Here is a 72,049-nt window from a genome sequence, read left to right as displayed (position 1 = left end):
ACTCTTTAAAGCCTTTAACCCTGCAAAAGCGAATTGGGTTAATTTAGGTGATACCACTGAGCCTAACGTACGATGTCAATAAACCGCTCTAGTTATGTCTGACCTAACAAGCCAAAACAACTCACTCACATTTGATTAACATGGCACAGCAATGGTGAGAGAGATTTGGAGGGACAAAAGAACAAAACAGTAAAGCACACGTACTATGCCCTGGCTTCCTTCTATGTTGTTTTCCATTGATGGCGTCACCAGACACGCAGCAGTGTGGGCGCAGAGGCCACACATTGGCAGCGGGGGGGCAGACAACAATTTTTTGCCAATGGGAAGGGAGCCAAATGCCGACTGTTAGCAGGTTGGCTTGTGCTTGAAAAACCTGCATAAATCCGCTAATTTCAGTGGGAAAGAGGCTATAGTGATCCTCTTTAAGCCTCACAACAAATAAAACAGGGAAGGGCAGACAGTGTAGGTAAACAAATATTATCATTCTCCCTTCTTAATAAAAAAAAGAAAAGCTTCACAGGTCTTTCCTTGAGTATCATCTCTTACTGCCCCAGCCAGTACCCATATAAACTGTCCCACAGCATTAATGCTACGTTTTAATTTTCTTAATGAACATAAGTCCCATTTTATTTTTAATGGGGGGCTACACAAGTCCTTTACTGTTCTGGTTTGAGAAGCAGACTCGTGAATTGGGGCTTTGCTTTGTAGCTGTGCCGTTTTTGTTTTATTTTTAGAACTCTTTGTAATCTTACCCGATCAAATGTGGGACAAGGAAATCTGCACATATCAGGACATGTTTACTCTGTGCAGCCGGAGCCTCTCTATACGGGGTCAGTGGGACATAAAATTGGATGGGAGATTAAAAAGTTGGACGCAATTGCTGAGAAATGGGCTTTAGGCTACATTCCCAATGCAGGTCCTGATGCTCAATTCTAATATTTTTCAGAAATTGGAACACCCCGCTGGATCAATCTATGGTACCAGCATGCTTCAAGTCTGCCACCATTATTCCAGTCCCAAAGAAGCCTCAGGTCACCTCACTCAATAATTACCGGCCTGTCGCTCTTACTACCATCATGACGAAGTGCCTCCAAAGGCAGGTTAAAGAACACATCATCTCCAGTCTGCCTCCAACATTCCACCCGTTACAGTTTGCCTCCAGACGGAACCGCTCCGCTGAGGACGCCATCTCTGCTGCTCTCCACCTGAGCCTGGCACACCTGGAGGACATCACAGACACCATCACCTGGTCACAAGGGCACAGAAGCCCATATACTTCTTGCGAAGGATGAGGAGAGGCCACCTGCCCCCACCCATCCTCACCACCTTCTACAGAAGCCCCATAGAGAGCGTTCTGAGCAGCTGTCTCACTGTGTGGTGTGGAGGCTGCAGCGCCTCAGACTGGAAGAAGGTGAGAACAGCAGAGAGGATCATGGGGGCTCCTCTTCCCTCCATTAAAGACATTTCATCCCAGTCTTTCTGCGTGTCCTGAGCCCGTGACATCATCACTGACCCCTCACCCCCCCACCATGGACTGTTCTCCCTGCTGCCCTCTGGGAAGAGGCTTCACAGAATTCAATGCAGGACCAGCAGGTTCTGTAAGAGTTTCTTCCCCACTGACATTAGGCTGCTGAATGTTTTGTAGAATGGGTTATTGTATTGTATTTTATCATTATATTATTATATTTAATCATATTTTATTATATATATATATATATATATATATATATATATATATATATATATATATATATATATATATATATATATATATATATATATATATATATATATAATTTTTTTTTTTTTTTTCAAGGCTGCACTTTTAAAAAGAAGAAATTGTCCAGTGAGCTGTTTCCAAATGAAATCTGTTGAAAGTCTTTATTTATCATATTTCTTTGAATTCGTCATATTATCACTCTCAAGACTTTACTTATGAGCAAAAAAAAAAAAAAAAAACTTATCAAGTAGCTCACTCTGGGCTCACTCATTCACTTTGAGCGGGTTACAGGAGTATCTGGTGTTGTTAGTGAAGTCATGATATCAACTATAATTCCATTGAATTGCTGACTGGAATTGTTTATTGATGGCTGTGATGACCCGGCGTTATCTCCTGCACAATCTAAATATAGCAATAACATTTGGTAGACCTATTGTAACCACCTAGATTTAAAAGAATCTCTCAATATTGTAAAAATATTCTTATGAGAAGGTTTTTACCTGACCTGTTGATGTACATTGTAATAAATATACTGACAGTACTTTTTGTTATTTACACAGTGGGTTGAATAGAAGTCTATTCAACCCACTGTGTAAATAACAAAAAGTACTGTCAGTATATTTATTACAATGTACATCAACAGGTCAGGTAAAAACCTTCTCATAAGAACATTTATGCGTTTATGCTTTTAAAATATGGGGCTCATTCATGAGCATTAACTTTAGTATCAGAGCAATCGGAAATGTTTTATCACATGCTATAAAAATAAATAAATAAATGAGTGAAATCAAGAAATTTCTCTAATCTCTGTGATTAGAGAAACTTCCTGAGTGGGGGTTTGTGCAGTACAAGGTAAATAGTATAAAAATGTCTCCATCTGGTGGTCTGAAGCTCATCAGTATCACTGCATTGTGGAAACTCTTCTTTGCCTACACAACTGCCAGCCATTATATCAGAAACTATTAATGAACAAGATTTATGCAGATGTAAGTACATTTCTTTTTATGATTTTCTAGTTTAATTCTATAATGTTTAATTCTATAATGTTTAATTCTATAATGTTTAATTCATTTCCCCGTGCATAAAAAATGCTTTTCAAATAGTTCAGAAATGACCACAAAGTCACTAAGTGTGTTACAAACTGACCTGTGTCTTGATCTGACTGCAGATGTCTATATAATATTAAGATTGTTTTATTTGCTACCTAAACAGTTCTGGGCCTCTGAAGTTCTGAACTGACTGCTTCTGTCCACCAGATCCAACTCATTCCCTCCTTTGAGCTTTTAACATCAGTATATGTTATGTTGACCCATTTTTCTAAAAAAACAACAAAAACAATTATTTTCTAAAGAAAAGCTATTCTGCCTATGAACTCAATGCCTAGTTAAGGGTCAGCATTGAGAAAATCAACAGTGAACAACGATCTGTTCTATATACTTTATAATTTGCCCTCGTGGAAAAGAAGGAGCCAAAGGTAAACCTTGAAGTCTTATGCCAGTCCATAGAGGAACCAAAGAGAGCAGTAATTTTAACTTACAGGTCTAAAACTCCAGTCCCCTAAGCCTTGTCCAGCATATTTTAGGTGAATTTCTGCTTGAACATGCCTGTGTCAAAAAACAGATGATTGCGAATGATCTGTTTTTCATTAGTAATGATCCACTGCTACCCACTGCTCAATGGCGCAGTGAGTACTGCTGCCTTGCAGCAAGAAGGTTCTGGGTTTGACTCCTGGTCCAGGGTCTTTCTGCATGAAGTTTGCATGTTCTCCCTGTGCATGTGTGGGTTTTTCCAGGTACTCCGGCTTCCTCCCACAGTCCAAAAGCACGACTGTTACATTATTGATATATATATATTAGATTAGCTTAGATTCAACTTTATTGTCATTACACAGGTAAAGGTACAAGGCAGTTTGCAGTTTAGGTCTAACCAGAAGTGCAATAGCAGCAAATCCAGGATAATAATGGTTCCACTGAATAAGTATAGAGATGAATACCATTATAAACAGAAGCTTACTAATAGATGCATATAATATGTAGATAACTAGTGTTATGAACAAAATTTACAGCTGGACATGTACCGAATATAATATACAGGTCGATATTACTATAAAAAGGGTTTTTAAAGTTATGTACAAGAGTATATATACAGATGGATTTACTATAAAATGAATAAATAAAGTTTGGACAGAAGCTATCTAAATTAAAGTGCAGTGGGAGGTAATTGCGTATTATACTTAAAGTACCTTATTGCAAATGTAGATGTAAACAATTGGTACTGCGAATAAACAGTCGGCAGTGCAAATATAAACAGTCGGCAGTGCAAATATAAACAGTCGGCAGTGCAAATATAAACAGTCGGCAGTGCAAATATAAACAGTCAGCAGTGCAGATCAATATTCAGTCAAGGTGAGTAGTGCAAGATGCATGTAAACAGTTGTTATAATAGTAACAGTCAGGAGAGCAGGTGAACTTTACAGCATTGTAAAAAACAGAATAGCAAAATGGTGGTAGGTGTGAGGAAGGAGAGTAGAGTCCATCAGTGAGGGTTAGGGTTCAGTAAAGAGATTGCTCTGGGGAAAAAGCTGTTCTTTAGTCTGCTGGTTCTGGTCCGGAGGCACCGGAAATGCCTGCTGGAGGGTAGGAGAGAAAACAGTGTGTGGGCTGGGTGGGATGAGTCCTTCAGAATGCTGCGGGCTCGATGTAAGCAGCGTTTCTCCTGGATGTGCTCAATGGTGGGTAGTGCAGTTCCAGTGATGCGCTGGGCAGCTTTCACCACCTGCTGCAGTGCCTTGCGCTCTGCAACAGAACAGCTTCCGTACCGCACTGTTACACAGTTGGTCAGGATGCTTTCTATTGCACAGCGATAGAGGTTCACCAGGATAGTGAGGGGAGCTGATTCTTCCTCAGTGTCCTCAGGAAGAAGAGGCGCTGTGAGCCTTCTTGACCAGGCAGGAGGTTTTGGTTGACCAGGACATGTCCGCTGAGATGTGGGTCCCCAGAAACTTGAAACTGGAGACACGTTCAGCAGATGGCCGCTCACACTGAGCCTGGTTCTGCTGGATGTTTCTTCTTGTTAAAAGGGAGTTTTTCCTCTCCACTGTCGCTACAAGCATGCTTAGTGTGAGGGATTGCATTCGAGTCAATGAGTCGATGCAATCAACTGGTTTTCCTTAGATAGAAAACTTTGAATCAATTTGACTGTATGATCTGGTTGAACTGTAAAGTGCCTTGAGATGACATGTGTTGTGAATTGGCGCTATATAAATAACTGAATTGAATTAAATAAAGTTCCCAAAGCTATAGTTATCACTGGAGGGGATTTCTTGATGGGGACCGTGATAAATGGCCTCCTAGCAAACCTAATGTCTCCATTCAACTGTCAAATCTTTTATGGAAAAATTTAACTTGATTGATATTTGGTAAGCTATTCATCGTCATGACATTTTATTCATTTGGAATAATATATTTTTAACTAGGCTGTCTAGGATAAATTTCTGGCTAGTATCAAACAAAGTAATTAGGAGGATGTAACTGTTGATATACTTCCTACTACTCTTACTGACATTAAAAGCCAACGTTTTGCTGACCATCATACTGGAAAATGAACAGTTCCCCAACAACATATAAAAGCAGCAAACTTTTATATGTTATAAGTAAAGCAAACACAATAATCTTTAAATTTTTATGGAGGAATAAAACACATTACATAAAAAATCTGTTGGTGAAAGAATATCATAAAGGGGATATTAAAGCTCCAGCTATTGAATCAATGGTTGGCACCTTCAGAATCACTGGATCAAATCTTATATGCTGCACCCGAATTCTATGTGGTATCACATTCCAAGGTCATTGTTTGATAAATTAGGAGGTTTAGACTTTATTCTAAAATGTGACTTTGAGATAAACATGATTCCAATCAAGCTGTCCAACTTCTACAAGCAGATTTTGCAGTATTGGAAAATGATTTTCACCCACAGCTATTCTCCCCATAGCTTAACTATATGGAACAAATAGAGTAATAACAATTAATCGCAAATCTATCTTCAAAAGGGAGTGGTTTAACAAAGACATTATTTATGTTACTGATTTATTGGATGATAACAGCGATACTATAAATTATTCAGATTAAAAATATATATATAATGTTAATTGTTCTATAAGAGAATATAACAAACTGTGTAAATCATTTCCACTGCTTTTAATTCAATTAATAAAAAACTCTAGGTTAAATAATTATTACCCACCAATATTGCCCAGTTTGTTGATTTCACAATGCAATTTGCTTGATGAAAAATGCAATAATAAATTCATTAACAGTTTTTTGAAAGCCAGAAAATTTCTTGACTATGATAGATTTACTTGGAAGAGCGATATGTTAATTCAGATACAGTCCATAAGGCATTCTCAGAATTTGTTAAATGGCCTATTCTACCTAAAGTTAAAGAGACACATTTTAAAGTTATAAATAAAATATATCTTGTGGCAGAATTTTTTAGAAAAAGATTTGGTTTTGAGGTGGATCAATGTTCCTTTTGTAATAATAATAGTGAAACCGTTGAACATGTTTTACCTCTGTCCTAATACACATAGCTTCTGTAAAGAGTTGAAAGATTGGATTTCTTTATAAATTAATTATGTCCCCCCTTTTGCACTAAATGATGTCATTTTTTATATGGACCATCTTCCCCAGACTGTTTCTGATACTATTAATGTCCTGCTGCTGTTGGGTAAATATCACATCCACTGTGCTAAATGGAGAAATTCTAAACCTTCCTTTCACTGGTTTATTAATGACTTTAAAACCTATTTTTCTTCTCTTAAAAAGATAAAAAAATGACAAACATGCCAAAAAATTGAGACTTGATTCCTCCAAACATCTGCTATTCTAAGTGCATTCACCTTTTTGTTTTTACTATTTCTATGGCCTTGTCTATGTTTGATTTAAATGTTTGCTATGATAAATCCTCTGTTAGTTGTCTTACTTTTTTTTTGTTTTTCTTTTATTGTAATTGATCTTTATCTGTTCATGTACACCTTTGCTGTCCTCTCTGAGAGTATTTTTTCATGTAAATGTTTGTTGACTTAATAAAAAAATAAATAAAAAATAAAATGCCCGATTTGAATGACGTGACCGATGCATCCTTGGATATCCCAGGATTCATTGCGAGACCAAGCAAGCTGGCTGCTCTGTGATCAGAGGAAAGGTTACTTGGCGCCGAACAGTGGTGAAAATTGGAAGTGCAGTTTAATATAATACAAGTCTGTGAATAGTTCTATCTGAAATTAAACAAATAGTTGTTTTAATGGTTATTGAGGCAGATATGTGGCAGTAATGTTTGGTTTATCTAAAAGTTTCTGTTACTGTGTAAATGAGTTTGGCTGTAATTTAAGGACAGATTCTAATATATCTGCAGAGTGGGGACTATAAATCTGATAGGAGTTTAATTTTTTTTTATTGCTGTTTTGCACAATATGCTTAACTAAGACATTTTTTGTTGAATCTTAGAGATTTTGCAGATATATTCTTTTAATTTACAGCAGTAGAAAGATTATTGAAAATGGTCACACAAATGAGGACCTTAGAAAATATATAAGAATAACATAATAGGGAAGAGTTAAAATAAAAACAATAAAACACTGTAAAGCGTTTTAACAATATTAAACTGTGCACCTGGAGAATAAATAACCAATATCCAGCTATGGACATTTTTACAGTAATGGATATTTGAAACTAGCAGCAACATCAGAGATGTGCAAAATGACATTGTCTTTTATTTATTTATGCTTTATTCCACTCTGGATTCTCATGAGTGTAGTCTTTGTTCACTTTACAATAAAAAAATAAACAGTTTTGAAAACTTCGGTATTGATTCATTTCCTGCTTTGTGTATCAACTATCTCGGTTGCTAAGCAACAGAGCCGACCTGGTCGAATTCACAGCCTAAACTCTTCCGGTCTCCTTATTTTCATGGACTTCGAAGGATCCAGTCTAGGTAGACCGCGTCCTTGTAGGACACGTCCTAGGTTTTCGAACAGACCCTAGGTAGACCCCGTCCATGGCAGCCCATGAATTCCAACAGAGCCACAGGCTGGTGTTACGGCGAAGTAGTGCCGGGGGAAACACGTGAATTCAATGGACTTTGGAACTGATGAGACATACCTAATGGGGTTCTTTTACTTTCTAATTGTCCTTTCTGTAAATATGAACGCAACCTGGGTCGGTTTCTCCAGGTTGTTCAGGTTTATAAATAAACCTTTTTTTTTTTCTTTTTTTTTTAAAACGTAGTTTATCTCCTGGTTCGGGAATGGTGTCCTGAAAAAGCCAAACCTAGCTTCCAGCTACTGCCACCAGCTAATCGATCACACTGGAAAACCAGGGATAAAGCTGAAGTTAACCTAGTAATCTGCTTCGTGTAACAGGCCTCTAATGCTGCGCCTTTAAAATGAGTACTCTGTTGACATTGCAACACCAGGGTGGGGCTCCAGCTGCATAAAAGTCTTAGAGCTTCCTGCTCCCCGCAGAACAGCGCAACATCACACGGAACCGTCACGCACGATGTCAGCCGCGCAGTGGAAGCAGAAGTGTGAGGCTGAGTGGGGTCTACGGGGAGCTCCGATGCCCGACGATGTGGACTGGAAGTCCGTGTATGAAGCCAAACCACTGGGACGGAACCTGCTGAAGAACCCGTCTCCTCTCGGTACCATATCACTGTTACACTCATGTGTCTGAACTGTCACCTTTCAGATGAATCAGATGCATTAAGTAGATCATCTGATCATCCTGCTGGAAGGGATTGGTCAGTAACGTCCTAGTTTCAGAAACAACTTATCTAACTTTTTTTTTTACCTGATTGTTTTCTTGTGATCGCAGATACGAAAAGAATTATCAGCAAATAAAAGGGGGAAAAAAATCAACAATCTATTCTATAAGCCATAGCAAGAGGATTTGTCTGTAGTTTCCTCATACTGAGACTTAATCCATAAGTTAGCAGTGACAGATATTTTATATATATTCTATAAAATAAAACATTATTTAAAGCTTGGTGGTAAATCTGTCAAATACTAATTTCTGGAATCCTGTCTTACTAGTTCCTCATTAGTGAAATGGCCTGTGGCTTCTAACATGTTTTAAAATACTCCAAATGGGACTATAGATGATATGAATGTTGGTCACTGTTTATGTGGAAACTTAAAACTTTACATATTTTAAAGCTGACTGTGTCTTAAAACCAGCCTTGGATGGGCATGACCCAGGGATGGACTTAGGAAATTTGGGGCCCAAGGCAAAGACAGGTAGGGGGCCCTCTGAACTGAGAAGACAACTCATAAGAATAGACCCATTCCACAGATGCAGAAGTGTTAATAGAATAGACATCCATTATTTGTTCTAGATTTTGTCCCTTTTCTTCATGTTCTCCTCTCTATGTTTTGTACTCAGCTGACTTTTCATGCTGTCTCTAAAGGAATGAAAGCTTTTTTCCAAGCACTAAGCTCACTTAGCTGATTGCTCCTTCCTGTGTTTCCAAAAAGGCCAAAGTAAATAACCCAGTCCTTCTTTTCACTGTAGACAAGCCATGATCTGCTTATCTGTTCTCCATTTTTCATTTGGATGAAATAATAGCTGCATGAATCATGACAGCAGACAAGATAGAGGAGAGCAGGAGGCGGGGTTACCAATCTACTTGCTCTGGAGAGCAGAGTTTTAAATAAAAGTGCTAGAGGGTCTGAAAAGTCGCTAAAAGTAGCAACATAAGCAGTAAGTTAGCAGCAACGCTCTTTGCATCGTTTGTTTTCAAATGGTTTGCTGCTGTCTATTTGAACCTTTCTGAACATGTGCAGCAAATGAGCTGATTCAATGTTGGACACCGAAGGTGTGGTGGTGGTGGGGGGGGGGGGGGGGGGGGGTTACTGAGACACACTTAATATTATAAACCTTCTGATGGCATTTTAAGCGAAAGGATTTTTAACAAAAACATAATCAATATGCACAAATAAAGGAACAATTGTATTTACCAAACATGTAAGCAAAGTTCTATTGGGCTCCCAGCAACTTGGAGCCATAAGCAACTGCCTAGCATTGCCTAATGGTAAATCCCTCCCTGAAATGACTAATACCTAAACTTGTCTAAACCAAGTAACCCTGCTTAACAAAGGCCGGATTGTTCTTGTTGTGATGTTTGCACTGCAGTTCCAGAGCTCATCATAGTGGATTTTCCCTAAATCTTTGGACAGGGTTTAGTAAGGACAGCCCTCCACCTGAACCTGAACTGCCAGATGTGCCCCCAAGTGGCCCTCCACGCTTTCAGCCTGATGGTGAGAAACAGAGCTAATCATAATCTTTTTGGAAGAAATATAATCAAAATAAAGTTTTGTGAACTCTGAATATTATCTTATACCTGAGGTGACTTTGCTGGCTGGACCACGAGCACAGAGGTCCTGCCATATGACACCAGTGGCATCCCAGAGGGAGCAGTGGTCTGTGGGTTGCCAAGGCATAGGTGGGTTAATTGTACTAAAGTACCATTAAAACCAAGAAGTACATTTAGTTCAAGCTTTTACAGCAGGGTTTAATTGTGTTCTTTTTTTTTCCCTTGTCTTCAGCTGGTTCACTTTGGAGCAGCTGGTGGACCTTAAGGCAGAGGGACTGTGGGATGAGCTGTTGGATACCTTTCTGCCTGAAATAGTTATTCAGGATTGGTACGTCACTGAGCACTCTCCTCCATCCCCATGCCATGAGAGCAATTCTAAGACTTTTGAATTTGATGCTGCCTAGATAAAAAAAAAAAAAAAACATTCTCAATGACCCTGAATGGCAGACATGATTGGATGCAGTGAGACAGGCTCATTAATATGTGGTGAAAACAAGCCATTTAGAATGTAGTATGTTTTTTTTGCAAGGTGCAGTTGTGATTGATTATTTCTGGGATGTTACCACATCATACTGTCTCAACTTTTCTCTGCTTAGAAACAGCTTCCCCTTTTTACACATTAGTAGCATATGTGAGCTGGTCTCCAACTAAGCCATGATCCATGTTTTTTTTATATATATATTTAAAGGTATAGAGGAAGATTTTCCTGAATTTTTGAAAAGAACTTCCCTCTCCTTTAAAAAAAAAATGCAGATTGAGAGCGAAATGTAGTAAGGAATATAAGGAACAATCAGATCTCTGATATAAGATGGAATTTGGCCATTTAAGGCTTTATATGTGAGAAGGAGGATTTTAAATTATATTCTTGATTTTTAACAGGAAGCCAATGAAGAGAAAAGGATAGGAGAGATATGATCTCTCTTTTTCATCAGAACTCTGGCTGCAGCATTTTGGAACAGTTGCATACTTTTCACTACAGTTTGTGGACTTCCTGATAGTAAAGAATTACAATAGTCTGGCACGTACAATAGTCCGTTGTGTCCTTACCAACACAACGCACGTAAAATACGCGCGTCTTGCGGTACTATTATGACGCACGTAAAAGACAGCGCTTGTTAGTAAAAGACGGCGAAAAAAGCGGCGAAATATCGGGAAACGATTTAGCGGGTTACTTTCAATCTTAACGTGATAATTCAATGCGAATAGTGGCCTTCTTGGCTTGCCATACTTAAACGCTCCAGACGCGCTGCTTCAGCTGCTCAGATGCGCTGCGCCTGCAGCAAAAAAAAGCTCTGCGGGACCTTTTGCTGCACCTTGACGCGTGTCAACCATTGACTTTGCATGGAAACTCACTGCTCCTGCTGCGCCTCCTGCGTCCAGTGTGAAATCAGCATTAGGCTCTGAAACAGACCAATTTTTCAGATATTTGAAGAAGCATTTTCAATTTAACTGATACAAAGCAATAGTGAGAGCACTCTTTTCTAGGGCTGTTTGATATGGATGGAAAATGTATCACAAGCCTTTCATATCATTCAGTATCAGTAATGATTGGTTCGTTGTTTGTTTTACCAGGTTGAGGATCAGGTTAAAAATTCTTGATGTCACCTTTCACCTTTTAAAACAAGTCAGCCGGTGTTGATCAACGTGGTCATAAGAAATAGAGAGGCTAAATCCTGCATCCCACAGAATGCTTTTTGGTTCTAGTTAAGATTTTAGTTAAATCAAAGCAAATTTTATCAGACTTATTTTCTCTTGCTTTGATCTGGTCTGGATCATGATGTATATACATATTGTGTTATTGTGTATCTGCTAACAGTAAAACAGTCTCCACATATATATATATATATATATATATATTTAGGAATAATTATAAATGAAAATAATTATATTATCAGTGACATTAATCATCTAACAAACATGCATTTTTGGAGCTACTGAGATGTGTTATTTTAACAGGTATGAGGAAAGTCAGCTGCATGAGTTCATCTACCAGCTGCATGTAAAGCTGCTGGCTGCAGACAAAATAACAGTGATTTCAGAGCACACAGCTGCGCCCACAGAGGACCTCAGTGTTTACTCCCACAACTGGAAGGAGGTTGGTTTTTTGGGTCCCTTGTAATTGACCTGCTGTTGTCTGCATTTCTAACTGCCTCTGTCTGTTTCCGCCTGCAGGTGTCCCATGTGTTCTCTAGCTATGGTCCTGGTGTGAGATACGTCCACTTCCAGCACAAACTGAAGAACAGCTTCCTTAACGATTTCTTCCCCACACTCTTCACTGGTAGCTCTGTGATTGTAAAACCAGTCAAAAGCAGTTCATAGGGTTACCGCAGGTAACCCCACGTGTCTGATCAACCAAGTCACAGGAAGTTACAAAGGCTTTCAAAAGAATAGAATAAATGTTGGCCTGTGTTAATCAGTACTCTCGTGACTCTTTTCCTTTGAATATATATATTTTTTTTCTTTTTGGAAATCCATCATTATTGTTTAGTCATAAACTTTTCTTGTTGAGAAGTTTCAAGCACAATTCCAAAACCATCATCTTGGTCATGCTGGACACATTAACATGAGAAGTGTGCTGGGTGGACACACTAATTCCTATCTAAACACATTCACACTACACCTGTACTTTACTGAAGTCTAAAAACCGAAAAAAAAAAAATAATTTACTAAACTACACAGTGTTAAAAATTACGGGATGTGTTTCAGACTTGATTCTGTTTCATTTAATTATTTAGATAATTCTCACAAATGTAATTTAAAGGAAAAGTCCAGTCAGCAAGGAATAACCAATAGATCATTTTCTATACCTAAAACTAATACATTGCAGTGATCTAATGGGTTTAGTGATAATCAGTAAAAAAATAAAAACAAATAATTTTTGTGGTGATCAGCAGTGACGTCACGGTGCGGTAAGCCTAGCGCCATTCTCCCCGCTTTACAAGCAAAATCAATGGGAACTACTAGACACATCTGCAATCAACAACAATTATTGAAGATTTCCAGAGGACTTCACCATTGAAATTCACCAGAGCTATAGTGAAACTGACAATGCCCACGTGCATGGCAGCTGGATGCTGGAATACATCGGGTAAAAGTGAGAAAAAGAGTTATTTCTGATTCCTGATCCTCCACGGACGGGTTGGTCGTTGGATTGCCAACTTGAAGAGGGAAGATTAGCCATCGAACTTCTGGCCAGAGAAAAAAGACGTAATATGTAGCCAATATTGAAACATAGGGTGTTGTGACAAACACCAGACACGGCACTGGGAATTGATCAACAGCCTATCCCGCACCGTGAGATCAAAAACTGGTAGGTGGCAGTAGTGTTCTTTGACAAACATGGATGCCTCCAGTAAAGCACATTCAGATGAGATTGCTCTTAATTAAAAACACTTTATTGAACAGTATGTAATAATTTCATATTTACAGTAATTTCAGAAGTTGAATTCTGAATATGACCCGACATTTCTTTTAAAGGACTTATATCTTGTAAAATAAAACTCTCAGAGTTGTTAACTATGTTCTAATGCTATTTCTTTATCAAAATCAAGACCAGATTGGTGTTTGGCTTGATTCATTCATCTCTGAGGCTTGTACCTCAAAGCGAGCTCAACCCACCTGGGATCACCCCAAGCCTATCCAGTTTAACCAATCCACTTACAACAATAGCAATCAGGATCCCTCCAAACACCAGACGTCATTTAAACGTCAGTTTTCAGGCTAAATGTTGTCGGTCCGTCATAGTCTTGATATAGTCCAGAAATAGTTGTTGAAAATTGGGCCGTGTTTGGTTGGTCAATTTATTTGGCTTATTTTGTCCCACTTTAGTCCAATAATAGTAATCTGAACGTGATCTGAAAATTGTAGCTTTTCACCTTTCACTTTTCAACCAAATGTAGATGTCGTTTGGACATAAATTTCATGTTTTCACTGATCAGCGGTACCACCAAGCTGGTTATCACATTGCTATCTCAAGCTTGAACTGATCATGACTCTGTAAATGTCCACATCTAAAGGGGTGGTTTCCAGATAAAAGATCTATCATGAGCTTAGAAGGGAGAGCGCCGTCATTCTCCAGTGAGGATCAAAAACTCGTCTTAGAGAAATACAAAGAGTAAAAATCTCACTGAAAAGTCAAAGTGGTGGAATTAAAAAGACATCATATCATGGCAAAGGATTGTTGACTGTGCAAGTTACACATCAGTGTCATTTAACACAGCCTTCATTCCGATCCCTGCACTGCATATTAATGCTGTCTAATCACTCAGATGTAACCCATCAGGAGTGAAGAGGAGCAGCTGAAAATAAAATACAAAAACATAATTCCATCTGGTTAGTTGGACTTTTTAACTCAATATGTGTGCAAGAACAAAGCAGGAAGCTGATGCCACAGTTGCATCATATTCGTAAAAGAAGAGGTTCGTCTGAGTGAAACCTGAAGTTATCTCACTAAGCCGGTAATCTTGCTTCGTGGTACAGACCGCTGCTCTCCGAGGAGCAGCCTCTTCCTAAACTGTGAAAATTAGCAGCTGGAGAATATTTATGTAAGGAGCAGCTACCTTAACTGTGCCACGCCGGTGTTCTGTCAGACAATAATAATACATTTATATAATAGCGCCTTTCTTGACACTCAAGGTCACTTTACAGAGAATAAAAATACAAATACAGAAACATGAAAACAGTTATGGGGAGGGAAAATAGCAGTGTATTCACGAATAAGTGAGCTGGATAATGAGCACATCCCTTATTTTTTGTACAAAAAATAAACTTTAAACTACCTTAATGGGCTTGTATCCCTTTAGTCATGTAAACAAAAACAATTTACTTACTTACTTTTTCGTGTTTTTTTTTAAGCGTATGGCGATCTGACATTAATTGTTCTTTTTGTACATGACTAAAGGGATACACGCCCGTCGAGGTAATTCTATGTTTCATACAAAACTCACGTACTGTGTATTGACTTTGGGTATGCTGACAGAACCGCGGCACAAATTAAAAAAATCACCCACTTTCTCTGATCAGGGAGGGGTGATGTGAGGCAGAGCACGATTCATGCACAGGGAAGTGGATGCCAAAACTGTTCTAAAGTAAAACCGTGTTGTGATTTTATGTTCTGTTCTATTCCCAGCCAGCTGAGATTTATTGCCTTCCCCAGTAGGGATGGTAAAATATCTTATTTAATCAGATATTATTTCGGCTGTTATATATCGTATGTTAGAACAATAAATGAAAGTGTGATTCGAGCACTAATCATGGTCAAACAGTTAATTCTGCACATACATGGAATAAATTCACCACAACTTCTGTTCAAAAGATAAGAGTTTATAAAAAATAAAGCTCCAAGTCAAACATATTTCAATTTAACACTCTTAACTAAAACTAGTGAAAATCAACTAAACTAAACTACTATGTACAAAGAGTTAGGGGAACATGATTTAAAACCATATTACAGTTTAAGATGGATTTTGTGTTTGAAACCAAAGTTTATCTGGAAGAATTTGGGATATGGTCAAATTAGCTTTTCATTAATTTAAAGAAATTGGAATATTTTCAGACCGATTCACAATGCAAATCAATCAGGTGAATAAAACATTACTTGGCTAAATAATGTTTTATTAAATGATTTGCTTAATCAATAACCAATAACCTCAAATGATTCTTTACCGTCTTTGAAATAGCTAGCAGCGAATAGACTATAGGATTTCACTGAATGACTCTTGGTCATACTCGGTAATGGAAATGTAATGCGCATATGAGGAACACATGAACAGTAATGTTATATCGGTGTTTAAACCCTTAGTGAAATAAAGCTTGTCCAAGCTTTAAAAACAGCTCACAACATGTAAATATGGAGGAAATGATGTAACAAAGGATGAAATAATGAATGCTCTAAAGAGTTTTCTAGGTATCTTTAAAGAATGTCATTTTAATTTATGTCTGGTCAGATCATGTCTTCGGCCAGAATTAAAAATGATTATAAGGCCATCTTAAAAAAACTAATCAGAAACATGATAGTTTTACCATCCGAAATGTTTAAGTAGCACTGAAAAAGTAGATCATCTTGATTCAATTCAGGCTTTATTGGGAGGATGGTTAACCTAAACAATAATCTTTAATATCTCTTAGACAAAAGTAGCAAACATGATCTTTATTTTTTAGTCAATTTTTACAAATTATAATTTTTACTGCACAAACTTGCACTAACCAAGCACTAGCTATTTAGTGTAGTTGCTGAGGTTTTTTCACATGGGTGGGGTGTCAGCTTCATGCAACTAAAGTTGTCAGGGCTCAGAACTGATAACCCAGAATTTGAAGTAAACAGATCAGTGTGATTAACAGAAACGTTTATTTGACGTATGTCAGATCCACAACTCAGGAACAAAGGCGTCAAAGGCCAGAATATCCGTAGAGGGAAGACTCAGGTTAGTGACCAAGGGTGTATGTTACATATCCTAGTAAACCTGTTGCACCTTTAAATCTGCAGCTTTCCCTATTTCTTTGTGCTCTTTACTAATATAATGATGCCAGAAACAAAATTTCCAGATATGTGGAAGTTATGCAGTCTGATTCTGTCTGTACAATAAGAAAACGTGTTAATTTTGAGCTATAACTGTGAGTCATGGTACGCTGAGAAGCAGAGCTTTTATTGTAAAGAACACAACATTTAAACTATGTTTTCTCAAGCATCTTGTATTATAATACTAACTTCAATAAACTTATAATCTGTTGCTGTTTTTAGCTGAAACAGCTCCGTATGTCTCCATATTTTTCGGTGGCATCTCTTCAATTTTTTAACCAGCCCATCTCCTTTCTTTTACTTAAACATATTGAAGTAGTTGTCGGTTAATAATCACTGAGTGCTGCTGTGTCTCTACTCCAATCACCTAACTACTTTGTATGTCAGTGAAATGCAAAGGCAAATCAGATGTCTCAAAGCGACAGATCTGATGATGTTACACCGAAAGGCGGGACATGGGAGCAACGCGAAAGAGGGAAAAAAAACACTGACTGGAAACGCTATTAACACAGATAGCTGCACCCAACCTCTGTTGCCTTTGGCTAAAGTAAATGAGTGGAAAGTGCAAATTATTGGTGGGACATATCCCCACCAGGCCAAAGTTGGTGGGGACATGTCCACACCAGTCCTTCAGAAAGTCACGACTGTGTTAGTGACCAAGAAACTCGGACAGAGTGTGAGTCACTAACCTGGTTTTAGAGCTTAGTCTGTGCCCAGACACAACAGTGCGTTTTGAACGCTGTCCAGAGAGTTCCAGATGCCGGGGCCTGAAGACTGCTCAGTTGGCTGATGAGCAGACCCAAACAGACGAAGGAAGGCAGGAGTATCCAGAACAGGAAGCCCAACCCGGTGTCGAAGACGGGGCCGCTGGAAGTCATTTTGAAGAGGTGGTACTGCGAAAATATTTTTTGGTTTTCTTTTGGACAACAGAGCTATGAGTCTATAGGCCTATTTAAAATAAAATAAATAAAAATGAATAGATTGAGACTCACTACTTTATTGTCATATACACCTCAGTGCACACAACCAGGTTCTTTAATACACAGACATCATCAGTTATCACTTGAATATATGCGCTATTAATCAAACTACGCAATAACACTATAACAATGCAAATTTGGTCAGCTGGCAAGAACTTGAGTCACTTTGTTTGTCACATGTGACTCTATTAGCTCCAAACTCCTTTTACGCAAACCACAAGGAAATACTTGTATTATACAGTTTAAACATTATAAAGTAATGTTAGAAATTGGAGACTGATACACAGCAGACTGCAAGGAACAAAGCTTCCTTTTAATTTAAGCACTTGCATGTGGAGAGCATCACAGTTACACAAAATCGCTCAGTGAGCTCTGACTTGGGTGGCTCATTCCCCCTCTACATATAGATCACTTCTGCGCGTAAAAGAGGTTACAAAACAGAAAAAGAAACTCTTTTGCACAACACAATGGTTTCCACAGAACTGACCTCTTGAGGTATTTCATAGTAACTGTTTTACTACTAATTGCTCTTGCCTGCTACTGTTTAAACAGCACCTATTTCAAACTGACTGTTCCCAGCTTCTGCACAGATGTTTATCCTGTTAAGAAACTCTGCTAAGGATGATCATCTTACACCCTTGTGACCTTCAAAGAATATACTTAGAAAGATATAACTTGAACACACAATTTTAAATTCACAACATTAAACAATTCTACACATCCATTACACAAAGAACACAGAATCAAAATAGATCAAAATAACACTCTAAAATACTATGGTTATGTTAAACTACACAAATACATATGAAAGTGCTCTTCAGGACCATGCTCTTACTGTGAGCTACAGGTAGGGTGCCCTGGTCACACGCTAGCTTGGGTGCTGATGCTGGGCCTGTGGGTGCAACTGCCATCAGAGGCTGGCAGACAGTCTCCTCGCTCCAGCATTGTTGTTGTTGCAGTACTGGTGTTTTTCTTCACTGGTGTTGGTTTTCCACAAAAATCGGTAATGTGTTCTGTAGTATATAAATATCTGGCAAGTCAGCCAGATATTTATATACTACAGTTCCTGTGCCATATTCCCTCCTGGTTTCTGGCATTAGACTATGTAAATTTAGAGATTTAAAAATAACATTTAAATGCAACATAAGGCAATCAAAGTCAATGTTATAACACAGCCTTACTTTTGCTTATTTCTTATCCGATATTTTAACTTATCTGAAATAATCAAAAAACACACAATAGTTTATAAGTCTTCGAAGTTGAGTAAAAGAAACCCCCAAAAATTACAGTTCAGATGTTCTCAAAATTAAAATAGCTTCTACTCAGTAATAAAGTTTCAGTTTCAATTGTCCAACATTAACTACAATATTTGGGCCCACACTCCCTAACTCAGACCTAAACCAGCAAATAATTCAAAATGAAAGGCCTTCCCTGTTGCAGGCCTGATATGTTGAATAGTTGAAATTTGGTACCTCACTCTGCCTTTACGAAACAAAAATATGTTGCAATATACTGCTAAATATTATGCAATACATGAGCAAATATAAGGGAATATACACTGCTCATAAAATTAAAGGGACAGTTTGTAATCAGAGTATACTGAATCAGAGTATATTGAACTTCTGGGATATTGATTTGGTTAGGTAAGTAGCAGAGGGGGTTGTTAATCAGTTTCAGCTGCTTTGGTGTTAATTAAATTAACAACAGGTGAACTAATGGGGCAACAAGGAGACCACCATCAAAACAGGAATAGTTTTACAGGTGAAGGCCACTGACATTTTTTCCCTTCTTCATCTTTTCTGACTCTTTTTCACCAGTTTTGCATTTGGCTAGGGTCACAATCACTACTGTTAGCATGAGGCGCTACCTGGACCCTACAGAGGTTGCACAGGCAGTCCAACTCCTCCAGGATGGCACATCAATACGTGTTATTGCCAGAAGGTTTGCTGTGTCTCCCAGCACAATCTCAAGAGTATGGAGGAGATTCCAGGAAACAGGCAGTTACTCCAGGAGAGCTGGACAGGGCCGTAGAAGGTCTACAACCCATCAGCGGGACCGGTATCTGATCCTTTGTGCAAGGAGGAGCAGGAGGAGCACTGCCAGAGCCCTACAGAATGACCTCCAGCAGGCCACTGGTGTGAATGTGTCTGACCAAACAATCAGAAACAGACTTCCTAAGGGTGGCCTAAGGGCCCGACGTCCTCTAGCGGGCCCTGTGCTCACTGCCCGGCACCGTGGAGCTCGATTGGCATTTGCCACACAACACTGGAATTGGCAAGTCCGTCACTGGTACCCTGTGCTTTTCAAAGATGAGAGCAGGTTTAGGGATGGGGATCGAAACCCGGTTCTATCAAGGACCCGGTTCCACTTTTTTCAAAACCCGAAAATCAATAGCGTTTGGGCTTATCGATACCACTATCGCGTCTGGTCGTTTTTTTTTTTTTTTTTCTCCCGGAGGTCCTGTAACATAATTGTGTGTCCCTCGAGTCGCATCACAGCATTTAAATCTAATCAATCCAGTCACTGCAGCATGTCCACCAATGTTTTGGAATGAAATTGTAAGCAAACAGATATTAAAAGTAAAACAAGTGAAGTCTGGCAGTTAACTTTGCTCGCGACTCAAGGATGGCTGAACGGACGAAAAGGTCTAAAGTTTGGCTTCATTTTACCAAGCTCAAAGATAAAGAAGAAGCAAAATGAAACTTATATTGCAAAATCATCTCTTGTAAAGGGGGGAACACAACCTCAATGGCCAAGCACATATGTATTGTGCATCAAATAAAGGCCAAATGCAGTACCTTCGACTGTCTCCGAGTTGAAAAGACTCCTCCTCCTGCTGCTGCTGCCGCTGCACCACAGTCAGGCCCGTCTTCAACATCCACTCAGAGTACCACTGGTAAGCACACACAGACTTTGTAGCTTGTCCGGTCATTTAAAAATAGTAATTGTGAAATTCGTGTTGTAATCGGCAGCATACAAGCTAGTTAGCTTGAAAAGTAAATAAAGTTTCAGACGTGCTGCGTGATGATGTGTTCAGATTGGCTCAGTAAAACGGCAATTAGGTTATCATGATGCGTTCAAGTGTAACCTAAAGAAAAGGGAAATTGAGTTTTTGGTGAGAAAGATGAGTAATACAGTTGTATATTGCTCGAATTATTTTAGAATATATAACTAAACTACTGATGCCAACATTTATCAAAAATGATATTTAATTTAAAATACAATTATTTATTTGCTAAATATTTTCCTAATCACTAAAAACATGATGAAAAGTGACAGTAGACAATACATTAACCAACAAATGTGAAAATATATTCTAGTTAGTTTTATGTCATTTCGAAGTGGCCTATTACATTAGCCATGTTTATTGAAGGCTAGAAAAGTTTTTGTTTTGCTCACTTGTTAAGCAATAAAAGCAATACCAGTTCTGTTAAAAACATATTGTCGCATCGTCTTTCCACCAAATAACAGAAAAGTATCGATAGTGGTATCGATAAAGACTTGGATCGATAAGGAGTATCGATAAAGGTATCGATATCAATAAATATTAACGATCCCCATCCCTAAGCAGGTTCACCCTGAGCACATGTGACAGACGTAAAAGGGTCTGGAGAAGCCGTGGAGAACGTCATGCAGCCTGTAACATTGTTCAGCATGACCGGTTTGGTGGTGGGTCAGTGATTGTCTGGGGAGGCATATCCATGGAGGGACGCACAGACCTATACAGGCTAAACAACGGCACCCTGACTGCCATTAGGTGTCGGGATGAAATCCTTGCACCCATAAACACTAGTGGAAAGCTCTCACATAAACTAGTGAAAACATTTACCTCTTATATAACCTACTGAAAACCTCACACAAACACTAGTAAAAAGCTCTCACATAAACTAGTGAAAACATTTACCTCTTATATAACCTACTCAAAAGCTCTCATACAAAGTAGTGAGAACTGTTCATATAAACTGGTGAAAAGCTTTACCGTTCATATACACTACTAGAAAGCTTTCCCACACTACTAAAAAGCTTTTATATACACTACTAGAAAGCTTTCATACACTAGAAAGCTTTCCCACACTACTAGAAAGCTTTCATATACACTACTAGAAAGCGTTCATATACACTACTAAAAAGCTTTCATATACACTACTAAAAAGCTTTCATATACACTACTAGAAAGCTTTCATATACACTACTAAAAAGCTTTCATATACACTACTAAAAAGCTTTCATATACACTACTAGAAAGCTTTCATATACACTACTAAAAAGCTTTCATATACACTACTAAAAAGCTTTCATATACACTACTAAAAAGCTTTCATATACACTACTAGAAAGCTTTCATACACACTACTAGAAAGCTTTCCCACACTACTAGAACGCTTTCATATACACTACTAGAAAGCTTTCATAAACACTACTAGAAAGCTTTAATATACACTACTAGAAAACTTTCAAATACAGATCGATGGTTCAATTTCGAGTTTTGGCAGAGGCCTGGAATGTTGTTTATTTTGTGGCTTAATACTTGATTGTTCCAAATGGATTTAAGTATCACATAGGCTTTGCTGCACCTCAAATGGTAAAAACAGGCCTTGATCACAGTAGGACAATTGAGCACAGAGGTCAAGGTTGCAGTTACACTGCAGTAACCTAAACTTTGCACTTTATTTTACAAATTCAGCATTGTCCCTGACCCAATAATATGCCAGACTATATGCCTCATTCTGACAGCACCAGTGTTTAATATGAAACAGTCCACTTTTGGATGATAATGATTAAGCCCTGCAGTGATAGCTCCACTCTGAAATTGTCACTATTTAATTTCATATCAGACTTCATCAAAACAAGGAAAGGAACCCGGTCTTTGTCATTACCTAGGTTATTCAAATACAATGAAGGGTTCTGCACAATGTATAGGTTACGAGAAATCCGATATAAACTGGTACATCATATTGATGTGACGAATCCGGTGGCAGACTTTAAGATCAGAGCACAAGTACTGTAATAGCTCAGTTGGGTGAGTGTCAGACTGAAGATCTGATGGTCCGTGGTTTGGCATGGGGTTTTGGCAGAGGCCTATCGTGTATGTGGCCAAGCACTTTCTATTTCAAAGGGGACTACGTATCTCAAGGGCTTTGCTGCACCTCAAATGGTAAAAACAGAGCTTTTAACACACAAGGACAGTTGAGCACAAAGGTCAAGGTTTTCATTTACCCTGCAGTCAACTCAAATTTGCACTATATTTTACAAATACAGCTATGTCTTTGATCTATTAATATATCATTCCAACATTTGGGACAGCATCAGACTGAAGATGTGAAGGTCCCTGGTTCAATCTTGAGTTTTGGCAGAGGCCTGAAATGTTGTGTAGAATGTGGCTTAATACTTGATTATTCCAAATGGATTTAAGTATCTCATAGGCTTTGCTGCACCTCAAATGGTAAAAACAGGCCTTCATCACAGTAGGACAGTTGAGCATAAAGGTGAGACCCCTTGAAAGTCTGTACTCAACTCTGACCAAACCTCTCTTTTCTGCTGCTTTTATTATTGGACTTCAAAGGAATTACAGGACTGGTCAAACATTACCAGGAGGGGTCTGATGATATCTGGAGGGTTTAGAAGTTATCAGTCACCTACGGCTGCATAGCTGAATAATACCAGGCCCTGAGAGAAATATTTGCTCTCCTCATTTAGAACATTGGCCAAATGCATGTAACTTGAAATAAAATGATAAGATATAATTTTTTCTAACAACATCCACTGAGGACCAGGGATTACGAAGAAGGGAGATGTAGGTTGGTGGCTTGAAGGAGTTGAAATAATGAAATGCACCAACAAAACCACTAACCTTATCAGAGTCCTCCCTTCAGCAGGGTTCAGCAGCTTGAACAGAGCAGACTGCTCCTGTAAACAGTTGTTGGGTGTCCAACAGCTTGGAGCAAAGTCAGGATCTAGGTCCTGGAAGCCAAACTCAGGCTTAATCATTCGGGGGCTTGGCAGGAGGCAGAAGTCAAGGGGCAGAAACACAGTCGTTGTCCAGAAGCCAGAGAAATCCAATGAAGGCTAGGCAGGAGGGAAAATCCGTGAAGTGAAGACGTGGTTAAGAGCTTGGTCAGGTAAGATGAAGTGCTGGATACTGCTTGCTTGTTGGCTTACAATTATCTGGACCTGTCTGCCTGCCACAGGCTGACTTATAACTGCTAAAACACAGCTGAGAGACATGCTGCTGATTGCACCACAGAGCAGCAGGCAGCAGCTGGAGTTGGTTGCTCACAGGGAGGGCACAACAGGCAGACAGGCCAGAATCATAACATTATAATTGCAAGTTTTAGTTAATTCTTATCCTCTCCCCATTGAGAGTAATTAAAGTTCTTTAATTTCTAAGAATAACCAGCTTGGCTCTGATTCCCCCACTTAAAATTTCCTTGTCAGACTCTGTAGCTTTGAATGTTAGAGTATGAAAAAACTAAATTCCCATGTGGACCCTTGCATGTCCTATATGTCTTTAACCGTGGGCGTGTGTGCATGAAGCTATGTGTGTGGATCTATATGTGGGAAACTGGTCAGGAGCCATCCTGTGACTAGTGTTGGAAGATAAAGTGTGTCTTGGAGCAGTGATCCTCTCTAACATGCAAAACAGTTCAATGTCAGGACAAGTCCATCAGGTTACCCTCTGTTACAATGGCAGCTTTGAACCATAAGAATCTTGGGGCTCAGGTGTCCTCAAACCCCCTGAAGGATAAGTCTTTACCTGTGTCAACAGTAGTATCACATAGGGGCAGAAGAAAACAGAGCATCAAAGAAGGCGTTCCTCCCTTCAAGAGGAACACCTTATGTCTTATATAAATGTTCATCTGCTCAGAGCACAGGATTATGCTCTTATTTGTTTCTGTGTTCCCAAAACTCTGCAGTTCACAGTTCCTGAAAATGCTGAATACGACCCCATCTACTCTATACAAAGTGTCCAGCTATAGTCCATTGAAAATATTCTCCATAAAAAAGTGCTCTGATGTAGAATAAGAGAAGAAAAACAAAACAGAAAAAAACAAAAGCTTTTCAAAACATCCCCAGAACCAGTCAATAGTTTGTTGTCATACCTGGACCCCTGACCAGATCCAAAAATGTACAGGAATCATAATATACTCCCATATGTGTTATATTTAATAAACAATGGTATTAAGTGTGCAGTTCCATCTAATTTATTGATTGCAGCTGCAGGTGAAGTAAATTCTGGTGTTCTCATTGCTTGGTGCATAAAATGTATAGTTACCCATCCCCATCCTTATCATTAACTCATTAAGTCTTCATCAATATTGCTTATATTGAAACATGTCTGTTGGGATCCGGAGGCTTGCCCACCAGAGGGTGCCAAGGATCCCTTCCTGGGGATTTGTTTTTCTGTTGGTTTCTGGGTTCTGTCTGCCTTTCTCCTCTAGAGGGCGTTCTGGGTCTCCTGAAGCTGGAATTGACTTCACCAGCTGTTCCTCATCTGCTCATCAGGAGACCAGCATATAAGCAGCGGCAGGACTACACTCCAGTGCCAGAGTGTTAAGCCAGTTGGTTAGCAAAGCCTGAGCCAACCAGTCTAATTCTCTAACTCCCCTGAAACCAGAACCTGAACCTAATCAGTTTTTGTCTTCTCTGCTTCTTAGGAAGAGACCTGACTAAACCCTGGAACTCTGAAGAGTTTCTCTGCTGAAATCTGCCTGCCAGCTCTCAGGAGCTCATCTGAAGGATCTAACTGTCTGAACCTGCCTGCCTGCTCTCAAGAAGAGGATCGGAAGAAACTCTGGACCTGAACACTGACACTGCATGAAAAGTGGGATTTTCGTCAATATGCGGCACTGTAGATTGTCGTGGAACTTCAGGTTAGCGGCAGTTTACGACAATTTGCAGGCTTCGCCGAAAACTCCCGTAAATTGTCAGAAATTGACGTGGACTCTCTTAGGCAGTGTTCCCCCCATGCCTCCCCCCCATGGAATTCTAGGAGAGGCTTTAACATGTAAATGAACATGCTGTGAGCTATACAAATGCAAACCAGGGTTGCAGGGGGGGTTTTACCCCAAGTGACATCTTTCTGAGGAAGAAATTCTCTGATACAAAGAGATCAGGCTTAGTATAGCCTCTTACATTTTAGCTTGAATTGATTTATTTAATTAAAGTATAGAGACCAAAACAGACCTTTAGCTGACAGAGCAATACATTTAGAGCAGTAATTATAAAAAAAAAAATTGAATTTAAGATAAAAAATAAAATGTTGTCTGTCAATATGCTCAATTCACAATTACTTAAGTGGAAAAGTTTCAAGAAATGAGTCTGAGATGATTCACTTTATAACATGGCGCATTATCCTGTTGGAAGTAGCCATGAGAAGATTGGTACACTGTGGTCATAAGGTCCGGCCAGGTCAAGATCCGCAATTGCAATCGCACCAAACAGGAAAAAGAACATCAACAAATTCCGGTTCGTCAAATTAAAATATAGCAGCAACAGATCGGTGACTAGAAATTATAGCACAATTCTTATATATATATATAAAAAAAAAAAAAACTAACACCGTTTATTTAAATGATTGGATCCAAACTATTGGTTATTCACCAACGAGGAAGCAGATTTCTCATCTCCATCAAAATATTTATTTTATACCGAGGGACTTAAACTTTAATCAAATCCATTCAAAAGAAACTTCTTATTACAGGAATGAAAAGAGATGCTGAGTTTGGAAGTAGTGAACAAGTTCATTAAAAAAAAAGCAGTTTTGAATTATCCTTATCCCCGTTACAAAAATCTACAAAAATATATATATATATTTGGGCAGAAACTGAACATATGCTGGATGATGGTGGGATTTTTTTAATATGTCATATTAAATTAAGCGCTCACAGGGTTCATACAGGAATGAGTGACTCTAATTTAATGCTATTTTAATGCTATTTGAAATGATTTTAATGCCATCATCAAGAACCATGTACACAAGTTATTAGTGTACATGAAATATGAAGGAGCTGTAAGCACAGTTCCATGACTCCTGTATGTATGTAAACACACACACATACACACACACATATATACGTATATATATATCCTCTAGCTTTTTCTCCGCCTGCAGCGATATAATATATCTGACGAAATTGTTTTTATAAGCATTTCTTATTAAAGAATTATAAATACTTCGATAAACATATTTAAATAATTTTAGTGCCAATTAAGGCCTTGATAAAAAAAAAAAAAAAATGATTTTTTTAATTATTTTTATTGATCCGCGGACACCCTGGTTCATCTCGCGCATGCTCCCTACGATCTCCAAGAAACTCAGAGCGGAGCTCTGCAGCCACAGTGGAGGATGGATGCTTTGCTTTGTGCAGCGGTCTGGAGCTTCTGGATTTCGGGGTAAAACTCCTCTTGGACGCGATGGCGACTCTGCATCGAACAAGACGAACTCAAAGAAGAGATGCTAGCGGTAAATATATGTTCGATTACTGCCTGCTAAGCTAAAAGCGGCCTAGCCTGAGCTACGGCTAATAGCGGCTAATAGTAGCCTTGCAAGAACAAGCTTTATTAAAGTGTATTTTTTGTGATTCACAGGAAGCAGTACGCCGTCTTCACAACTCGGAGACTAATTGCAGGCGCTATGAACCGGAGCAAGGGTAAGATTTAAAGAATATGCTTTCATTCTGCGGTAAAAGGCAATGGATACGGATAGATACCGATCATAGCTCTACATTTTGTTTTCACAGACCTCCCATCTCGGCAAGTCCAGATTTGCACGATGTTGATAAAGACGACATTGTGTGTAAGTGACTTGTTTTAATGTTTTCTCCTTCTGATTTTTTATTTATACCACTCTCATTTAATTGTTTTCCAGCTGCCTGTAAGACGTATTTTCAGACGGTACGCAGGAGCTTCAGATATACGCTGCCAGCCACACGCTGCGTGCGGAGGCTATCTGCTCGGAGTCGGGCCAGAAGAAAGAGGGTAAAACTTTATTTGGTGACTATTTTTCAGGTGCATTGATAGAAGTGTTGTGTCCATACGCAGTGCGCTGATTCATTGTTTTTTTTTTCAGCTGCTGAAAGCGAGGCAGAGTGTGCTAGCAGATGAGGAAGTGGAACTCTGGAAGTCCGCCTTCCTCGGCGGTGTCTCTGGATGGATTGTACGGTCGCCGCCATTTCGTAGGCCGGATCTCACTGAACTCTGTGTTAAGCTGCAGTCCCGGTTAGAAGCGATGCCGAAGTACAGGGCCAAGCACAGTAGGCGTCTGCACATCGGACCTGCCTCGGAGGGAATGCTGCCAGTTACCTCCAACCCCGAGGAAGCAAACGGACCGTTCACGGAGTTTTAATTTTTAGAAACGCATGTGTTTGGATACGCGTTGTATATAGTTGTGTGTGTTTTAATAAAGCTCTTTCTTTGCATAAACAGCTTCCCGGCAAATCTTCATTTCCTGTATAAATTCATTCATGTCCTTGATGGTAGCATAATAATTGTGTAGTAGTGTAGGATAACATAAATACACACCATATGAATGAATAAATATATGAATGAATAAATATATATATATATATATGAATAAATATATATATGTAAATTTATATGTAAATATATATATATGCCAACCAATCACAAGCGACTTTACTTGTTTAAAAAGAAGTGGTTCCGTCCAATACTCAGTAAGAAAATTAAAGCCTGGCGTGGCCACGTGTGGTTTTGCTGCCAATCACGAGCGATTTCATTTGTTTGAGAATAGTGGTTTCAGCCAATACTGAGTAGGTTATTCAAGCCAGACTTGGCCAGCCACGCGGGTTTGCTGTATTCATATGCAAATTAGGGCCATTAGTACAGCTGATCGCTCTCCACATACGTCATGGTACGTTTTCGACAATTTGTGGAACGACAAACGCGGACAAGCACGGGTTGCAAATTGTCGGAAACTGACGAAAATCAGGCAGATCTGCGGGAGTTTACGGGGGTTTACGGGGACGAAAATCTCACTTTTCATGCAGTGTGATAAGTCTGTAGTCGAGCCCTGCCGTTGTTTAGCCCTCTGCCAACTACTAGCCTCTGGACCCTCGTGGTTCCCTCCCTCTGCTGCAAGCCTGAATCATGACACAGGTACAGACCTGCTCAATTCCTCTGACAAGATCAACCGCATCCTGGCTAACCAAACTGTCCCTCTCCACAGAGAACCCTGTGTGACCAGTCCCGGATCTGTTTCCCAGCATCTGTACATTAACATTGTCTTTGTTTTAATAAACAGTCAAACTTTTCATCTGACTCCGTATGTGTTCTGCATATGGGTTAGGAACCTAATCCCATCATGACAGAACACTCTGGCCAACAAACTAACCCAGCTGTCCAACTCAGGAGGATGATCGAAGAACAAGGAGCTCAAAACCAAGGCCACGACTCCATCCTCCGTGAGTTCAACACACACTCAGAACGAACTAATCAAACTCTACAGAAATTAGCTGGCAATCTCAGAGATGCTACTCCCAGATCGGAGCCAACTCAACTTCCGGTTCCGGAGCCAGACCCGCCTCAAAGGTCAGAAACTGTTCCGTCATTTCCTGAATTCCGTCCCTCACTTCCTGAAAGGTTTTCTGGCACATCTAGTAAGTGTAACAGATTTTGGTTTCAATGTCAATTGTTTTTTGAACTCTCTCCATCCAGTTTTTCTGATGAGGAAAAAATAGCTTTTATTTTTTTCATGATTAACCGGAGAGGCCCTGGAATGGGCAAAAACCAGTTATCCCTCTGAATCCAGTCTGTCTTGTACATTTGAACATTTTTAAAAGAATTCTCTCACGCCTTCACAGATAAATCTACAAAGTCTCGAGGTCTGTTTGACATGAAACAAGGGGATAAAACTGTAACTGATTTCTCAAACGACTTCCGGGTCAAAGCCGATGCTTCCGGATGGAATGAATTCATGCTTAAAGAAGTTTACTTGAACTCCTTAAATAAAGAGATTAAAGACGAACTGGCCAAATTCGATGAACCTGCAACCCTGGATGAGCTCATGTTTGTCTATCCATCAGGATTTTAGACTTCGAGCCAGAACCAGATCTAAAGTTAAGAGCCATGTTTTTTCTGTACCTGCCCCAGTAACGAAGAGTGCTTCTGTTCTACCTGTGTCACCTGAAACCGACTCCAGACCTAGGAGTTGTAACCAGCCTGCTTCTGTTCCTGCTTCTTTGACTGATGGCGTCTCTCCCTCCACAGCATCCTCTGAAAACAAATCTATGCAGCCCGGTCACATCAGACTCACATCCGAGAAGAGTAAAAAGAGAGTTGGGGGAAACCTTGGTTTTTACTCTGGAAGATCCGTTAATCCAGTTTCAGCCAGCCCAGCCAAGACAAAAAACGTTCTGCTTCCTGCTCAGACCTCCACCTCCCACCTGCACCAGGTCAGTCTTTCCCATCACATCCATGATCATCATTTAGCACCATCCGTCAGAAAGCTTAAAATAGGACCACAGTCAAAACCCCAAACAGTAAGAGCTCCACATATCCAAGAGTTAGACTTCTGGAACTTTTTCTATGGGGATAGAGAGCATCTCTTCCCCTTCATGCCACCTCATTCATCTCCCTACCAACCAGTTAGTTTAGCGCCTGAACCCACTAGCACACCGGTTACCCTTTTGCCTGAATCAGTCAGCGAACCAATTAGCCCTGCTCCCAAGACCCCCCGGCGTAAGAGACGGTGTCGCCGTCAACCAGCTCTGAACCGTCTAGAGACCCCTGAACCAGCTCTGAGCCGTCTAGAGACCCCTGAGCCAGTTCTGAGCCGTCTAAAGACCCCTGATCCAGCCCTGAGCCATCTTAAATCAGTCCGGAGCCGTCTAGAGACCCCTGAGTCAGCTCTGTGCCGTCTAGAGACCCCTGAGTTAGCTCTGTGCCGTCTAGAGACCCCTGAGATAGCTCTGTGCCGTCCAGAGACCCTGAGCCTGCTTTGTGCCATCCAGAGACCCCTGAGTATCTATTTAAAGAGGCTTCAGAACTTGGAAATACGCCTCTAAGAGCCCCTCAGCGGGCGCTTCAACCCGTCTCAGGGGCTGAACCTGTGCCGCCATGGGCGGGCTCCTCTGTTCCTGAATCGGAGCCGCAATCGGCGGGCTCCTCTGTTCCTGACCCGGAGCCGCAATCGGCGGGCTCCTCTGTTCCTGACCCGGAGCCGCAATCGGCGGGCTCCTCGGTTCCTGATTTGGAGCCACAGTCAGTGGTCTCTGTTCCTGATCCGGAGCCGGGGTTGGCGGTCTCCTCTGTTCCTGTTCCTGAACCGCAGTCGGCGGTTACCTCTGAGACTGTACCCGAGCCTCAGTCAGCAGTCTTCTCAGAGTCTGTTCCTGGACCGCAGTCGGCGGTTACCTCTGAGACTGACCCGGAGCCGCAGTCGGCGGCCTCATCTGTTCCTGTTCCTGAACCGCAGTCGGCGGTTACCTCTGAGACTGTTCCTGAGCCACAGTCGGCGGTCACCTTTGGGCCTGAGCCGCAGTCGGCGGCCACCACAGAGCCTGTTCCGGAGCCTGTTCCGGGGGATTTGTTTTTCTATTGGTTTCTGGGTTCTGTCTGCCTTTCTCCTCCAGAGGGCGTTCTGGGTCTCCTGAAGCTGGAATTGACTTCACCAGCTGTTCCTCATCTGCTCATCAGGAGACCAGCATATAAGCAGCGGCAGGACTACACTCCAGCGCCAGAGTGTTAAGCCCATCGGCGTCGCCAGACCCCATTTACTGGGGCACGTGCCCCAGTATAAATGAGCTGTGCCCCAGTATAAATCTCATGAATATTTGCAACAGTTATACATTTTTTTAATGCATCAATTTAGATAATCGGAGGAGACGTATATTTCTACTCAAATGCGCAGCAAGTGTGTTGTTAACTCCAAATTGAGGATGTAATAGCGCCCCCACGTCAGCGCATGTCACTGCATGAACTGCAGGTAAATTAACACGCTGCTCTCAACTGAGTTGGATGGGACACTGTGCGGCCGCGACGCACTTTTAGTTCTGGTAACGTTTCTTACCTGTCAATTTTATTATTTCCCCAGTGAAACCACATGATTTATAGGCTACTAGCTGAAAATTACTGCATTGGTTTGTAGATGGATAATAGGAAATTCCTCACACGAAGCAGAGACAAGGAAGCAGTAAAACAAGATGAGAGAGAGGGAGGTAAGGTCACGTGATGAATTAGAATGAATTTAAGCTAACCAGTTACATTAGGGACGTTATAAGCAATATGATAGATATTTACATAATTATAAATTATAAAGTTTTTTAATGTTTGCTGTAGAGAATGAGAATGAAGGTGCTGGAGTAGGAAAGGGAGGAGGAGGCGAGACTGAAAGGCAAGAGACAGGAGAGAGACAGGAGAGACAGGACCATGAAGGTGATGAGGGAGCAACAACCAGCTTCCACAAACAAGAAGGGGACATTAGTGACTTAGGGGGAAAGCATGATGGTCCTAGACAAGTGAAGTTGTCCCCCTATCCCCAGGACAAATGTGGAGTAAAAAAAACTTTAATTTAATTCAAAATGGTTTGAAAGCTTTTTATGGTTGAAAAAGAAAGCCTTGTCATCAAGGATATGCAGTGTGTTTTCAACTTGCTTGATAACATCATATTCCCCACACTAACGCAGGTCATCCAGATCTCCCTCACCATCCCAGTCTACAGCTGGAGTTGTGAAAGGTCATTCAGTGTGTTGAGAAGGCTCCACACTTGGCTGAGGTGCACAATGGGACAAGACAGGCTCCATCATCCTGCTATTTTATCAGTTGAAAAGGAAGAACTTTCTAAGCTGAGTCACAGTCTAGTGATTGACCGCTTTGCAAAAAGGAAAAATAGGAGGTACGCTTTAATGCTCAAAAAAATAAAAGGAAAACTTAGTTCAGGATGAGTTAAACTTTCCCCTGAACTAAAACTCTGTAACCTAGGAATTAATGATTACTTCAGAATGTGTATAAGGAAACTTTTTATTTTTAAAGTTGGTAATGTCTTATTTTTTATAGCTGCAATGTTGAAAATGTTCAACATTGCAGCTATAACATTGTTTTAACAAAGAGTATATTTGTTAAAACAAATATACTCTTACACTCATTAATATCTCAACTGGTAATTTTGGTAGGAATTTATCAGGGTGGGGCAGTGTGCTTGTCTGTATTTGCTTTACTGGGGCCAGTGCCCCAGTAAAGCTTTGTTCCTAGCAACGCCCCTGGTTAAGCCAGTTATGGTTAGCAAAGCCTGAGTCAACCAGTCTAATTCTCTGACTCCCCTGAAACCAGAACCTGAACCTAATCAGTTTTTGTCTTCTCTGCTTCTTAGGAAGAGACCTGACTGAACCCTGAACTCCTGTTCATGCATATCTATCAAAATTAAGTACTGTTTCCTGTCGAGGTCTGTGCACCAAAGAAAAAGTAATTGTATCAATAAATTTCTCCTAATTGTCTTTCCTCTTTGTGTGAGTTTTTCAGATTGAAATGTAGTGGTTGAATTGCCGGGTCTTTAGCATCACAGGTTATGGCACATAATAATAAAGACAAACTGGCACTGTTTTTGTCATTGTGGTCGTTTAGTATGTCCCGATAGTAAGACCCAGCAATTCAACCTGTTTCCCACCGGCCCGTTACAATGTCATGGAATGCAGTTGTGCACAGCGCGCCCTACCGATCAAGATGGGTAGCCCGGTAAGCAAGGACTTGAGGAAGAGCGGATGCTGACGTCACTCTGCTTTTTCTTTTTCGAGTTATGGACAGTACTTTAATGGCAGACCACGAAAACGAAAAAGCAATGTCCACTGTGTTTTCTCTTTGATTATGGCATAAAATGTGCAGTCGTAAAGAAGAAAATACCGATGCAAATAGGATAATTGATTACTAATTTCATTTATGAGAGAAATAATGCAGCCACTGTTGGGATCCTGGGGCTTGCCCACCAGAGGGCGCCGAGGATCCCTTCCTAGGGGTTTGAGAGTTTTTTTAACAAAAAAAAACAAAAAGAGCTTTTTGTTTTTTTTTGTTAAAAAAAACTCTCAAACCCCTAGGAAGGGATCCTCGGCGCCCTCTGGTGGGCAAGCCTCAGGATCCCAACAGCCACATCCTTAAAATGAAAAAGCATTTGTGGAAATGCTTTTTCGCTTTCAAATTTTACATTTCAAATTGAATTGCTGTATGTATTTGCTGTGGTACGTTTTGAAAAATAAATCTCAAATGTCTTTTTCATTTTTATTAAGTAAAAGGATGAGCAGTCTTGAAGAAGAAAATTTTAATTAGGATGATTGATTACTAATTTTATTTATGAGTCAAGTGATGCAGCCACATTCTTAAAATTAAAAAGCATTTCTGGAAATGGTCAAGATTTGCTTCCATAGGAAGAGCATTGGTGCAGCAGTCTTAAGAGATTATGATGTTTTTGTTGAATAAAACTCTCTAAGGGCTATGATGGATTTACTTACAGAGTTTACGTTTTATTCACACAACAATCTTGGGATGATACATTCCTAAGGTTTTATTTTTTTCTGGAATAGTGTAACCGCTCTTTAATTCTATTACAACATGTATTTTATTTTTCTTAAATTGATAAAAATGCATTATTTTTCAGCTTTCTTCCTATTGTGTAGCCGATTTTAGGATGGGAATGTGCAAAAATATAAAATTCTAAATCATTTTTTTTTTCTTTTCTTATAAACAAGATCATCACGTCATCATAATTATAGTGCAATTTACTTTTCAAAACACACCCACCAAAATAGTACAGATAAGCTTTTAAGTTTTTCGATGTGTACCACCTTTATAACAAATGTTTTAATTTTATGAATTTATAACAAACACCATATATTCTATAGTTGAACTTCTAGTAGTATTTGAAATTCCATTAACAAGAAAGTTTTCTAAATTCTATGACATTTTAAAACATTAGGTAACTGGCTAGTAATGAGTTACTTTCTATGAGCGGTAATTGAGTTACTAACTGAATTATTTTATTTAGAGAAGTAACTTTAACTAGTTATGATATATTTTAGTAATGTTCCCAGAACTGGCAAGCACGAATAACAATAAAATTCAGAATTGGCTGTCTACATTAACACTTGCTTGAATGAAATCCATGAATGCATGAGATACCATGGAAAGATAATGCAAAGGCAATCTGGAATAAACAAATATTGAGTTATTGTATATAAATTTTCATGAGACTAAAATACTATGACCTAACTAGTGGAAGTCTTAAATATTCTTTCTAAGATCTGCTCTTAATCTGAACATTATAAAAGACACGAGAATACAATATGATGCTAAACCTTAAACTTTATTTTAATATAAAAACCAAATCACACACCAAGAACCTGTTGGAGACTTAAAAACAGAGCCTGTCAATAACTCAATTGTTGCATATGAGATCACGAAGTAAAAAAGTGGTCACTTATAAAATACTTAAACTTGACTTCAAATTAAAGCAAAGAATACATGACGTTATTTCCAATAACAATGCATTATATTCCACAGTTGAAGCATGATGTATTTATAAGGATCAAGATTTTAAAAGCAAAACACAACCACCAATTTACACAATAATTAAAGGTAGTTCTTTCAGTATACTAAAAATTTGCTTGGTGATCTCTTATCTCATTATGAATTTTTTATGCCACTGTCAGGTCTAAGCACCTAAAACATCATACATACATACAGGGAAAGAAAGAAGGCACAGAGACAATTAATTTAGTTACTCGCAAGGAGAGTAGGAAGAGACTGCAGAGTTTACAATCTCCACCCCACTCTGCAGTCTTCAGCTTTCTCCTCGTCATTTATTGAAGAAAAGGGGATGTCCCTAATTACACCAGCTGAGGTTTAACTAAGGGAAAGGGAAACAAAATTATCTTACTTTAAACCTCAGCACATATGTTAAAACAAAGCATGTGGTTGTTTTACAATTGAGTTGTTCCAAGAACACATGTTTAGAGGAAACATGTAATAGAGGCTGTTCAGGTCTCTTTTACAACCCAGCATGTGATAGAGGATGTTCAGGCCTCTTTCACAACCCGTCTGGAACAATCTTAAGCAAGAGTTAATAAAAGATGAATTACACATTATACATCATAATAGTTCATTAGAACACAACCCAAGAAACACAAACGGAGTATAAATAAAATATTTCTAACAGCCACGGTTTCAGTTTTGGATATAAATAATTACCTTTGCATTTCAACAAAAAAAAAAAAGAAGAAAAAACTGGCCTGTCATAAATGATAACTTAGAATACACACACACACACACACACACACACACACAAACACTTTAAATAGACATATTTCCATTTCTCTTTGGGCACACTTGCTTTCGACATGCGCAACAATGGCAGCAACAGCGACAGCAGTAATGTTGAATCATACCAAGGAATCTGCCTGAATTATCTGGAATTGCTTGATTTTCTCTATCATTTGCTTGAGAGTAAGCTTGTACTCCATGCACATCTCCTTGAATGACTTCCTTGTGAGGAGTTTGATCATCTTTGCCGTGTGAGACAAGATCCATATTTACTTTAAATTGAAGTCCTTCAATATGACTCTGCATTGGTGGCTTCATTTGTTGAGGCTCTAAATATTCCTTAGAGGTCATGGAGGTTTTGCTCTCCCAGTGACTCTGAGTTACAGGTTCTGTACCCATTTCTGGTGATAAATTGTCTATGAGTGTTTTTGCTTTTACAGATATATTTCTTTTATAAAATGTAACCCTGTCTTTTAACCTTTTATCAAGGTTATGTCTAATATTCAGAATCCTGTGTTTCATCAGATTAATCTCCTTATGTTCCATTCTGGTGTTATTCCAAACATCTTGCAGTGAGCTGCCTTTCTCAAAATTTCTAATTTCTTCTGTCTTCGTTGCAAAATCATCTCCTATGGTTTTTGAGAAAGGCAATGAGCTGCCTTTCTCAAAATTTGTAATTTCTTCTGTCTGTGTTGCAAAATCAACTCCTATCTCCAGACTCTGTCTGTCCTCATCTAATTCTGCCTTCATTTTAATTACATCCTTTTTATCCAAGTCAACCATTTGCTTCCACTGTTGCTCCATCATTTCTCTTTGATTACCCATAGAGGAAATGAAGGATGTCAGATTAATCTTTTCCTTTTCCAATATTTCTTTATAATGCAATATTTTTGTCATCTGTTCACCAACAGTTGATAGTTTTTTCTCCAGTGACAAACCCAGCAGCTGTGCATCTTCATGACCCTTTTGTAATTTTCCCATTCTAACTTTGGTGTACTCACACACTTTTTCTTTAACTTCTTGACACATTTGTCTAAAGTTTGCTGTTGACTTCATTTCAATCAGAGGTTGATCTTGTCTCATTTTGAACTCTCTCAACTCTCTTTCAAAGCAATCCTGTTCAGTTGACAGTGTTGCTCTGTCTTTCTCAATGTCTTTCTTGATGGAAATCATGATTTCTTTGTCAGTCTGGATATTGCTAAGGGAAGCTTGAACCTTTTCTTTCATCTCGTTAGCAGTTTTCATCAAATTCTTCAGCTCTTCTGTTTTTTTCTTTAACATCTCTTTGATTAGCTCTAGATTTTGTGCTTGAGTGTACATTTCTTGGCCCTTGCCATGTTGTTGTTGTACCCGTAAAGCCAAGGCATTCATGAGATCCTTCAGTTTATTTCCTTGAGTTTTGAGGCGAAAGTTAAGATCTTTAATTTTGGATTTTTCTCTGTTATTTGCATCAAAGAGATTGTTGGTTTCTTCTATCTTCCTTTGTAATTCCACCATTTTGCTTTCCATGTTTTGTCTTTGCTCTTTAATATGTTGTTTATCTTGTTCTAATGCTTCAGTTTCTTTATGCAGGTCGTACCTTATTAACTCCAGGTCCAGTTTATCTTTGACTATCTTTTCTTTCTCTATGTCCAGATCCTGTTTTTGCTTTTCCAGCATTGTTTCAAGATTAATTACTGTCTGTTTTTGTGATTTAATCCTTTGATTCCATTGTTTTTCCATTTCTCCTCTTTGCTTTACTGTATCATAAAATACAGTTTTTAGATTGTCCCTTTCTCTTTTAACCATCTCTTTATAAGCAGCTACATGTTCCTTCTGTTCATTAAGGCCAACAAGCTTTAGTCCCAAATCAATATAGAGTTTTTCCACACCTTTAGTGCTTTGCTGTAGCTGTTTTTCTTGCTGTTTTAGGGCAGTGATGTTGATCATATCTTGAAGTTTTATATATTGTCTTTGGACTGAAACAGACACATTTTTCAGTTTGATTTTCTCTTTGTTGATCTCGGCCAAACAGCTGTTAGCGTCCTCTTCCTTTTGGGCTAGTTCAGTCTTTGTCATGTTTATCCTCTTCCTTTCTTCTTCCAAATTATTATTCTGTATTTGTAACATTTTCTGTTGTTTCTCTATGTCAGACATCATCAGTTCTAAGCTAGCTTTATCTTGGTCTATTTGGTCAGTTACTCTTTCCAGACTCTGTCTGTCCTCATCTAAGTCTGCCTTCATTTTCTTTAGATCCTTTTTATCCAAGGCAACCATTTGCTTCCACTGTTGTTCCATAATTTCTCTTTGATTACCCATAGAGGAAATGAAGGATGTCAGATTGATCTTTTCCTTTTCCAATATTTCTTTATAATGCAATATTTTTGTCATCTGTTCACCAACAGTTGATAGTTTTTTCTCCAGTGACAAACCCAGCAGCTGTGCATCTTCATGACCCTTTTGTAATTTTCCCATTCTAACTTTGGTGTACTCACACACTTTTTCTTTAACTTCTTGACACATTTGTCTAAAGTTTGCTGTTGACTTCATTTCAATCAGAGGTTGATCTTGTCTCATTTTGAACTCTCTCAACTCTCTTTCAAAGCAATCCTGTTCAGTTGACAGTGTTGCTCTGTCTTTCTCAATGTCTTTCTTGATGGAAATCATGATTTCTTTGTCAGTCTGGATATTGCTAAGGGAAGCTTGAACCTTTTCTTTCATCTCGTTAGCAGTTTTCATCAAATTCTTCAGCTCTTCTGTTTTTTTCTTTAACATCTCTTTGATTAGCTCTAGATTTTGTGCTTGAGTGTACATTTCTTGGCCCTTGCCTTGTTGTTGTTGTACCCGTAAAGCCAAGGCATTCATGAGATCCTTCAGTTTATTTCCTTGAGTTTTGAGGCGAAAGTTAAGATCTTTAATTTTGGATTTTTCTCTGTTATTTGCATCAAAGAGATTGTTGGTTTCTTCTATCTTCCTTTGTAATTCCACCATTTTGCTTTCCATGTTTTGTCTTTGCTCTTTAATATGTTGTTTATCTTGTTCTAATGCTTCAGTTTCTTTATGCAGGTCGTACCTTATTAACTCCAGGTCCAGTTTATCTTTGACTATCTTTTCTTTCTCTATGTCCAGATCCTGTTTTTGCTTTTCCAGCATTGTTTCAAGATTAATTACTGTCTGTTTTTGTGATTTAATCCTTTGATTCCATTGTTTTTCCATTTCTCCTCTTTTCTTTACTGTATCATAAAATACAGTTTTTAGATTGTCCCTTTCTCTTTTAAGCATCTCTTTATAAGCAGCTACATGTTCCTTCTGTTCATTAAGGCCAACAAACTTTAGTCCCAAATCAATATAGAGTTTTTCCACACCTTTAGTGCTTTGCTGTAGCTGTTTTTCTTGCTGTTTTAGGGCAGTGATGTTGATCATATCTTGAAGTTTTATATATTGTCTTTGGACTGAAACAGACACATTTTTCAGTTTGATTTTCTCTTTGTTGATCTCGGCCAAACAGCTGTTAGCATCCTCTTCCTTTTGGGCTAGTTCAGTCTTTGTCATGTTTATCCTCTTCCTTTCTTCTTCCAAATTATTATTCTGTATTTGTAACATTTTCTGTTGTTTCTCTATGTCAGACATCATCAGTTCTAAGCTAGCTTTATCTTGGTCTATTTGGTCAGTTACTCTTTCCAGACTCTGTCTGTCCTCATCTAAGTCTGCCTTCATTTTCTTTAGATCCTTTTTATCCAAGGCAACCATTTGCTTCCACTGTTGTTCCATAATTTCTCTTTGATTACCCATAGAGGAAATGAAGGATGTCAGATTGATCTTTTCCTTTTCCAATATTTCTTTATAATGCAATATTTTTGTCATCTGTTCACCAACAGTTGATAGTTTTTTCTCCAGTGACAAACCCAGCAGCTGTGCATCTTCATGACCCTTTTGTAATTTTCCCATTCTAACTTTGGTGTACTCACACACTTTTTCTTTAACTTCTTGACACATTTGTCTAAAGTTTGCTGTTGACTTCATTTCAATCAGAGGTTGATCTTGTCTCATTTTGAACTCTCTCAACTCTCTTTCAAAGCAATCCTGTTCAGTTGACAGTGTTGCTCTGTCTTTCTCAATGTCTTTCTTGATGGAAATCATGATTTCTTTGTCAGTCTGGATATTGCTAAGGGAAGCTTGAACCTTTTCTTTCATCTCGTTAGCAGTTTTCATCAAATTCTTCAGCTCTTCTGTTTTTTTCTTTAACATCTCTTTGATTAGCTCTAGATTTTGTGCTTGAGTGTACATTTCTTGGCCCTTGCCTTGTTGTTGTTGTACCCGTAAAGCCAAGGCATTCATGAGATCCTTCAGTTTATTTCCTTGAGTTTTGAGGCGAAAGTTAAGATCTTTAATTTTGGATTTTTCTCTGTTATTTGCATCAAAGAGATTGTTGGTTTCTTCTATCTTCCTTTGTAATTCCACCATTTTGCTTTCCATGTTTTGTCTTTGCTCTTTAATATGTTGTTTATCTTGTTCTAATGCTTCAGTTTCTTTATGCAGGTCGTACCTTATTAACTCCAGGTCCAGTTTATCTTTGACTATCTTTTCTTTCTCTATGTCCAGATCCTGTTTTTGCTTTTCCAGCATTGTTTCAAGATTAATTACTGTCTGTTTTTCAGATTTAATCCTTTGATTCCATTGCTTTTCCATTTCTCCTCTTTGCTTTACTGTATCATAAAAGACAGTTTTTAGATTGTCCCTTTCTCTTTTAACCATCTCTTTATAAGCAGCTACATGTTCCTTCTGTTCATTAAGGCCAACAAGCTTTAGTCCCAAATCAATATAGAGTTTTTCCACACCTTTAGTGCTTTGCTGTAGCTGTTTTTCTTGCTGTTTTAGGGCAGTGATGTTGATCATATCTTGAAGTTTTATATATTGTCTTTGGACTGAAACAGACACATTTTTCAGTTTGATTTTCTCTTTGTTGATCTCGGCCAAACAGCTGTTAGCGTCCTCTTCCTTTTGGGCTAGTTCAGTCTTTGTCATGTTTATCCTCTTCCTTTCTTCTTCCAAATTATTATTCTGTATTTGTAACATTTTCTGTTGTTTCTCTATGTCAGACATCATCAATTCTAAGCTAGCTTTATCTTGGTCTATTTGGTCAGTTACTCTTTCCAGACTCTGTCTGTCCTCATCTAAGTCTGCCTTCATTTTCTTTAGATCCTTTTTATCCAAGTCAACCATTTGCTTCCACTGTTGTTCCATCATTTCTCTTTGATTACCCATAGAGGAAATGAAGGATGTCAGATTGATCTTTTCCTTTTCCAATATTTCTTTATAATGCAATATTTTTGTCATCTGTTCACCAACAGTTGATAGTTTTTTCTCCAGTGACAAACCCAGCAGCTGTGCATCTTCATGACCCTTTTGTAATTTTCCCATTCTAACTTTGGTGTACTCACACACTTTTTCTTTAACTTCTTGACACATTTGTCTAAAGTTTGCTGTTGACTTCATTTCAATCAGAGGTTGATCTTGTCCTGATTTTAACTCTCTCAACTCTCTTTCAAAGCAATCCTGTTCAGTTGACAGTGTTGCTCTGTCTTTCTCAATGTCTTTCTTGATGGAAATCATGATTTCTTTGTCAGTCTGGATATTGCTAAGGGAAGCTTGAACCTTTTCTTTCATCTCGTTAGCAGTTTTCATCAAATTCTTCAGCTCTTCTGTTTTTTTCTTTAACATCTCTTTGATTAGCTCTAGATTTTGTGCTTGAGTGTACATTTCTTGGCCCTTGCCTTGTTGTTGTTGTACCCGTAAAGCCAAGGCATTCATGAGATCCTTCAGTTTATTTCCTTGAGTTTTGAGGCGAAAGTTAAGATCTTTAATTTTGGATTTTTCTCTGTTATTTGCATCAAAGAGATTGTTGGTTTCTTCTATCTTCCTTTGTAATTCCACCATTTTGCTTTCCATGTTTTGTCTTTGCTCTTTAATATGTTGTTTATCTTGTTCTAATGCTTCAGTTTCTTTATGCAGGTCGTACCTTATTAACTCCAGGTCCAGTTTATCTTTGACTATCTTTTCTTTCTCTATGTCCAGATCAGAACCAATGGTGAGGTCTGTAGTACTCCTCTTCTCATGGACCAGCTCCTCTTTAGGTTGTTTGCATTTCAATCGCAAAATCTCCAGTGCATCTTTCTCTCTTCTTATGTTTTCCAATTTTTGATCCATTACCCTTCTTCTCCTGTGCACCTCTCTTTTGAATGATTTATTTGCTTCTCTTATTTCATTTATAATTATTTTATTCTTTTCTTCTTTTCTTACAATTTGTTTTAAAATATCCCTATTTTCTTTTCTTTTACTTTCCAGCTCTGAATTTAGCACTTCCATTTCTCGTATGTCTGCCATGGCCAAATGGCCACCATTCCTACCTTGTTTGTAATGTTTATTTGTCTCACTCAAAATAAATCTCTTATCTTCAGTTTTCATTTGTGACTGTTTTTCATTCTGTCCCTCAGCTTCAGCCTCATGTTTCAATGTCTCAGTTACTATTCTTAATGTCTCCTGTTTCAGCTCACTTGAATCTAGATTTTGTTCCTCTCTTTCATAGCTTCCATAACCAGGCCTATTTATTGTGAGTTTGATTTTTTCTCTCAATTTTTCTTGATGTGGTATGAAGGTCTTATGGAATGTTTCCTCCGCAAATGTCGCCTTTTTGCTTTTTAAGGGTTTGTCTCTTTCTAAACTTTCCCTTTTGTCAGATTCCCCTTTGCTTATATTTTCTCTTTTAAATGAAGAATCTGTTTCCTTTCCATGTCCAAGTTTAATCTTTAAATGTTCAGTCTCAGCCTTATACTTAGAGATCAAAATGTTGATTTTTTCGAATTGGTGTTTTGTAGCTTCAATTTTTTTCTCCTGGTCTTTGAGTACTCCCACGTTTACGTAAGCCTCCTCCATATAAGATTTTATTGCTTTGCTCTTCTCCCTTGCCTTACCAGCTATTTCTCTGATATTATTTTGGCATTTTTGCATAATTTCCAGCTGTTGGTGAGTCCCTTCAGATTTTCTCTGGATTTGTAGTTTTAGAATTTCTAATTCATCTCTCTCTCTTAAGACTCTCTCTAGCCTATAATCCAGTTGTCTTCTCCTTTTTATCATTGTAATTTTGGGAATGCTTATATCTTCATTCAGGTTCATTTTGTTCTGCTTCAGTTCAGGCTTAACTAAAATTAAAAGCTTCTGAAATAGTTTGATGTCTTGCAGTAGCCCTTTGATTCCACTTTCAGTTTTTAGGAGATCTTCAGTCGTTTGAAATTCTTCATGCTTCTCACAAAATTCTGGTTTTATCATTTTAATAATTGCTTGTGTTTTATAAATCTCTTGCTGGAGCATTTCTTTATCAGTATCTTGAATATAATTTCCCTCACTACATACGTTTCTCTCCCCAGTAAATGGCTGGGCCTCTTTTTTTAGGTCTTGCATCATAAAATCTATCCTCTTCGTCTGAGTTTTTTGTTCAATGTTAGCAGTTTTTGCCCGATAGTCCATGCCAGACTGAATAAGTTTACTCATGAACACATCGGTCCCCTCCCCCAAATAACCCCTTTGTTGTATTTCTTTAGTTCTTCTGTCTTTGACTATATTTGGATTAAGTGGTTTCTGATACTGTTTTTCATCTACTTGTGTGAGGATACTTTTCATCTCTTCACTCATATCCTGAACTTTTTTAATATCTGATTTTAGTTGCACCTTTAAACATTCTTCCTGCTCTTTTAATTTGTCTATCTGTTTTTCCATCACATGTGTTTCTTTCGTAAATAATTCTGTCTGATCAACATGAATTGACATTTTGCCATCGGTCGCTGTCTCTTTTGCTTTGCCAGTCAGAATTTCTGTTCTTACTTCTTCCCAAGTGTCTCCATGTTTTTCCTTCTGAAGTTCTAAAGCAATTGAAGGCAGCGTCAATGTCCATGTGTTGATCCGGTCCTTTAGGTGAGCCAGCCTGGCCTGAACAGAAAAAAAACATAACTTTGTAAACATGTCATGGTATAAAAAGAAGAAGTTAAAGAGGAGCCCATATTCTTATCTTCAGGTAACACAGAGTACATGTCAGATTAAATGACATTACTTATACTTCAGCGATAGTATCTAGGTATTACTTTATTGTATGTATGTCTCGTACCATGTGCGTTGGTTGTACTGTTCTTTTTACATCTCTTTGCAGGTGAGGAAGCAGACTGAAAATATTTTATCATTATCTCCTTTTTATCTCTTTCTTTCATATTTTCTCCTTTTTTCCCAGTTTTTCCTTTCTTGTTCTACTTACATTGCAGTGTATAATCTGTAAAACTCCCTGCATAATTATAATAAAGCAATTTATATGCATAAAACAAGCAGAACACCATGACGATAGCTGTACTGCTTCTCTTGTGAAAGTACAATCTGTTGCGCTCTTTTTGACACCAAGAAAATTATTCTTATTGCCACATTGCCAGACACTTAAAAAAAAGCAACAAAAAAAAGAGGAGCTGTCAGAATTCAGACAACAGATCAACCAACAATTAGCTTCTAAGGCATTAACTCTCCAAGAACACAGCAATAAACTCGAGGAGGCGAAGAAACGTATTGATGAGCTGGAAAGGTGGTCGGCAGCAGCTAATGAAGTACTCCAAGACACACTACAAGAGCAAAAAGCGTTGCTCGAAAAAGTTAACGATTTGGAATCAAGGTGGAGGCGAAACAATCTCAGAATATACGGGGTATGCGAGGTAATGTAGGGTTCCTCTGTGATTCAGTTTGTGAAGGAATTGATAAAGAGAGAAAAGCTTATTGAAGAAGGGACTGATGCTCAAATACAACGCGCTCATCACTCACTTGGTCCAAAAACGACCCCCGACGCCCCCCCCCAAGATCAATAGTTGTTAACTTTCTTCAATACAAAGTCAAAGATGCCGTTCTCGGACACGCCTGGAAAAAGAAGATCCAGCTCAGGGATAAAACTATCTCTTTTGACCATGACTACACAACAGACGTAATCCAACAACATAAAGCTTGTTTTGAAAGAGAACGGCAACAGCTTCCAGACGCCATACACCCAAATGCACATCCACTAGGAGAGCGACCAACAAACCTACAACAGCGCTGAAGAGGCCGAAATAGATCTGCGCCGCCGAGTTCTCCTACCTGGGGGCCACTGTGGTGAGGTCAACACCAGCGGGACAGACATGGAGACGGGAACAAGCGTCGCAGCGAGGAGAGAGGGAGAAGCTTCACCTAAATATTAGGGACTACTTTTTACTCCATCCAGACAGTGTCTTGCTCATGACCAAAATCTAATAAATTAGCAAATATTCCCAAAGGAGTAAATCATGATAATCTAATTAAAATTAAAATAACACCAATTGGGGAAAAAGTTAAAATAATGAAATGTGGTCTGTTTAACATAAGATCTCTTTCCTTTAAAAGTCTGCTAGTTAATGACTTGATTTGTGATAATCACATTGACTTATGTTGCCTTACAGAAACCTGGCTGCAGCAAGAGGATTATGTGAGCACAAATGAGGCAACTCCTTCAAGCTTTTTAAATTTTCACATACTTCTGTGCGAGGAAGAGGAGTAGGAACAATCTTTCAGTCTGACTTACTGATTACTCCCAAGGCAGTTAATACTTACAACTCTTTTGAACATTTAACCGTTAATTTCCCTCATCCAAATTTCAAAGCAAAACCTCTTCTTTTTGTAACTTTGTATCGTCCACCAGGTCCTTACTCTGAATTTTTAGATGAGTTTTCACAGTTCCTTTCTGATTTGGTATTAAATACTTACAGGGTCTTCATAGTGGGAGATTTTATCATCCATGCTAACATTGAAGGCGATAGCTTAAGAACAGCCTTCAATGCTATCTTAGACACTGTTGGCTTTGTTTAAAGTGTGAATAGTCCCACACATTATAGTCCCACACACTCTGCAGCACTGCAGAGTGCAAAAGCTTAGTTTATTCCCCTTCACAGGTTGATGATTTTGTTGATGGGGTTGCCAGTTCTCTGCGTACTGCCTTAGACAACGCAGCTCCTTTGAAAATGAAAACCATTAAAAATAGAAAGCTGGCTCCTTGGTTTAATGCAGAGCTGCGCACTTTGAAGCCAAATGCTAGGAAACTGGAGAGAAAATATCGCTCCACAGGCCTAAGGGAATACTACCTAGTCTGGAAAAATAGTTTACTGCTGTATAAGAGGACACTTTGTAAAGCAAGAGCACCATATTTATACTCATTAATAGAGGAGAATAAGTATAATCCTAGATTTCTTTTTAATACAGTTGCCAGACTCACCCAGAGCCATACAGCTCTGTTGAACCGTCCATTCCACCTGCTCTTAGCAGTAATGATTTTATAGGAGTCTTTATAAATAAGATTGATCTTATTAAAAATAAGATCATTAGCACTCCTCTATCCGCGATTAGTTTGTCTCTGTAGGGTGGGGCAGCATCTGAGGTAGTCATGGAATCTGAACCTGGTTTAGACTGCTTTGATCCAGTTGAACTTTCAGAGTTAGCAAAACTATTGTCTTCATCTAAGCCTTAAACTTGTATGTTAGATCCAGTTCCAACCAGGTTATTTAAGGAGGTATTCCCTTTGATCTCATCCTCCATTTTAGATGTGATCAATCTATCTCTGTTACAGGGATATGTACCAATGGCTTTTACTGTAAGGTTGCTGTAATTAAACCTTTGCTTAAAGCTACAGTGTGTAATTTTTAGCGACATCTAACGTCCAGACTGCAGACCGCAGCAACATGAACATCTCCCCCCCACCGCTTCTCCCCCCCAACAGTACGGCGAGCGTTACGGGACAAAATGTCTTCCACGACTTCCGCATCACCTACCTTCTCAAGTGATGAAGTTTGTTTACATAGATAATTTTAATACTGCCATCTATTGTTCAGAACCGTCTCAGTTCATCTCTCTCAACTTGCCGTAGTTACTTTGGAGCATAATGGGCGATCTCGCAATCGCTAGTTTGTTGGCTCTGCGCTGCCGTAGCGCAAAGATGTCTGCGAGACCTGCTCCTATGTAATTATAAATAACGAATTCTAAGGCAACGCAAATATTAAGGTTAAGAGGCTGAGCTCGTAGATGATGATAAATAACATAGTTATGTATAATATATTACATTTCTGACTGTATATCCCTGTAATTATTACACACTGTAGCTTTAAGAAACCGTCTCTTGACCCAGATGACTTGGTCAATTATAGACCTATATCCAATCTTCCTTTCTCATCTAAAATTCTTCAGAAAGTAGTTGCCAAACAAGTGTGTGAAAGTCACTAATGGTGAAAGTCACTAATGATATTCTCATGGTCGCAGATAATGGACTTGTATCTGTGCTCGTCCTGTTGGATCTCAGTGCTGCATTTGATACAGTTGATCATAATATTCTTTTAGAAAGACTTGAATATTTTGTTAGAATTAAAGGAACAGCACTAGACTGGTTTAAATCTTATCTATCTGATCGATTTCAGTTTGTCACGTTAATGACAAATCTTCCTCATGCTCAAAGGTTACCTGTGGAGTTACACAGGGATCAGTTCTAGTAGGGCTCGGGGTCTGCATTGTAGGACGTGGCGGCCATGTTGATGTTATGCTCTGATAGCATAGCTCCGATAGCATAGCTCTTATACCGTAGCTCCGGTAGCATCACTCCGAAAGCACAGCTCCGACACAACGTTGTGAGAGAAAAAAAAAGATGTTAAAATCCCGAAAAGGATCTGGAATTTACTGGGCCACGTTAAATAGAGAAGCCAGGGACCAGTATGTTGAAAAAATCAGCATTATTAATGATGTGGATCCATACGAAGTTCCTAACAATGAGTGGAGCACCGATGAGTGAGCGCCTATACTTCAAAACATTTCCGAAGCTACAAGTCCTTGGAGTCTCATATGCAGTTCATGAATGGAAGGGTTCAGGAGCTGCAGATCATAAAGCCAGCAAACAGTGGGAACAGAGTAATCCATACAAAGGTAAGCTGTGCTCAGACGGGCTCTGAAACCTGCTAGTTTAGTAACTGCTAACCGCTAGTGCTAACAACCCCTCACGCATGTAATGTACTTTTAACTAGCTGCTATGTGTTTCAAAGGTGTAGTTAGTAACGTTAACTGCCAACCCTCCCCAAACCCTCCAGGTTCTTATCACATATTTGAGCCTTTTCCCGTTGCCGTTTTTATTATTTTCCCGTAAAAGATCCCAACTTTGAAGGAAAGAAACAATGTAGGCTATAAAATAAAACCATGCATCTTTAACTTACCAGAATGAAAATTCAGGGAACACACTCTCATTGACATCGGGATACTGTGGAAAGTTATGTTGGTCGTCTTACCGCGCGATCCAAGCTAGCCGACGACTATTTATCGACAACACTTGGTCTCCATGGTTGCGCCTCCAGGCAGGAAAGCGGTGGAAAGTTAACCCATTTTCTATGTTTTTCCCATGGCGATTATCTGTTGCTCTGTTACAGCCCAATATACAGCAACGGTTTACCATGTTGGAAACCAAGTTAAGGTGAAATCAATCAAATTAAAACACGGCTGAGAGGGAGTACATTATGCGGTAGTCATAGGCAGTAGTCTGAGCAGCGGTAAAAGAGGCACTCAAGATGGCGGCGACGCAAAGTACTTACGTCATGAGGACCAAGCCCTATTCTCTTTACTTTATATATGCTCCCAATCTGTAGAGTTATTAGACAGTATGGGATTAATTTCCATTGTTATGCTGATGATACCCAGCTATATCTGTCTATAAATCCAGATGAAGCTAACCCATTACACAGATTACAGGCATGTCTGAAGACATAAAAACCTGGATGACTCTTAACTTTCTCCTTCTGTATGCAGACAAAACAGAAGTTATAGTCTTTGGACCAGAGTCTTTGAAAAAGAAGCTGATTAGTCAGTCACTTCATTTGGATGGGATTAAACTGATTTCAGATAATAAAGTAAAAAATCTTGGTGTTTTTTTTATCAGGACCTGTCATTTAAATCCCATATCAAAGAGGTTTCTAGAATTTACTTCTTTCATCTGAGGAATGTTGCAAAAATTAAAAATCTCTTGTCCAGGGGTGATGCTGAGAAACTAGTCCATGCATTTGTTAATTCAGGCTGAACTATTGTAATTCTTTACTATCAGCAAGTCCACAAACTGTAGTTAAAAGCCTTCAGCTGATCCAAAATGCTGCAGCCAGAGTTCTAATGAAAATTAAAAAGAGAGATCATATCTCTCCTATCCTGGCTTCTCTTCATTGGCTTCCTGTTAAATCCAGAATAGAATTTAAAATCCTCCTTCTCACATATAAAGCCTTAAATGGCCAAGCTCCATCTTATATCAGAGATCTGATTGTTCCTTATGTTCCTAACAGAGCACCTCGCTCTCAATCTGCAGGTTCACTAGTGGTTCCTAGAATTTCTAAAAGTAGAATGGGAGCCAGATCTTTTAGTTATCAGGCTCCTCTCCTGTGGAACCAACTACCAGTTTTAGTCCGTGAGGCAGACACCCTGTCTACTTTTAAGACTAGGCCTAAAACTTTCCTTTTTGATAAAGCTTATAGTTAGAGTGGCTCAGGTTATCCTGAGCAATCTCTATAGTTATGCTGCTATAGGACCCCTATTTCATAATTCTGCTTCATTCAATCTCTATTCTCCCACTCTGCAGATTCTTTTAGTTCAATCTCTAACGTTATGCTCTCTCTGGTTTTTCTCATAGTAGCTTTGCCTCATCTGTTCCTGTTTAGCTGTGTCTCCATCCGGGAGAGAAATATCAGCTGTGCTGCTGCCATCCACGCCGTTGTTTATAGATGCTGGAGATCGGCCTGTTTTCCAGTGTAGTCCTGTTTCTCTGACTGTAACTAACTGGATGTGCTCTCTTCATCCTCTGACATGGGAGCTGGCTCGGAGCTTGTATGCCTGGCTGTGTGCTTCCTGGACGGGGCCGCCTTTTACAGCTGCTTTTTGTATCTCTGCTTTTGTCTCCTTGAACCCCAGTCGGTCTCAGCAGATGGCCGCTCACACTGAGCCTGGTTCTGCTGGAGGTTTCTCCCTGTTCAAAGGGAGTTTTTCCTCTCCACTGTCGCTACAAACATGCTTAGTGTGAGGGATTGTATTTGAGTCAATGAGTCGATGCAATCAACTGGTTTTCTTTATATGGAGGACTTTGAATCGATTTGACTATATGATCTGGTTTAACTGCAAAGTGCCTTGAGATGACATGTGTTGAGAATTGGCGCTATATAAATAACTGAATTGAATTTAATTGAATTGAATTAAAGCAGCCTTTATGAGCCTTGATGCAGAAAAGGCTTTTGATCGATTAAACTGGGATTTCTTATATCTAACGTTTGGTCTTACTAATGATGCTATTCACTGTATTAGAGCAATCTATGATAAACCAACCGCAAGAATACAAGTGAATGGCTCCCTAACAGATCCGTTTGAACTCAGTAGAGGCTGTAGACAGGGCTGTGGACTAAGCCCCACCCTTTTCGCTTTATACATTGAGCCATTGGCTCAGGTGATTTGGCAGAAAGATGATTTAAAAGATAGAAGAAGAAGAAATTATGATAAATGAAAGAGAACAAAAGATTGGATTATTTGCGGACGATATATTGCTGTTTCTAGAAGATATTAACACTACCCTTCCCAAACTGGTTGATCTTATTAATAATTATAAAGTACATGCTGGATACAAGTTGAATATTTCTAAAACCCAAATACTACTTTCAACCATGCCCCCTCAAACGAAACTGCACATACTGTACATATGATATAAAATGGAACGCAACAAAATTAAATACATAGTATTTCTGTCTAAAGACACTTCTTAACTATATAATTTTAGCTACAATCCCATAAACCAAAATATTAGAAAAGACATACAGAGAGGGTCTACTTACCCACTGGATTTAACTGATAGAATACATGTAGTTAAAATGAACATCCTCCCAAGGCTGCTTTACTTATTTCAATCCCTCCCAATCAATATACCACAGAAACAATTCACAGAGTGGGATAAACTGTTAGCAAGGTTTATTTGGGATGGAGGGAGGGCTAGGGCATGGCCCTTCCTAATCTAAAAAATTATTTATTTGCAGCTCAACTGCGTTACTTGTCTTGCTGGTGTGATCCTGGATATTTTGCTAGATGGAAAGAGATTGAGACATGCATCCCTGGATACAATATTCAGACACAGACGGGAGAGAACACTATACCAACCAATTTAATAAAGTTACTTGACCCAATTGCTCATTTCACTATGGAAATTTGGTTTAATGTAGAAAGACAATTAAAGCTGAAGAAAGAAAGAAAAATATTAAGATGAGTAGGCCATGACAAAGACTTCAGGCCAGGAAGACATGGCCCAAAATGTAAATATTGGATAAATAGAGGGCTTACAGCCTTTTGTAATTTAATTAATAACGGGGAAATGAGGAGTTTTCAATATCTTAAAGACAAATTCAGACTTGATAATAGAGATTTCTTTCAATACCTACAACTAAGAGAATATTATAATAAAGAAATCAAAGATGGAAGTGATCCTAATGCAGTTCTGGAGACATTGTGTGGTGCATATCAACATAAAACTCGAAAAATTATCTCACAGCTGTACACTAGCCTATTGTCATGTCAAAAAAATACAACTCTGTATGTGAAAGAAAAGTGGGAAAAAGAAACAATGGTCACAATTTCAAATGAAGAGTGGTATGAAATCTGTGAGTTGTCTCAGACTTCTACAAATTCACTAAAATGGAGGGAATTCAACTGGAAAAATGTCATTTGTTTTTGTATCACGCCATCTATTAAAAGTAAACAACTGTCTCCCCAACAAATGTGTTGGAGGCAATGTGGCACTGCTGGCGCCAACCATGTGCATGTTTTCTGGAACTGCATTGAGATAAAGATTCTATCCACCTTACTCTGTTCAAAGTACTGTTGTATTCTGTTCCATTTACTTTTACCGCAATGTATCTTGGCCTTATGTCTAATGTGAAAAAAGATGATCAGTATTTGGTTAAGATATTACTGTCAGCGTGGAGGAAAGCCATAACAAGAAAATGGCTCAGACCAGAGCCACCCAACCGTACTCAGTGGATGGACATTGTGGAGGAAATATTCACTATATAAAGAATGACTTTCATTTTAAGACTGAAAAAAGCTCAATTCAAAGAAAAATGGGAGAAATAGATAACATATAAATTAGCCTCGGAAACGGACTGACTTTTGTAACACGACAACCGGATGCTGTCTTTGGTTAAAGTGTTCATTTTGTTTTGTACCTTGCTGATGCTCAGAGGGCTGATATCAGTGCATTGTTTCTTTTATTGTCAAAAACAATAAAGATAAAAGTAGGGGAAAAAATTACTTGCTTCATATGTCTACTACAACTTTGAATAAAATAACATACCCTGAGGATCATCATAGTTAAACCACAGGCCTTTGATCAAAAAACATTTGCAGACGTCACGCACATTACACTGTTGGGAGGGGGCCGAAGACCTGCCGTTTGGCATAGCCAAGGCATGAGTGCATTGTTTTTTTTTGTTCTGTTCCTTGGCTTTTCAGTTGATACTCATTAGGCACCCAAAGAGGCAGATGAATGAAATGGTCAAGACAATTATTTAAAAGCACCTTCTGGCATCTCAAATGTTTCATCATGCACACTGCAGCGACTATATCAATTTATAAGAAGGCATGAAAATTGTTTAAGGTAGCTGGGGGTAAATCTAAATCAATGTGAGATGTTAGCTATGATCCAACACTAATGAATGAACTCTAATCTTGCCTACCGGTATGTTAAAAGCACATGGCTTTAAATTCTGAGAAATTGTGAAAAAAAAGGCAACTTTCTTTGCTATTTTTCACCTTTGAGGGGTAACAAATAAAAAACTTACGGGCAGACACATGTAAAGTTAGACAGTTTTGAAAGCCCTGGATGTTTTCTATCAAACTAAACTAGGAGAAACAAATATGGTGCAATATTTTTTCTATGCCCCCCTGATGTAAAGATAACCCCAAAAATGCCAAATGTACATGGGCTGGTGGAATGACCCATATGCATAAAACAGCAATCCTTTATCAGAGGAAGTAACAAACTGGAAGGAGCTTTCTTTGTTAATGATACACAGAAACCATTGCTACCTCAGGAGGGGAAAGCAATAGTCAGAGCAGGGAGCTGCTGACCTTGACTAAGGACACTGCCAACCAGTTCACATGTCTTGCAGACCTGGAGAATTTCTCCCTCATGTCGATGTGTGTAGGGAGCTCTAGGATTAGGAGTTGGGGGCTCTAATAGGGACCACCCTTTTGTTGGACTTCAGCAGGATTACCCTCTGTCATCAGTCCTGTTCATAACTTTTATGCACAACAATTCTAGGTGCAGCCAAGGACTGGAGGGACTCTGGTTTTGGGAACATAATATGTCATCCCTGCCTTTTGTGGATGATGGGATTATGCTGGCTCCCTCTTGGCTCCCTCTTGCCAAGACCAACAGAACCCACTCCTAGCTAAGTGCAAAGCGGCCAGGATGAAGACCAAGCCCTCCGAATCAGAGGCCTTGCTTCTGTTCGGTCAGAGGAAAATTCCTGCCTAAAGTGGAGGACTTCAAGTATCTTGAGGTTCTTACATGATTTTTACAAATTTCCCTTAACTTAATTAAAAGAAAAAGGTCCATACAATCAACAGCTATGCCTTGTTGGTAATCAAATACCCTGACAGGGTAATAAGTTAGGGAGGAGGAAATTCAGGCCACGGGTGTTAACACACTAACTCTACTTAACATTCATAGTGAATTACACTCCAAAATCTAGTATCCAAAAAGAATACATCTGAAGATGGCTCCAAGGGATGAAGTGTTCACTAAATGTCAGTGGAATATGGAAATAAAGGAAGTGGAGGAATCATCATGGGAGTAAAAAACCCCTGCATGGCATGTACCACGACAGATAGCTCGTCTGCCTAGATGTGTGCCTGGCTGTGGAGCTGGTTGACAGTTGCCTTTCGTATCTCTGCCTCTTTTTCTATGTCTGCTAAACCCCGGTCGGCCTCAGCAGATGGCCGCTCACACTGCATCTGGTTCTGCTGGAGGTTTCTTCCTGTTAAAAGGGAGTTTTTCCTCTCCATTGTCACTACAAGCACGCTTAGTATGAGGGATTGCTTTCCAGGTCAATGAGTCAATGCAATCAGCTGGTTTTCCTCAGATAGAAAACTTTGAATCAATCTGACTGGATGATCTGGTTAACTGTAAAGTGCCTTGAGATGACATGTGCTTTAAATTGGCACTATAAAAATAAACTCAATTGAGTTAATTGTCTTCAAAACATTGGACCAAATGCTATAACTGAACAACAAGCAGAAAAACTACTGCTGGGTTCATCACTTCAAAATGAAAGTTATACACACATGCTAAAGCAGATTTTTTAAAGCAACTCTACTTTTGAAATGTGACCAATGCTTTTCTACTTTTAGATGAGGACGCAAAAGATAGAGACTTACCATATATGCTTTGACTTGTCTATTACTCTCTCTCATCTTATTTTGGAGTTTCAGCATTTCCTCGTTTGCACTTTTTACATCTTCAGCGGATTTTTCAATGTTAGCTTTAAGTTTTTCTGTTGTTAAAACTACAGTTATTATATCTTTCACATTTTTCTCATTCTTTTGTCTTTGTTGATCCAGTTTCTTCTTCAGAATTTCCAACTCATCACCTTCTCTAGTAATTTTCTCCAGCTTCATGTCAAGCTGTTTTCTCCTCTTCTGGGCCTGAAAACCCATCCATTTTGTTTGGGTCTTTTCTTCATTAAAGTGATTTCTGCAATTTAATGTTTCTTCTCTAAACACATGCAACATTTCTCTGATTTCTTCTGGTGTTACTTCCTGCTGGTTGGACCTCATTCTTGTCTTCAAATATTGGTTTCTTCTTCTCTCTCTTTGTGTATGTCTCCAAAGTTGTCTCTCATCTTTAACTACTTGGTGTTGCTTTTGTTCTTCCATATTGTCCCTTTTTAGATTTAACATTGAATTCTTGTCATTTAACAGTAGTCAGTTTTTAATTTCCTTCATGCTCCTTTGTTGTTGAACTGTGAAGGGAACAAAACATTGATGAGAAAGCACACTGCTGCAAATAATCAGATAAGCTTTTTTTACATGACAACTTTGATTCAGGATTGTACAACAATATGCATATTTAGTCAATGTATCTTTCCTATTAGCTACAAATTACTAACGGTAAACTAGTAAATTATGAGATCAACATAGAGGTGCTACAAAAATCTCATAGTTTCTTCTTCTTTTCAAAGAATAAAGATCAACACAGCCCAATCAGAATTGTAACTGGGACTTCAGTTGAACCATAAACAAAAAAATTAGATGCTGTTGTGGAGAAATTTAAAGCTGGATTAAGATCCAAAAATATTTCCCAAGATTTAAACACCTGAATGAACACTGAGCAAGTGATAATATTTAGATAGAAGAAGTAACAGAACACTGCAGTTCTATGAAGACATGTCGTCCCTCTAAACTTTGACCTCAAACAAGGAGAAGACTGACCAGAGATGCAGCCACGAGGCCCGTAATCTCTCTGGATGAACTGCAGAGATCTAGAGCTGAGGTGACTGTCAATAGGACTGTCCATAGGACAAAAATCAGTCATATATTGCACACATCTTTCATTTCTGGAAGAAAGCAGTTCTGAAAGAGATCCATAAAAACATTTTGGCAACAATGCAAAACATCATATTTGGCGCAAAAGCAACAGCTCATCACCCTAAACACGCCATCCCCACTGTCAAAAGTGGTTGTGGCAGGATCATGGTTTGGGCCAGCTTTTCTAAGGCTGGGACAGGGAAGATGGTTTAAATTGATGTGAAAATGGATGGAGCCAAATGCAGGAAGAAAACCTGCTGGAAACTGCAATAGATCTGAGACTGGAACAGAGATTTATCCTCCAACAAGACAATGATCCAAAACAAAAAGCAACATCTACGACGGAATGGTTCATAGATAAACATATCTAGGTGTTAGAATGGCCTAGTCAAAGCCCAGACCTGAATCCAACCTTGAATCTGTGGAAAGAAATGAAAGCTGCTGTTCACAAATGCTCTCCATCCAACCCTCCAGCTATTTGCCATAACAATGGGCAAAAATATCAGTCTCTGATAGAGGAAATAATCCAAGAGACCCGCAGGAAAAGGTGGTGCTAGAACGTATTAACTCAAGGAATATTTTTAATAATTTTTTTGAATTTGTTGAATGTTGAATCATTTTTGCAAACCCCATATTTTAGTTTCATATTTGTTAAAGTTCAAAATATCAAATCAGTTTCACTCAATTTAAAAATGTGTCCCACTTGTTGATTCATCACAAAGAATTACAGTTTTACATCTATATGTCCGAAGCCTGTAATGTGTTAAAAGTTTAAAAACTTCAAGCAGGGTTAATAATTCCCCAAGGCACTGCACCTCCATTTGTTGCCAATAAATTGTTTATAAATTAGTGTAGCTGGACTGTAGAAATAATCTGCAAAAAACGTGGTTCTGTGAGAGGAGAGGTAAATGTGAATGGGGTGACGTTTGAAAAGTTAAGGGGTCAAAAATTAGGAGCAATATTTATGGTTAAGAGAAAAAAAGGGGGATATTTTTCCAAGTCATTTTTTTTACTATGTCATTTATTCATTTATAGAACTTTAATATTTAGATTGTCAGTTAAAACAGTTGTCAGCAAGCTAAATATTTATTTTCCAAAATAAATACTCAGTTGATAAATAAATATTTAGCTTAGTGCTAGCTAAATATTTATACAAAATACTTAACAAACTAAATATATTACTTGGAAATTAAATACTTACCTAGCACCAGGCTAATTAGTTATTTAACAAACTAAACTTTTATTTGCATATTTGATTCTCTTTGTTTGATTGAACCATCATATCACCCATCGTAAAATCATTCAAAGCTTTGTTAAACATGGATTTAAATGAATGTTTTATTTTTACCAACAAGTTGATTCTCTAATATAACATTATAATATAACATTAACATTCAGTATTAACATTTTTGAAGAAAACTAAGGATTAGGCTGTTGTAATTAATAAGTAATATAAAAATAGATATAAAAGCTAAATTATTTATTTGAAAACTGACATCACTTTTACACAGTTTTATTATCTTTTAAAGGGAAGGCTGTCTGATTTTTCTTTTATGAACACAAACATCTTGTTGTTTTTAAGTGGGCTAATTTCCTAACTAAATGAGCGAAGGGTAAAAATTACTTTACATTCAGCTACAATCCTATTTATGCTAAAGCACATGTCTGCACTTGGGGAAATGTGTCATTTACATATAGTATAAATAGGTAGCAGCAAATTAAAACATTCTTAAGCTAATTCTTAAAGCCTCTATTAAATGTATCTTATAATCTTGGACAGCGTTTGATCCATATTGATTTAGTAATATCTGCCCTCTCAAAAAGTGTTTCATAGGTGTCAGAGTATGAGGACTCAGCATTTCCAGTAAAACCATGCAAGCAGGTTACAAATTCAAAACAGATGCCATAAGAAACAGATTTCTGTAAAAATAATAACAAATTAAAATCTGTAAAGAATCAGAGGGTATTGAGTGACATTAGCATTATTTATCATACTCACATTTTATCATCTTAATTTATGGAACATCACCAAATTAATGCAGCAGGTCATCTGTCAGCTGTGTGCTAGCCAGCTTTTAAAGTATCTCTGTTGATTTAGCTTGCTGTTTTCTGTTTAAAACCCTGTAGGCCTATGGATGCTATTGGTTGTTTCCAAACTGAAATGTCATGCTTAACCAGTCTGGGGTTTACTGATAAGGACTGTGTTCATGTTTGGCTTTCCTGGGTTGTCCTGATTGTGAATAAGCACACGCCTTTTTCATGATTATTCAGACTCTTACTCTAACTCTAACATTTATAAAAATATCTAACCCTAGAGCTAAACTAAACTCAATTCCAGAGGTTTCAAGTAACAAGGTCCAAATACTTTACCTTACTGAAGTAGGATTTTTGGCCATACTGATCTGCTTACATTTTTTTTTTTGCAATTATCTCTACTTTCTACTCCTTACATTTTAAAAATAGACTCGTTAGTTTTGTTTCATTTAAACTCATTTTCATTATTTCATTATGGCCTGTTGGTAACTTGTTGTTCACCACATACCAAAATAAACAGTTTTTCAAGATAATGCAAAGTTCAATTTGGCACCGTTGCCATTATATACCAAACCAAAAAAATAAAAAATAAAGCCCAAAGAAGTTAGCATCCAGAATTGAAGAAAAATGTTACTTAATTAATATTTCAGTGCAGTAAAGCTTCTGTTCTTAACATTTCTTCCTGCACTACTTTTTTATTTTAACTACTTTTACGCTTTTACTGCAGTAAAAAGCTTAAATTGATGTTCCAACTTCTACAAAAAGTGTTTGTAAAACAGTAGGATTTCTACTTCTACTTGAGTAATAAACATTATTACTTTTGACACCTCCGCTCAATTCACACCTTATTTCTGAACTTAACCCAAAACCTAACAAGAGAACCTTTCTTCATGGTTGAATAACTCTCGAATATTGGGCCATACATGTCCTTCTATACACACACACACACACACACACACACACACACACACACACACACACACACACACACACACACACACACACACAATCATGTTTCTGTATCCTTGAGGGGGTTTATATTGGCTTCCATTCATTTTTTAACCCATTGCTATAGCCTAACCATGACTCTTACCCTAACCCTAACCATTACGGGTTTATAAAATAGCATTTTACACATGGGGACCAGGCATTGGTCGACATGATGTGCTATGGTTAATGGAAATTGGTTTCCAGAAATATAACCATGCACTGCTGTATTGTTGCTGGATTGTTGTGAGATCTGAGTGTTCAGTCTCACAGCAAATCCATCTTGAAAGACTCCTGCTAATATGTCATTGTCATATAAAAATAATACATCTGCTCTTCCTCTTCAGCAGGCATCTGCTCATCGGTCTGCTCTGCAACACCTTTGTGTTCGGCTCCAGGAACTCTCTATGTGGCTTCTGCCACATGATGTGGAAAATCATCTGGCTGAATTCCGCTCCTTCCTCTAGGCTCAGACTGAACTTCACATCCAGGTTAATGACTCACATGCTCGCTATCGTTCCTGAGCTATTTAGTCACTCACCTGTGTTTCCGTTAATAGAGATTCCACCCATATAGTCCTAGCTGACTAGATGCAGAACTTCGAGCAATTAATAAACACTTTTTGATAAATTTTTTCAATTTGTCTGCCTGAATTCTGGGTCCAACATTCTGAGTCCTGACATCTGGAAGATGATCACAGGAAGCTGAAGTAGCCCTGCAAGAGGACATCAGGGCAATTCAACTTAAAAAAGGTATCCCATCTGCTGTTGTATATCAAGTTGTGATCTAACAGGACGAGTAAAGATAAAAGGCCATTATCTGAGGGCCATAAGAATGTCATTACTGACTTTAATGCTATAAAGCAAATGTTACGGGGGAGTGGTGGCCTAGAGGTTAGGGCACCGATGTGGGGATAACTCTAACATGACAGCCTAAGTTAAATAAAAAATAAAGGCTAGGTTCATGTCTTAAGTCCGTTGATTTGATGTTTGGGCTACCTTACATAGCAGGGCAATATGGATCAAAGTCAGATTAGGGTTTGGCATGAAGAAAACTGATGTTAAATTTAGAATTATGTTTTGAATTACTAACCTGATAGGACATTTTTTTTTAAGTTTTCTTCTCCACAAATTAGTTATTTTGTAATAATAATAATAATATTTCTTTGTATTTCTTTGTCTTTAAAATACCATTATCTGCCTATTAAAACTTTCTGATTACATAATTTCGACTGATTTACTTTATGTATCTTACAGTTTAAATAGTCAAAGAAAAGAACTTCCCAAAGGAAGAAAAAAGTGCATGGGATATATACAGTATATACAGTGCGTCCATATATGACAGTTTTTATTTTAATAGTAGGATCATTATACCAGGTTATTGCACAGGATATTGTATTTATATGGATGGATATTTATATTTATATATAGATAGTTATTGTGCTGGGCGTCAAATATAGAAAAACAGTTATTGCACAGGGTATCCGGTACAGGGTGTCAGGTATTTCCAGACAGATTTAATGTTATTATCCAATGATTATTCAGTATTCAAATACTTTTAACTTGACTTTTTAACAAATTTATTATTTAGTAATTTCTTGAATTACTACTTTTTACTTTAAATTGAGTTTAAAAAAAAATGCTATTCTTATTTGGGTACAATTTTTGGGTACTCTAGCCACCTCTTCAACTATTCTTTACTTTGGCAATTGGCAGAGCACATTCACAAAGATGTATCAGGCTTTAAAGTGGGTGATATGGACCACTGTATAGCACCATGTTCGGTTGACATGGTCACTTTACAGAGACAATCCAGAACTCACATGTACGAGTTCCAAATCTATGTGACTATGTCTCCTGGTATTAAAAAGTTGATTTATTATCTGCTGATTCTTGACATTTCTCTATTGATGAAGAGCTTCCCTCAGCTGATTCCAGGGTTCTCGACTAGGTATTTTCCATCAACACAGTTCAGAGCCCGACACGGATACCAAACAGGTGCCCATTGAACTTAGGCAGCACAGAATACCTGTTTCTTTTGGTGCAAAACTGATGTATCAACTGTGGACAGGTCAAAGCTAGAACTAGAAGGTGGTAGGGGAAGCATACCGTCAATGGGTCGGGTTTGGTCGCTCCGTCCCCAGCTGGCTCCCTTGCCCCGTCCGGTCCAGTCATCAACCCCACCTCCAAGGCCAGAACCTACAGACCAGAACCAAATAAGGCAACATCCCCGGGTTGACGTCCATTCGGGGCTGTTTGGATACGCCGTTTCATGGTGGAAGTTTGGAATTGTGAGATTCGCAGAGAAAGGGGGTGTCAATGGGGTTTGAACTTCTCCGTACATCTATTTCACCCACTGAACTATCGTTATTCATCTATGACAATATAAACTCTGTTTTGCATTCTATGACCCCTTTAACAATATGCATTATAGACATGTTATATATGTATGCATGTATATGTATACATCTATAATGGTTTTTGTGTTTCTTTTCTTCCTCTACCACAGTAATGGAGGGCAAAGTGGGTAATAAATGGAATGACTTATAAGTGGGTTTGATTTTATAAGTTGAATAACCAGAGGATAGCTGGAACCATAAAAACATTTAATGTATTTGCAATAAGTAAATAAATATTTGCAGTTTTTTCTGCAAATATTTATTGGGGGGGTGAGGGGTCATACATGATGTTACGGGCTCGGGACACGCAGCGCTGGGATGAAATGTCTTTAATGGGGGGAAAAGGAGCCCCCATGATCCTCTCTGCTGTTCTCACCTTCTTCCAGTCTGAGGCGCTGCAGCCTCCACACCACACAGTGAGACAGCTGCTCAGAACGCTCTCTATGGTGCTTCTGGAGAGGGTGTGGAGGATGGGTGGGGGCAGGTCGGCTCTCCTCATCCTCCTCAGGAAGTACAGTGCGCTTTTGTGCCCTTTTGATCAGTATGGTGGTGTTTACAGTCCAGGTGAGGTTGCCTGTGCTGTGCACCCACATTTTCAATGGCTTTACAAACTTGCATTATAATTTTTTCTGCCACAGTGTGGGACTTTTTTTGATTTAGCTACAATTTCAGCAAAAACATAGCTAGATTTGAGGGGTCTCTCGTTTACCTCTGGTTTTTCCCCCAAACAGTTGCCTGTTTCTCATTGTTTTCAAGTAATCATACAAAATAGTCCATTGGCTTGTTTTGAATAGAGGGGATGTTTTATTTGGAGATGGAATTTAAGCTTGCTTGGCACCATGGCCCTATTGGTTAGCTTCTCACCACACAACAAGCACAGCAGAGTCGGTGCAGTTGCACCCCAGGTGAAAGTAAATCCAAAGGAAAGATAGCTTTTATTATAATATCTCTAAAAAGACAGCAAAACATATTTTTTAATTTTTCCAAATGACCGTTCTAAATGCACTAACCTGCACTAAAGAAGCAATAACCATTCAATCTATTTGCTGAGTTTTTTCATGTCAGTGGGATGTTAGCTTCACGCATCTGAAGCTCCTCCTATTTGATGGTGCGGTCCAGGATGTAAACACTGTTCATCTGAAATGCACAACAGTGGACTACCTGGGGGGCTCTCGGGATTAACAGCCTCTACCGCCAGCAGGATGAATACACCATTAGAGCAAGTATGTGTAGTGCAAATCAATATAAATTATATCTGAAAGGTTCTCCTTCAGTCTCCCGAAGGGCAACTTATCAGGCATATTGCAGATTAGGATTCTTCAAATCCAGGTGTTGATTGGCTTTTCGGATGTCTTTGCTGCCAAACACCTCACTCAATCTGATCATTTAATTTAGGTTGTTGAAGCAGATACATCTGAAAAAGGTGTTGAACACAATACAATTCATGTTTTCATATAGCGCCATTTCATATCTGATGTCATCTCAAGACACTTTACAAATACAATGCAACCAGATCATCCAGCCAGATTGGTTCTTTTTTTCTAAGAAAAAACAGCCGATTGCATTGAGTTATTGACTCTTCAGCAATGCCTCACACCAAGCATACTTATAGCGGCAGTGGAGAGGAAAACTCTCTTTTAAAAGAAAGAAACCTCCAGCAGAACCAGGCTCAGTGTGAGCGGCCATCTGCTGAGGCCGACTGGGGTTCAAGGAGACAGAAGCAGAGATAGAAAAAGAAGCAGAGATGCAAAAGGTAAATGTATCTCTATTGTAAGCTAAATTTAAATAATCTGAATCTTGTGTGTTAAAGCAGAGAAATAGGAAAAAAACCTTCAGAGCAGAATGCCTTGAAGGGCAAGGTTAAAAAACACCCCGGTAGTGTGTTCAAATATTATTGTTTAATTTACAAAAAAGACATCCAGGAGTACTTCGACCTTTCTCCCACCATGCCCGAGGATAGACAGGATAGAATGTTTTATTGGTGCTCTCTGTTAGGGCTCTTTTTGGTGACCATGGCGGCGCTCCAAGGCAGCGGCCAATAACAGCTCTTGACAAATTCATGAAATATGCGGCTTAAAACTATACAAACTCGACATTAAACCCGCATCTATGATCGAAAACGCCTGCTGGAGTAATGGTCAGAAAATGTTTTAAATCCAGACATTTTGACCGTTTAAAAAGCTACGGACGGATGTAAATAAAACAGCTGAACATAACGGCCAGAGGGACAGATCCGCGAGAAGGAGGAAGCGAGGCTGTATATGGGGGCTAACGACGAAGCTAAGGAGAAATTCCCACAGACCTCTGCTTCCATCAATCCTGCTGTCCAATGTCAGCAAACAAAATTGATCATCTCCAACTGGAACTCTCTTTAAAAAAGGAGATTGGTAACTGCTGAGCCATCATTCTGATGGAGTCTTGACTGCAATCCAGCAATACTGGATAATGCTATTAGACTGGGGGGGCTAACTCTATGCCATGCCCATAGGGGCAAAGAACTAAGCAGTAAGACTCGAAGTGGCGGGCTCTGTGTTTATGTAACCGGCCTCTGCGTTGTGTAATAATCTCTCGTTCAACCACTCCAAGTCAGCCAATAAACGGCGTGTTTATTCTGAAAAGAGTGAAACAAAACTGTTCAGCAGCAAATAAAAACATCCAGCCGACATCAAGCCACCTTCCTCCATTGCAGTAACGAACATTGTGAGGCTCATTACATATTTAACATCAGATATTATTAGAAATAACCTCATTAAATATTTTAAATGAGGACCAAAGAGATAAAAAAAAATTACAAAACACATCACGAACAAACCTCCACGATGAATATCTAACATGGATAAAAATGTGTTCATTTTGAAAACAAAAATAAATATATATATAACAAAACTCCAGAACAGACCAAGAAAGTTAAGTCAATAATAAAAAAAAGAAATAAAAAAGAAATAACATACCTGAAAAGAGTGAAACAAAACTGTTCAGCAGCAAATAAAAACATCCAGCCGACATCAAGCCACCTGCCCATGACAAAAGGAGCACATAAAAAAAAATAGCATTGCGCAGGCAAAAACAGTCAGCTTGTTCACAGAAATGCTGCCACAGTAAAAAAACGTTTCACTCGATAAAAATCGTTCCATGTTTAACTAAACAACTCACGAACATGTTAGCTTAAACACAACTAAACATTTTTTCCTATTACATTAATTAAACAAAAGAAATTGACAAAACCTTCATGAAAACTCACCTTCCTCCATTGCAGTAACGAACATTGTGAGGAAGGAGGAAGTGATGTCACAGGTTATACCCGCCAAAGTAAAATTAAACTTTCCCCTATTATACAGATTATCGTTCCTTAAAGTAATAATTTCAAAGTAAAACCAAAATTAAATACATTAATAAAAATATAAAATGAAGGAATTTTGGTGGAATGAATTTTTTTTCTTCCATGTTACATTCACCCTCCCTGAATGACACCAAAATCCTGATTGCTCAACAAAATAACTCATCCCATAACACGAAAACCAACACCTGGACAAAAGCAGGATGGTATTATTCCAAAGAATACAATCTTTATAATCAACTGTAGAAGCTACCTGTTAACACAGGCCCAAAGAAATTTAAGGGTGATCAAACCTCAAACTCTCATGGATCAGTATGGTGCCGAATACACCAAACCACCCATCTACTTATGTCCTGTTCGTTCATATAACCATAATAATAGACATCTCACAAAACGAACAACCAGGAAAGAAAATAAGCAAAGAGAAGGAAAAAAAAAAATAATACCCTTACTAAAACAAGGAGAGTAGAGACTGTGATGTTCTGCGAACTGAGCCAGTAAACTGCCTGATACCAAATGGCTTCTGAGCCATGGACTCTATCAAGCGGTCAACCTTTTTAACAACCCTACCAACTCGTGTTCTAACCACACCTGAGCTATCAGCTCTTTTAATGGCCTCACTAGTTGAATCCTGACCCCCCTCAGCTGTGTCCATGGTTTCTTTAGGTCCATCCATTAAGCTGCCTGCTGTTTGGGTTACATTTAGGCCATCACACTCCTTGAGGTCAAAAGTCTCAACCTCAGATTCATGTATATCCAAAGATTCATGACCTAAGACCAATGACTCTACACTGTCCTCTTCTGTCTGTTTATTGCACAGCTCACTTTCATGTTCCTCAGGATCAAAAAGACTGGTAACCCTCGTTTCACTGGGTATCCTGGCTTTGGTTGTATCTCCTGGATCCTCTTCATCCATTGAGCCTAAAGCTTCTGCCATAGAACACTCGTCCTCAGTCTCATCAAAACTGCACATTGTCTCGTTCACAGAAGCATCTGCCGGCTCAACAGGCAAGAAGCTGACATCCAAAATGAGGTTCCGATGCACTACTTTTTCTTCCCCTTTCTCATCTTCAAGCTTGTAGATGTGTGTCTTGGGGTCCTTGTCTATGACTCTGTAGACTTTTGATTCCCACTTGTCGGCCAACTTCCTCTTTCCTCTCTCTCCTTTATTAGCAAGGAGGACTCTATCTCCTTTGTTCAGTTGAAATCCCTTGACCTTTTTGTTGTATTCCCTGGCCTGCTTATCCTGTTCCTTCATAGCATGTTTTGAAGCAATACATGCCGCCTCTTTTAAATGGGACATTAGTGTCTTGGCATAACTGCTATAATCAACCACTACTGGATCATGCAGAACCTGTTGAAAGATTACATCAACAGGTAATCTCGGGACACGGCCAAACATGAGAAAGAAAGGAGCATAACCAGTGGTCTCATGTATCGTTGCATTGTATGCAAGTGTCAATGCCTGTATCTGCTGGGGCCATTTGGCTTTTTCTCTGAGAGGTAGTGAACGGAGCATATTCCCCAAAGTCCTATTAAACCTCTCGGTCCCACCATTTCCCATTGGGTGATACGCAGTAGTATGCGACTTGGCTACACCAGACAGCTTGCATAACTCTGTGATAAGTTCACTCTCAAAGTTTGCCCCCTGATCAGTGTGAATCCTTTCTGGGAACCCATACACACAGAAGACATGGTCCCACAGCTTTCTTGCAACTTGTTTTGCTGTTTGGTTTGCACATGGGAAGGCATGAGCCAACTTTGTAAAGTGGTCTGTCACTACAAGAACATCTACAGATTGCTGTCGGTTGTTTTCTGCACTCCAAAAATCCAAACACACCAATTCCATTGGAGCAGATGTTCTGATGCTTTCAAGTGGTGCTCTGGCAGAAGGCTCTGGTGTCTTAGCCAGTATACATCTCTGACAACACTTTACATAATTTCTGATCTGATTTTCCATCTTTGGCCAGAAGAAGCGCTGTCTCGCCAGATAGATTGTCCTTGCCTGACCTTGATGGCCAGCTAAGTCATGCACCCCACACAAAGCTTTCACTTCCAGACTTTTTGGTAGAACAAATTGATATCTTCTTTGTTTACTTAAAGGATCTTTGATTACTCTGTAAAGGACCCCATCAAGAAGCTTGAGTCTGTCCCATTGTTTCATAAGAACAAGTGCTCCTGGATCGAATCCCTCTCTTTCTCTTCTGGATGGCCTCCTTTTCTTGCTCAAAAACGGCAGTATTTTAGAAATACTGAGGTCTTGTTCTTGGCTCCTTTGGAGTTCTTCTATAGAAATGGCAGGTAATGGATCAGATCCATTACATGAATCAGCAACCTGCTGAACAGTCTGGACAAATGAAACTGCCCTAGACTCTGTAGACACATTCCACTGGTCATGTGCATCAATGATTGCTTTTATAGCTGAATGACCTCTGGAATTAACTGAGTGAAGCTTAACAGCATTGACCTGTGATGCTCCTCCTACACAATGACACTGAACTTTAAGACGGAAGACATCTTGAATCCCTTGTTCACCAACTCCTTTAGACTCAACAAGTAAATCGTCATAACATTCAGTAATGAGCCTATGACCAACTGTTTTGGCAAATGGATCTCTGCTGAGAGCATCTGCCACAACATTTTTGGTGCCCGCAATATGCTTTAAGTCGAATGTGTATGGGGCAAGTTTAGCAACCCATCGCTGCTCGCAAGCATCCAGCTTTGGCTTCGTCATAATATGTGTTAAGGGATTGTTATCCGTCCATACTGTGAAAGTGTTGCCCTTTAGCCAATGGCTAAATTTCTCGCAAACACTCCACTTTAAAGCCAGAAATTCAAGTCGGTGGGCTGGATATCGTCTCTGAGATCCACTGAGTGTCTTACTTGCGAAAGCTATGGGTCTGGCTTTGCTTTCACCCTCTGGTATCTGTGACAACACAGCACCCAAACCATCTAGAGAAGCATCGATGGACAAGATTAAAGGACGTGAAAAGTCGGGGTGAGCAAGAACCACACAATTCATCAGACTCTCTTTCAGCTTCTCAAAAGCTGTGTCACATTCCTGTGTCCAGTCATCTGGTTTGAGCTTCCTATAGGTTCCTGCACTTGCTCTTGCCTTTCCTCTTCTTTTCTGTCCAGCAGTAAGAGAAAAGAGTGGTTTAGCCAAAGAAGAGCAATTGGGGAGGAAGTGTTGGTAATAGAATACCATCCCCAGAAAAGACTTAATCCGTCGAACAGAAGGTGTACATCCATCGTCCTCCATCAAATCGGACGTTGACATTTTGGATATCACCTCAACTTTTGAAGGATCCACAGCTACACCATTTCCATCAATCACATGACCCAGAAACTTCACAGAAGCTCGCATGAGATGACACTTTTTGGGACTCAACTTCAAGTTATGCTCTCGCAGCCGCTGAAAGACAACCTCCAATCTCTGCAAAGCCTCCTCCTCACTCGGTGCAAAAACAAGCAGGTCATCTAAGTAGCATAGCAAACTGCTGAAGTTCAAGTCACCAAATATGCTTAACATCATTCGCATGAAGGAAGCTGGACTATTGCAGAGCCCCTGTGGCATCCGGTTGTACTCATGCAAGCCCAGTGGTGTGGTAAACGCTGTATACTTTTTGTCCTCTTCGGCCATAGGGATATTGTAAAAACCGGATGTAAGATCCATTGTGCTAAAATAGATATTCCCTCCCACAGCAGCAAGGCAATCAGACTGGTGAGGAAGAGGATGAGCATCCTTGAGGGTTCTGGCATTCAACCACCGGAAGTCAGTGCAGATCCTGAGGTTTCCATCCTTTTTCCAAACCATCACCAATGGTGAAGCATACTCACTGACAGACTTTCGAATTATCCCTTTTTCCTCCATATCTGTCAGCACCTGCCGTAACTTTTGGTAATGAGCAGGGGGAACTCTCCGATAGGGCAAGCGAAATGGGCGATCATCCGTGAGCCGAATGCGATGGACGAAACCCTTAGCTTCACCACAGTCTAACGAATGTTTGGAAAAAACATCATTGTAGCGCTCAAGTAAACTGACTAGTCTCTCTTTCCCAGCGTTATCTGTGGTACAATTTCTTATGTCAACATCTGCCAGACCAACTTTTTGTAATCTTTGTTCAAGTTCTGAAAGGCTATCAGGCATCACAGATTTTTCTGAGATGGACTTTTCAATCTGTGTGGAACCCTGCAGAATCTCAAAATCTTCTACAGCCATACAAGGAGACACATCAGCGAGTTTACAGTTTTTCCTGAGGGTGATCGGCTTGTCAGACAGGTTTGTGACCTTCATAGGAACCCATCTGTCACCCCATAATGGTGTTATAACACGACCAACCATAACATTCCGTGGCATGGACTTTGACGTAGTAGGCTCAACAACAACTGTGCTTCCAGGGGACATAGGAGAGTTACTGGGTAGTTTTCCCCAAACAAGATGCTCCCTCTGTGCTGCAAGTGTGACAGATTGTCGCAGTGTGACAGTGCCGATTTTTTCTGGCTGTTCTTCCCCTCTCCAACGTGATGTACTAGCCATCAGGTCCAAGAACTGTTCACATTCAGGAGATGCTGTCGAACTGTCCCTGGAAATAAGACGCCAATAATCATCACTATCTTTTAACTGATGCATGAGGAACTTGATCACATTTGTGCCTATTATTAAATCATCTCTCTGACCTGGCACCACAAGTACTGGAACGAAGCAGTTCTGTCCATATATTTTAAACTCAACTTCATAGATACATTTAGGTTTAGTTATTTTCCCACCACACCCGACTAACACCACTTCTTGCGTCAAGGTTTTAGCTTCTGACAAAACATTCTCTCTAAGCATTCTTTCCTCTGCTTCTTCACTGAAGGTACATGTCATAGAACCTGAGTCTATCATCCCCCGCATCTGAAACTTTGAGTTCACAGTAACAGGTGCATAGAACAACTCATCATAAGGTTCTACCGTTTGTGTATTTTGCATAATCACCTTAGCATCAACTGATACTGCTTCACATGCATTGAAATAACACTGTACGAGTTCGCTCTCACCATTGAGGGTTTGTAAATCACTACCCACACGTCCCCTCCCCAAATGCGGGTTCTTCAGTTTAAATGCTGTTGCCCTCCAAGAGGACATGGGGTCTCAGTATTTTGTCTGACATCCTTGTTTGGGCAGTCCCTCTTGATGTGACCAGGTTTGAAACAGGATAAGCACAAGCGGTCTTGTCTGCAATGAGCCAAAGTTGAGTGTTCTGTGGACTGGCAAACCTTACAGAACTTTCTCTGCAACTGACCATGAGAGGGTTTTCTGAGCACAGTCTGGTTATTCTGAACAAGGGTACGGTCAAGCAGACTAATAAGAGTCCTTATACAGTTGTCATCTAAATGAGGACTGAGGTTGTCGTTCCCCTCAACCTGAGCAAGAGAAGAACCTGGAGAACTGAACGAAATTAGCTCCTCAGGAGCTTGAACATGTGAAGACAAACGCTTAACCAAGCTGGGACGATTTGGTTTTGCCTTCATCTCAATCTGATAGCGATCGACATGTTCCTGTATTTCTTTAGCTGTCCACTTGTCAGGTGCTTTAAATCGTAAGACTGCAGCAAGAGAGGGATCTGGACAATACTTGACAAACATCATCGTTACCTCGCGGCTAGGGTCATCAATATGTCGCCCTTGTCTGCTCAGAGCCTCCTCAGCTGCATCAATTGCCTTGTTGAGGCGGAGCCAGTACTCAACAGGGTTTTCTCCTATCTGAGGGACAGTGCCATAAAAGTCTGCAAGGGGCATACTTGAACTTGTTGTTTCACCAAAATGTTGCTTTAGTATGTCAATGATGACTTTTGGGTTGTCCTGAGCCTTTAGGGCTGGATTGCTACGGAGTGTAACCTTCACAATGTCTCTAGCTTTTCCCGTTAACTTATATAGGATCTCCTGATGCTGTTCTTCATGTGGTACACCTCTCTTTCTCAGGTATGTGTCCATAAGTTCCTCCCACTCATACACTGATAGCTTATCTGATGCATCTCCCCGAAAACTGGGGGGTTCTCTTACATCAGCTTGCATAACTAATCTTATGCCTGCCAGGTTATGAGTAAGGCTGTTGAAAGTCTGATCTGCACCTGAACTCTGAGCTTGTGCATCTCTATCCTCATTGGCCTTACTGTCCTCCTTTAACTGAGTAGATATAACCTGTCCAACTTGCTGTGCTATGTGTGTGATGAGATGGTTTAAAGCTGGATCACTTAGGTTTGGTATTGCTGATGGCTGATCAGTGATTTTAGGCGAAGTGGTTGGATGACTAGGTAACCGAGTAGAGCTGAAGGCTGGTGAACCAACACCGTTTTTATTTCTAGCAGGAGTATCACAAAGCTCCCTCAAAAACCTTCCTCTGCCTAGGCCTAGAGTATTTTCACTTGTTGTAGGAACATCTCCTTCTCCAAACTTATAAGCCATTTTAAATAAAAAGAAAACTTAACCCTATATTATAACAAAAACAAGTTCTTAAGTTCAATCAAACTTAGTTGAATTACACAGTACACCGGAGAAAAAAAAATGAAAACCCCTTTTTTTTTTTTTTAAGTCCTTTCAACTGTGTAACAGCGTGGCTTCGAAAACAGCTACTTTAACAGAACCTCTTGTGACGATCAGCAGCCCATCGGTGACCAAGCTGTTGTTGATCCAAGATGAATCCGGGTCACGGCACCAATGTAACCGGCCTCTGCGTTGTGTAATAATCTCTCGTTCAACCACTCCAAGTCAGCCAATAAACGGCGTGTTTATTCTGAAAAGAGTGAAACAAAACTGTTCAGCAGCAAATAAAAACATCCAGCCGACATCAAGCCACCTTCCTCCATTGCAGTAACGAACATTGTGAGGCTCATTACATATTTAACATCAGATATTATTAGAAATAACCTCATTAAATATTTTAAATGAGGACCAAAGAGATAAAAAAAAATTACAAAACACATCACGAACAAACCTCCACGATGAATATCTAACATGGATAAAAATGTGTTCATTTTGAAAACAAAAATAAATATATATATAACAAAACTCCAGAACAGACCAAGAAAGTTAAGTCAATAATAAAAAAAAGAAATAAAAAAGAAATAACATACCTGAAAAGAGTGAAACAAAACTGTTCAGCAGCAAATAAAAACATCCAGCCGACATCAAGCCACCTGCCCATGACAAAAGGAGCACATAAAAAAAAATAGCATTGCGCAGGCAAAAACAGTCAGCTTGTTCACAGAAATGCTGCCACAGTAAAAAAACGTTTCACTCGATAAAAATCGTTCCATGTTTAACTAAACAACTCACGAACATGTTAGCTTAAACACAACTAAACATTTTTTCCTATTACATTAATTAAACAAAAGAAATTGACAAAACCTTCATGAAAACTCACCTTCCTCCATTGCAGTAACGAACATTGTGAGGAAGGAGGAAGTGATGTCACAGGTTATACCCGCCAAAGTAAAATTAAACTTTCCCCTATTATACAGATTATCGTTCCTTAAAGTAATAATTTCAAAGTAAAACCAAAATTAAATACATTAATAAAAATATAAAATGAAGGAATTTTGGTGGAATGAATTTTTTTTCTTCCATGTTACATTTACATCAACAACAGCTGGTGCAAGAACGCTAGACCAGTCACCAGCTTCTGCTCTCCAGACATCGAGTTTCTGACTGTTAACTCCAGACCGTCTATCTGCCCAGAGAGTTCAGTGTGGTTAGCATCACTGCTATTTATGTACCTCCCAGCGCTAATACAAAAGAGGCCATGAACATGCAGACACAGAG

General features: G+C 39.1%; 2 protein-coding genes and 1 long non-coding RNA gene across 5 annotated transcripts; 1 reads left to right on the top strand and 2 right to left on the bottom strand.

Annotated features, from left to right (window-relative positions):
* The first annotated feature begins 8,203 nt into the window (after positions 1-8,203).
* nccrp1 (P1, F-box associated domain containing) lies at positions 8,204-12,504 on the top strand. The gene is made up of 6 exons (XM_038297145.1): positions 8,204-8,417; positions 9,952-10,032; positions 10,121-10,217; positions 10,321-10,416; positions 12,045-12,183; positions 12,261-12,504. Exons 1-6 carry the CDS (start codon positions 8,276-8,278, stop codon positions 12,405-12,407), a joined length of 702 nt encoding a protein of 233 aa, XP_038153073.1. The 5' UTR covers positions 8,204-8,275; the 3' UTR covers positions 12,408-12,504.
* Positions 12,505-35,434: 22,930 nt separating this feature from the next.
* Positions 35,435-57,622, bottom strand: LOC119791194 (COP1-interactive protein 1-like). 3 transcript variants are annotated; one of them, XM_038297149.1, is made up of 4 exons: positions 57,487-57,622; positions 54,339-54,922; positions 43,056-43,808; positions 42,852-42,940 (listed from the first exon to the last, which is right to left on the bottom strand). In XM_038297149.1, exons 2-4 carry the CDS (start codon positions 54,858-54,860, stop codon positions 42,923-42,925), a joined length of 1,293 nt encoding a protein of 430 aa, XP_038153077.1. In that variant the 5' UTR covers positions 54,861-54,922; positions 57,487-57,622; the 3' UTR covers positions 42,852-42,922. The 3 variants fall into 3 exon arrangements, with proteins under 3 accessions (XP_038153075.1, XP_038153076.1, XP_038153077.1); XM_038297147.1 differs by having other exon boundaries at positions 35,435-43,808; XM_038297148.1 differs by lacking the exon at positions 57,487-57,622 and adding an exon at positions 55,392-55,532 and having other exon boundaries at positions 35,435-43,808.
* Positions 57,623-63,486: 5,864 nt separating this feature from the next.
* Positions 63,487-71,841, bottom strand: LOC119791203. The gene is made up of 2 exons (XR_005281819.1): positions 70,873-71,841; positions 63,487-63,920 (listed from the first exon to the last, which is right to left on the bottom strand). It is a non-coding gene; the product is annotated as an uncharacterized LOC119791203 (long non-coding RNA).
* Between the last annotated feature and the right edge of the window lie 208 nt (positions 71,842-72,049).

The sequence above is a fragment of the Cyprinodon tularosa genome, unplaced genomic scaffold, assembly GCF_016077235.1.
Source record: "Cyprinodon tularosa strain WSP-4 unplaced genomic scaffold, ASM1607723v1 ctg384, whole genome shotgun sequence".
Lineage (NCBI taxonomy): Eukaryota > Metazoa > Chordata > Actinopteri > Cyprinodontiformes > Cyprinodontidae > Cyprinodon > Cyprinodon tularosa.
The sequence above is the reverse complement of the archived record's forward strand: the minus strand, read 5'-3'. Positions and strand labels throughout refer to the sequence as shown.

Excerpts from the sequence above, each read along its gene's own strand:
- nccrp1 (XM_038297145.1), top strand. The coding sequence starts at position 8,276 with ATGTCAGCCGCGCAGTGGAAGCAGAAGTGTGAGGCTGAGTGGGGTCTA. Across the intron at positions 10,417-12,044 it reads GAAATAGTTATTCAGGATTG|GTATGAGGAAAGTCAGCTGC; the intron begins GTACGTCACTGA and ends TTATTTTAACAG. Across the intron at positions 12,184-12,260 it reads ACTCCCACAACTGGAAGGAG|GTGTCCCATGTGTTCTCTAG; the intron begins GTTGGTTTTTTG and ends TTCCGCCTGCAG.
- LOC119791194 (XM_038297147.1), bottom strand. The coding sequence starts at position 54,860 with ATGTTAAATCTAAAAAGGGACAATATGGAAGAACAAAAGCAACACCAA. Across the intron at positions 43,809-54,338 it reads GACAAGTCAAAGCATATATG|GCCAGGCTGGCTCACCTAAA; the intron begins GTAAGTCTCTAT and ends TTTTCTGTTCAG.